The sequence below is a fragment of the Prosopis cineraria genome, unplaced genomic scaffold (assembly GCF_029017545.1).
Source record: "Prosopis cineraria cultivar Desert tree isolate PC_DT_omini unplaced genomic scaffold, ASM2901754v1 PC8, whole genome shotgun sequence".
Taxonomy (NCBI): Eukaryota; Viridiplantae; Streptophyta; class Magnoliopsida; order Fabales; family Fabaceae; genus Prosopis; species Prosopis cineraria.
Window position 1 is genome coordinate 3989910 of NW_026555339.1, and position 70764 is coordinate 4060673.

The 70764-nt window shown below is 33.3% G+C and overlaps 8 protein-coding genes, 1 long non-coding RNA gene and 1 pseudogene across 12 annotated transcripts in view; 6 read left to right on the forward strand and 4 right to left on the reverse strand.

Moving 5' to 3' along the window:
* The first annotated feature begins 223 nt into the window (after nt 1-223).
* On the forward strand, nt 224-4683 carry LOC129318203 (isocitrate dehydrogenase [NADP]). The gene is made up of 16 exons (XM_054962839.1): nt 224-457; nt 1123-1166; nt 1263-1372; nt 1729-1766; nt 1961-2038; nt 2188-2241; nt 2323-2424; nt 2603-2694; nt 2802-2905; nt 3040-3108; nt 3207-3322; nt 3424-3458; nt 3638-3780; nt 3903-4025; nt 4120-4214; nt 4451-4683. The coding sequence occupies exons 1-15, from the start codon at nt 409-411 to the stop codon at nt 4199-4201; spliced, it is 1239 nt and encodes a 412-aa protein (XP_054818814.1). The 5' UTR covers nt 224-408; the 3' UTR covers nt 4202-4214; nt 4451-4683.
* Nucleotides 4684-6956: 2273 nt separating this feature from the next.
* Nucleotides 6957-10513, forward strand: LOC129317074 (glutamate decarboxylase 1-like). The gene is made up of 6 exons (XM_054961411.1): nt 6957-7552; nt 8757-8957; nt 9059-9273; nt 9374-9627; nt 9811-9863; nt 9999-10513. The coding sequence occupies exons 1-6, from the start codon at nt 7262-7264 to the stop codon at nt 10497-10499; spliced, it is 1515 nt and encodes a 504-aa protein (XP_054817386.1). The 5' UTR covers nt 6957-7261; the 3' UTR covers nt 10500-10513.
* A 94-nt stretch (nt 10514-10607) lies between these two features.
* Nucleotides 10608-11757, reverse strand: LOC129317076 (universal stress protein PHOS34-like). Its single transcript, XM_054961413.1, has 4 exons — nt 11429-11757; nt 11192-11301; nt 10967-11085; nt 10608-10863 (listed from the first exon to the last, which is right to left on the reverse strand). The coding sequence occupies exons 1-4, from the start codon at nt 11601-11603 to the stop codon at nt 10767-10769; spliced, it is 501 nt and encodes a 166-aa protein (XP_054817388.1). The 5' UTR covers nt 11604-11757; the 3' UTR covers nt 10608-10766.
* Nucleotides 11758-14999: 3242 nt separating this feature from the next.
* On the forward strand, nt 15000-16592 carry LOC129317075 (uncharacterized). The gene is made up of 5 exons (XM_054961412.1): nt 15000-15140; nt 15229-15353; nt 15455-15527; nt 15786-15917; nt 16059-16592. Exons 1-5 carry the CDS (start codon nt 15098-15100, stop codon nt 16319-16321), a joined length of 636 nt encoding a protein of 211 aa, XP_054817387.1. The 5' UTR covers nt 15000-15097; the 3' UTR covers nt 16322-16592.
* Nucleotides 16593-22409: 5817 nt separating this feature from the next.
* On the forward strand, nt 22410-26454 carry LOC129318550 (transmembrane 9 superfamily member 4-like; annotated as a pseudogene).
* A 1134-nt stretch (nt 26455-27588) lies between these two features.
* LOC129318087 (pre-mRNA splicing factor SR-like 1) lies at nt 27589-34577 on the reverse strand. The gene is given in 8 exon segments (XM_054962629.1): nt 27589-28145; nt 28148-28203; nt 28206-28524; nt 28526-28642; nt 31301-31372; nt 32279-32359; nt 33406-33787; nt 34455-34577. Coding segments are annotated over 7 exon segments (1302 nt in total). The 5' UTR covers nt 33694-33787; nt 34455-34577; the 3' UTR covers nt 27589-27776.
* A 1424-nt stretch (nt 34578-36001) lies between these two features.
* Nucleotides 36002-38365, reverse strand: LOC129318611 (microtubule-destabilizing protein 60). Of its 3 annotated transcripts, none has more exons than XM_054963468.1 (7): nt 38271-38364; nt 38098-38157; nt 37187-37246; nt 36996-37094; nt 36831-36890; nt 36632-36726; nt 36002-36360 (listed from the first exon to the last, which is right to left on the reverse strand). In XM_054963468.1, exons 1-7 carry the CDS (start codon nt 38301-38303, stop codon nt 36234-36236), a joined length of 534 nt encoding a protein of 177 aa, XP_054819443.1. In that variant the 5' UTR covers nt 38304-38364; the 3' UTR covers nt 36002-36233. The 3 variants fall into 3 exon arrangements, with proteins under 3 accessions (XP_054819443.1, XP_054819444.1, XP_054819445.1); XM_054963469.1 differs by having other exon boundaries at nt 37187-37228; nt 38271-38327; XM_054963470.1 differs by lacking the exon at nt 36632-36726 and having other exon boundaries at nt 38271-38365.
* A 3603-nt stretch (nt 38366-41968) lies between these two features.
* Nucleotides 41969-43462, reverse strand: LOC129317735 (uncharacterized). Its single transcript, XR_008595036.1, has 2 exons — nt 43414-43462; nt 41969-42261 (listed from the first exon to the last, which is right to left on the reverse strand). It is a non-coding gene; the product is annotated as an uncharacterized LOC129317735 (long non-coding RNA).
* A 4213-nt stretch (nt 43463-47675) lies between these two features.
* LOC129318935 (protein OPI10 homolog) lies at nt 47676-48699 on the forward strand. The gene is made up of 2 exons (XM_054963946.1): nt 47676-47944; nt 48042-48699. The coding sequence occupies exons 1-2, from the start codon at nt 47842-47844 to the stop codon at nt 48506-48508; spliced, it is 570 nt and encodes a 189-aa protein (XP_054819921.1). The 5' UTR covers nt 47676-47841; the 3' UTR covers nt 48509-48699.
* Nucleotides 48700-68798: 20099 nt separating this feature from the next.
* Nucleotides 68799-70764, forward strand: part of LOC129318902 (transcription repressor KAN1-like) — a 4700-nt gene continuing 2734 nt past the window's right edge. For both annotated transcript variants that reach the window (XM_054963901.1, XM_054963902.1), the window contains exons 1-3: nt 68799-70134; nt 70291-70367; nt 70761-70764. The exon at nt 70761-70764 is cut by the window's right edge and continues 42 nt beyond it. In XM_054963901.1, coding sequence (XP_054819876.1) covers nt 69363-70134; nt 70291-70367; nt 70761-70764 — 853 coding nt within the window. In that variant the 5' untranslated portion in view covers nt 68799-69362. The remainder of the gene's footprint in view (nt 70135-70290; nt 70368-70760) is intronic.

Consider the following 70764-nt stretch of genomic DNA (forward strand, 5'->3'; position numbering starts at 1 on the left):
TTAGAATGTATTTAGTCCTTAAATTATTCTTGATTTTTTAAAGCAATTTTCATGGATTTTGTGACAATTTTTCCAATTCTCAATGGCTGGTTCAAAAAAAAAAATAAATCAAATTCCCAATTAATAGTGATGGCAAAGAAGTAAGTTGGTATATATTAAAGGGTATATCGGACATTGGCAAGTAAAATATAAGTTCAATTTCCTTGCTCCTCTTGCCTTTTGCGCCTCCTTAAAATTTGGTCTTCTACCCTGAATCGGGTATTTCTATTCGTTGCTCGTTTCCACGCTTCACCTACCAACTCCCTCGTCTCTCTTCTTCTCTCATTCTCTCGCCGCCGGCGGAGGTTGTCCACACATCTCCGTCTTTCGCCTCTTCAGCAAGATCTTCGCTCAGAAAGCAAGTGAAAAATGGGATTCGAAAAGATCAAGGTCGCCAATCCCATCGTTGAGATGGACGGTGCGTTTGGATCTGATTGCTTCATTCCGTTCATCTTACTCTTCGATGTGTCTCTGTCTTCTCGTTACTTGCTTAAACAAGATCTTTCTCTTGTGATATTCTGCGGGCCATTTTGTGGCTTTATGCATTTTCGAGATATTCTTGTATCGTGGGCCTGGGTTGCCATTCTGTTGTTATTTTCCTTTCACCTGAATTTGGCTAGTCTCTCATTTTCTTCTGTTTACTTTTTTAATCTATGGACGTATTTTTCTGTTTGAGTAATGCATAAACAAGTTTTTCTAAATTGCGGTCTGCCCACTTCTTTTCGTGAATATTTTGATCTGCTCGCATCCGGTAAAATCAGCGGCTGTGGAGTGTAATCTTCATTAAATTGTTGGCATTTTCTAGATGAGGTTGAACTAGCTAGTCTGGTCAATGTTTCTTGTGTTTGTTTAGAATCTTCGAATGATAGGTCAATAGTAATTTAAGCATTCACGGTAATTCGATTTCCTATTTTAAACTGGCCTTCTAGAGGACAATGCTCTTTATCGACACAAATTATGGAATGCAAATATAATAATACAGTATTTTTAATTTGATTTATATGTCTTGCATGACTGATTACATTTTTCTATTCGGAAATCCTTACTTTGCTAACGGCATTCTTTCTAATTGCTGCACTGCAGGAGATGAAATGACTCGAATTATCTGGAAGTCAATCAAGGATAACGTGATTTTTCATCGTCTTTGACTCTTTGCTCTTAGTGTGACTATCAGGATATATTTTTGGATTTGTCATGACTTAATTCTAACTTTTTTCTGACAGCTCATTCTTCCATTTCTCGATCTGGACATCAAATATTTTGACCTAGGCCTTCCTTACCGTGACGAGACTAACGATAAAGTTACTGTTGAAAGTGCAGAAGCTACTCTTAAGTATGTTTTTACTTTATTTGTTTAATCCTTGTAATTCAAAATCAGTTGAAAGTTTTAGCGTTTCTTCCTTTCTAAAATGTTTTTTAGCTTGAAGTCATGGACTGACTTAGAAATTATTCTTTTTCAAGTTTCTTTTGAATATTGTAAGATTAGAAAGAATGTTATGCATGAAATTTCCCCCCCTTTTTTTAGGGTGATATGCAAAAAATAAATGTGCGATAACTTTTTAAATTTTTTATTTCCATATATCTGGACCATAATTTTGAATCTAGGGTGATTAAATGATTACTTTCTACTCTGTCTTTGTATGATTTTTTTTTTCCTTGTTTCTCTGATGATTGCGCACTGTTATACAGGTATAATGTAGCAATCAAGTGCGCAACTATTACTCCAGGTATTGTGTCTGGCTCTATTTTTTTTCCCGACAGAACTTTGCATTCATACATTCACTTACATTGACAAAAATGAGAAAGGGAATGCCCTGCAATTTTAATGTTTTTATCGTTTTTGAGGAATTTAACATCTTAAAGGTAGGTTATTGATGTCGACACTTAGCAGCACTAAGATTTGTGGTCTTTTTATGAGCAGATGAAGCTCGTGTGAAGGAGTTTGGCCTGAAGCAAATGTGGAAGAGTCCGAATGGTACAATCAGGAACATTTTGAATGGTAACTGAACTTTCATTTGTTGGTTACTATATGTTAAATGCTAGTGACTAAATTATGTTTCTTGTTTGTGTCTTGTGGTTGATAAGTGAAAGATGAGTTACAATTTTTATTGATTTCTTATTGGTTACACTGTTGCAAAATTCTTCTAGGAACTGTCTTTAGAGAACCAATTCTTTGCAAGAACATTCCTCGACTTGTTCCAGGTACTTATATTGAATTTTGCATTTTGCTACTTTGCTTCTTGATTTATGGAGTGCAAATATTCTAATGATAAAATTTTGCAGGCTGGACTAAGCCAATTTGCATTGGAAGGCATGCCTTTGGTGACCAATATCGAGCCACTGACACAGTTATCAAAGGGGCTGGACAACTGAAGCTAGTTTTTGGTATGCATTCTGCTTTTAAATGGGACTTTGTTGTTATCATATTATTGTTACCTTGACATTTTAATTTTTATTAGTTCATGTATCTCATTCCTTCCTATTTCCTGGAGAACCAGCATCTATTTATTATGTTTGTTAAATTAGTAATTGTGAACTACTCATGTTTTCTTTATTCTTGCAGTGCCAGAAGGGCAGGGTGAGAAGACTGAACTAGAGGTTTATAACTTCACTGGTGAAGGGGGTGTTACGTTAGCCATGTATAACACTGATGAGGTTGATTTACAATGTCCTTTGCCGGTTTGATTGGGTAAAGCTCACTGATTTTGCAAGTTAGTGATATTCTTTTTTTCTTTCTTTTCCTTTTCTTTTGATGCTTACAGTCTATCCGTGCATTTGCTGAGGCTTCCATGTCAACTGCTTATCAGAAAAAATGGCCTCTATATCTTAGCACAAAAAATACAATTCTTAAGAAGTATGATGGAAGGTATGCTACATTTAGTTTGTTATTTATTTTCATTCCAGGCAACAAATTTGCAGTTATGGTTTTGTAGTCATTTGATTTGGCCTGGTGTTATTTTGCCCTGTTTAATTGTATTTCTATTCACTTATTGGTTGAAGATTTAAGGACATTTTTCAAGAAGTTTATGAGGCCGGCTGGAAATCAAAGTTTGAGGCTGCTGGTATATGGTAAGTGTTCGAATGCCTAGATACTGCCAAAAGGCAAAAAAAAAAAAAAATCGTTTATTATACATTTATCTTATTACATTTATCTCATGGACTGGAAGGTATGAGCACCGGCTCATTGATGATATGGTTGCGTATGCTCTCAAGAGTGAAGGAGGTTATGTATGGGCATGCAAAAACTATGATGGAGATGTCCAAAGTGATTTCTTAGCTCAAGGTTTGTATGATATCCTTTTTTACTTTTGTTATTTTCTTTTTCTACTTTAGATACTTGATACCTTTTTTATCCGTCACTAATACCTTTTTATGTTGTTTTAGGTTTTGGATCACTGGGTCTGATGACATCAGTACTGGTAAGTGTTATTTTACGTCCTGATACATTTATGTGATAGTGTACTCTCTTTTAGCTGGTATTCACTCGCAACGGCTGATTTGCTGAGCCTGTACCTCATGATTTGGTTGGGTAATACCCATTTGAGGCTTCTTGGTATTTTCATGCTTACACAAAACTGAAAGTATGGGTTGGGTTCAGGTTTGTCCCGATGGAAAGACCATAGAAGCAGAAGCAGCCCATGGTACAGTTACACGCCATTTCAGGGTTCATCAGAAGGGAGGGGAAACCAGTACAAATAGCATAGCATCCATCTTTGCTTGGACCAGAGGCCTAGCCCACAGGTATTTAACTGCAATTAAACTGCAGTGTTGAGTGCTTTGTTCCTTTCCCCTTGTACTAGCTTCTTCAGTTATGATGTTTGATCTTGATTTAGTGGGAAATTAAAATGCATTTTTATTGACAGGGCAAAGTTGGACGACAATGCTAGACTCTTGGATTTCACTGAAAAACTAGAGGCTGCTTGCATTGGTACAGTAGAATCTGGGAAGATGACCAAGGATTTGGCTCTCATTATTCATGGATCTAAGTATGTTACCTGTTAATTTGTTGCAACATTTGCCAATTTTGGCATTTCTGGGAGTCATGATTGATTTTTCGCATAACATTTCACGTGCAAGCAGGCTTTCTAGGGAGAAATATCTGAGCACCGAGGAGTTCATTGATGCTGTGGCAAATGAGCTTAAAGCCAAACTTTCTGCTTAGGCCTAAGAGTCTGGTAAGCTGCTTTCTAGTCCCCTTCATATTTAAGCAACGATATTTTATTTCTATGCGCGCAGAAAACATTGAAATGTTGGAAAGTACTGCATCATTTATCAGTCTATCACTTGCCCCGTTTTTCCTTGTTTTATGCCAGAACTATACTTGTCTGTTCTTGGGGGTTGTGGCAGTTTTGTATGGGAGTCAACATTCATTTATGAAAATTTGCCTAATTAGCTATTGTTTTCGTGGCAGTTTCAGATAGGTGGGAATTGTGAAACAGGAGGTCATTCAGCTGATGCTATATTCTCGAGAAGAATAAACGGAAGGAAAAGAATCATTGGTCTCTCATATTTGGACCCTTTTCCTCCCTCCCTGTGTTGAATGGAAGATATGGGCTTGGTTATTAGCCCTGATTGCAAAAACAGATAGTCTTGTGTAATTTCTATTGATTCCTTGGAAATGGATTTGGCCTTATTTCTGTTGTTTTTGCTTTCCTTGCATGTTTGCCTTTTTCAACATACAATTAAACATACTTAGTCTCAAGAATTAAAAGACTTAAAATTTATAAAAAATAATATTTATAATTATAAATAAGTACATATTCTAAAACAAGGTCTATTTGTTATGAAACTTAAGCTTGATGTTCTTTTTCTTTGGGAGAATTACATATAACCCTTTCTCAAGAGAATTAATTAGAGATAAGGGACCAACAAGTTTCATTAAAAAAAATTATGTTTTTATTTTAATAACAATTCATTTCATATTGGCATTATTTATGATTAATTTTTTTGAGGGGTTGGATGTAATTTTTTTTTTTTATCTTTTACTAACATCTAGACATGAGAATTAAGGGTTCGTTTGCTTTTTATTTTTAAAAAATAGTTTTTTGTTAAAAAAAACTTATTTAAATGAATGTTTTGAATCTAATTATTTTTTTAAAAAATTTTTATTTTTAAAAACAAAAAATAGAAACATTTAAAGATGTTTTCATTTTATTTTACTTATTTTTAAAATACATTACATTTAATTATTAAAAATTATATTTACTTGATCAATAATTATCATAAGTCACTACTATTCATTATTAATTGACTTTTTAATTTGAAAATTGCTTTTAAATTAATACAACTAAATAAATTTTCTTTTTCTTTTGTTTTAAAAACAATTTTAGAAATTGTTGCAAAATATATATTTTTTAAAGATGAGAATAAAAAACCAATTAGATTCTAAATCTCATGAGTTTTACTTTCTTTCTTTGTTTTTTTTTTTTGAATAATACATGTGTTCATGTGTGAACAATAAATATTAGGTGTGTTAAAAACATTGAGTCTTAATTGATAATAAAAAAGTCTTAAGCTCCTTTAACACAATTTACTCGAATGTAAAAAGATATGTAAGATTTGATAAAACGAGTGTTTTTAATTTTTATTGAAATGTGAAAAGATTATAAGCTTAAATTGAAGTTAAAAACTAATTACTAGACCTAAAAAGTTATGAGTGTAAAATGTGAGTCTTTGTTGAGTGTTGACTGTCCTTCTTCTGTATTTTCATATTCTATTTATAATGTTGAAGTGATGGTTGTCTCTCCTTTATTTTTAATTTCTATTGAAATGTGAAAAGATTATAAGCTTAAATTGAAGTTAAAAACTAATTGCTAGACTTGAAAAGTTATGAGTGCAAAATGTGAGTCTTTATTGAGTGTTGACTGTCTTTCTTCTATATTTTTATATTCTATTTATAATGTTGAAGTGATGGTAGTCTCTCCTTTAAGATTTCAGGAATCATGCAAAACTCATGGCATGATCTTTACCCAATGGTCTTCATTTTTGACAACTAGCCTATCTCACTGAGATATTTGGGCACGATGATACTGCTCCTATAGATTTTGAAATCACTTAGAGATCGTGTCTTTATGTGCCAACTGTATAATATTTGCAACTAATAAAATTTTGGTATGTTCACCCTATCATGGCCTTCCATTAAGCTCAGGGTTGGCCCTTTTGTTTAGATTGGGCCTAATTCTTCAATAATTTAACCTAAATGACTTTACAACATATCGAGTGATGTTTTATATTTTAACTCAAACAACATAATTCTTTCTTTTCTATCTCCTCTTTTCGACCTCGAGAAAATACATTGTTTTACTTTACTAATGTATTGATAGTAATACAACACATAGCACAGGAACGTTCATCTTTTGGAAGAGGATATTATCATAATAATATGACATGTTTTATTGATAAGTTTAAGAGTTACGACTTAATTAATAAATACAGTATCATAAAAATAAAACGAGTTCCTATAAATCAATGTTGACGAGGAAAAATATGAGCCTCCTTTCTTCGCTCCCTCGTCCTCCATCCAACTTTGTGACCTATTAGTATATAGGTGCTGGAATCACCGCCATTGCCGTTGATGGAGTCATCATCGATGGAAGCTCAATTCTTGTTGTGATTTAATCACATTTGAAGTGATGCATAACCATTGAGAATTGAAAATTATGTTGAAAATATTTCACAACTCATTTATAAGTGACAAAGTTACTTGAAAAAAAAAACTTATTTTTAAATGAGTTGCAAAATATTTTTTGCCTAGCTTTCATTTTTCACTAGCCAAGAAATTATATAAGACCAACAATTAAATCTTATAACAAGTTCACTCAAATTTCCCACCTCCAAGGACTTTGGTCTTTTCGTGGGATTTCTAGAATTCCAAGTCCATGATTGTAGTAAGTAAGTGCTTTTATAGGGCTTTGAAACGTCATTTTCCACAAAATTTGTTTCAATGAAAGGAAAAAAATAGGGGTTTCCATGTATAGAGAATAGACTTTGAGCATGATTGGTTTTGGAATCGTGTTTTCTTGCGCAGAAGTCGCTTCATTTTATCCCACTCACCGCTCACTCTCTCTATTAACTCTCCCTCTTCGTTATTCTTCATTATATCATAATACCATCTGATTTCAAATTCAAACTCTCTCTCTCTCTCTCTCTCTCTCTGTGGTTAATTTCACGCACATTAATTAATCTCTCTTCCCCGCCGCGATCCTCCGTTTTTGTGTTGGCGATGGTTCTGTCAAAGACAGCTTCTCAGACGGACGTTTCGGTCCACTCGACGTTCGCGTCGCGGTACGTGAGAGCACCGTTACCGAGGTTCAAGATGGCGGAGAACTCGATCCCGAAGGAGGCGGCGTACCAGATCATAAACGATGAGCTGATGCTGGACGGCAATCCCAGGCTGAACCTTGCCTCCTTCGTCACCACCTGGATGGAGCCTGAGTGCGACAAGCTCATCATGTCCGCCATCAACAAGAATTACGTCGACATGGACGAGTACCCCGTCACCACTGAGCTCCAGGTAAGGGTGTTCATGGGAGCGGGACATTGTTTCGTGTTTCATTCTGAAAAATGATAAAAGGATTAATTTTTTATTTCGTGTCTGGCATCAGAACATCCCAATAAAGGAGGCACAGGAAAGTGACCTAAAAAATAACATTATTAGTAAATTGCAAAATTTGTTAAATCTAAAATAAAAAATAATATGATAATATATAAATCACAACAATTTAAAATTAATTATTAAACTATATCAACCACGACTATAAATTTACAAGTAAAACAATAAGTAAACATAAAGTCATATAAGAAATACGGTACTATGGGTGGTAGATAATCTAACCTTGTACATTATGAAACTGTTGAGATTTTATATATTTGATTTGTGTCATTTATCATTTGCGTAGTAGTTAATTTGGTTCGAGTCAACATCAATTGTTAGCAATTAATAATACTATAACAATTAACCTATAATAAAGGGAAAAAGACCAAGCTAGATAAGCGTTGCATGATGTTGAGCTTTACAGGAATATATCTTCACTATTATAAATTCCACAAACCACATATATGTACATATACCTAGAGAGAGAAGAGACAACATTTGAGAGTCAATGTTGAAGATTGAAAAGTGAAGGCGAAACGAGTAAACGGCATGCTGAACCTAAATTGACCGAAATGTAAAAAATACATGTATTATATACTTGATGTTTTGAAAGTGATCTCAAATTTCATTCCGTCTCATAAAAATTTTGTCTCAATATTTTGGGACTAGAATAGACCTATTCCAACATAATTAGAATAGATATGAGTCGACTGAGACGGGTACAATTTTAAACACCCTTAACTCTAGCACCTTCCTTATCTCTCTTCCCTACCTTTATTTTTTTAAAAAAAAATTAATTTTAAATTCTTCCCAAATCAGTTAAAGGTGAGTTGTTAGATGCTGTCACATTGTGAACTTTAAGTTAGAATTTTTTTTTTATTATACAATCTGTGTTAAGATGCATTTAACCTTTTTGTTTTACCACACCCACAATTTCTGGTTTTACAATTTTCTGGAAACTTATTACTGAACAAAATAAATTATAGAAAAATCAAGATTAAGCGTTGTTACTAATACTTTTTTAAATTTAAATCCACTTGTACTAATCTGATGAGAAGCAAATAATTTGCACACTATGTAACATTTATTAGTAGTCCTGAGTGACTGAGGTTCGATGTTGCAGAATCGGTGCGTGAACATGATAGCTCATCTTTTCAACGCGCCTCTTCAAGATTCAGAACCTGCTGTTGGTGTTGGCACAGTTGGCTCATCGGAGGCCATCATGTTAGCTGGCTTGGCTTTCAAAAGAAAGTGGCAGAACAGAAGGAGAGCCGAGGGCAAGCTCATCGACAAACCCAATATTGTCACCGGTGCTAACGTTCAGGTACAGTCAATCAATTACACATTCCCATTTTGTTCATTTGATCGATTTGTTTTGCAAGTCTTTCAAGGCACTGATCATCAAGTTTTATAATCTTATGAAAGGTTTGCTGGGAGAAATTCGCAAGGTACTTCGAGGTGGAACTGAAAGAGGTGAAGCTGAGGGAAGATTACTTCGTAATGGACCCTGAAAAGGCAGTGGAAATGGTGGATGAGAACACCATCTGCGTTGCTGCTATCCTTGGTTCCACTCTCAATGGAGAATTCGAAGATGTCAGACGCTTAAATGATCTCTTAATTGAGAAGAATAACGAAACTGGGTATCTCTCCCTCCATGTTTAGGCCTTGAACGTTCTTTCAAGCACACAGTCAAATTCTTGGACCTGAATTGAAATTGACCTATTAAACTCATTCTGGCAGATGGGATACTCCAATCCATGTGGATGCAGCCAGTGGTGGCTTCATCGCACCATTTCTATATCCAGAACTCGAGTGGGACTTTCGCTTGCCACTTGTGAAGAGCATCAACGTCAGTGGACACAAGTATGGACTCGTGTATGCAGGGATTGGTTGGGTCATTTGGAGAAGCAAGGAAGATTTGCCTGAGGAGCTCATCTTCCACATTAACTACCTTGGAGCTGATCAGCCCACCTTCACCCTCAACTTCTCCAAAGGTAATCTATATACGCCCAACTCACTCAACTTCTCACCATTTTAACCACAAGGGACAAGCTGAAACAATTTGAAAATAAGCGAGTTTAAGCCCATGACTGGGTGCCACTAAAGTCACAGGCCTATTGGCACTTCTCACCGTTTTCACGTTCAAAACTATACCCTGATATGATAATTCAATGCAGGTTCTAGTCAAGTCATTGCTCAGTACTACCAGCTTATCCGCCTGGGCCATGAGGTACCATGACCAACCCAGAACCACCATTTGTGATTATGAAAAGTCAACTTTGCTTGAAATCTGTTGTCGTAATCATTCTAATCGTTTATAGGATCAATGCCGTAATTGATGTGTGTTTGACTGGTTTATATGCAGGGATATAGGAATGTGATGGAAAACTGCAGAGACAACATGATAGTGCTGAAAGAGGGGTTGGAGAAAACAGGGCGCTTTAACATCATATCAAAAGACGAAGGAGTGCCATTGGTGGCCTTCACCTTGAAGGATCACAGCCACTTCAATGAATTCCAAGTCTCAGATTTCTTGAAGCGCTATGGGTGGATCGTGCCAGCCTACACTATGCCTCCAGATGCCCAGAGGGTCACCGTCCTCCGCGTCGTCATCAGAGAGGACTTCTCTCGAACCTTCGCTGAGCGTCTCGTCATTGATATCCAGAAAGTCTTGCACGAGCTCGATTTGCTTCCCGGCCGGGTCATAGAGAGCACCACCGTCAATGTCACCGCGCAAATGGCAGAAAATGGCCATCTCGTCCCGAAGAAGAGTGCTCTCGAGACCCAAAGGGAAATTACTACGGCCTGGAGGAAGTTCGTGTCCGACAGGAAGAAGATGAACGAGAAGATGAATGGTGTTTGCTAAATTTCATTCCTTCCAAGCTTGTTTTTTTCTTGAGGTTATCGTTGCAAGTGGTCTCTTTAGATTAATCACGTGCAGAAGAATGAATAAGCAGGAGTTTCGCTGCTATAATTCTTTTTGGAGAATTTTAAATTGGACGCTGTTATTCTCAATTCATGAAAAGCCAACGATACATGAAAAAAAAAATATATATGTTCACTAGCACCTTTCAATCAAACATTTTTCTTTTTTGAATTGTCTTTAAAGAAATACAACCAAACACAATCCATATCAGTGTCTTGAATTGGAAGACAGGTTCCCCTTAACCACTGTGACGGCGCATGAAGCATTTGTGACCACATAATTGCTTACACTGCCCAACAACAACCTGGAAAAAAAAAAACCCAGGAAAAATCACACAGATTGAAGCTACTCTATGAAATGACAAAAGCAAAATAAGATATTTCCATAAAAAATGAGATAGCTTTTACCTTTTGATGGAGCCTAAACCTCTGCTTCCAATTACCAGAGAGTCAAGCTTAAGATCTTCAGCAGCAGCACAAAGCTTCTCCCTTGGATCTCCCCAATACACCTTTGCTGCTACTTTAGCCTATTTCAATTTCCATACAGAAAATGATGCAATTTTTTTAGAGTAATCGCCTAAGAAAAGAAAGCTAATGAAGAACAGAGAAAGCAACAGTATCAAATAGAAATACCCCTTTGGTTTTTGACACTGTATCAAGGATATCCAGAACTTCAGGGTCCCTCGCAATCCCATATTGCTTCGTGAAATTCATCTCCTTCAACTCCTCCAGAGGCACCAGAGCTGGAAACCCAGAAAAATCTTATTAAGATGTCATCAAACAGAACAACACAGTAACCATAGGCGGGGGGATAAAAAAAACAGAGGAGAAGTATGGCCAAGCAGAACCAAGAGAAGTAGGGGCACTAACGTGAACCAGTGTCTTCGAAAAGCTCCTTCCTGGTATGACCAGACTTGGGTGGCTGAACGTTGATCAAGAAGATGTGATCTCCATGGTTGATGAGATTATCTACGGCCCATCGGAGAGCAAGTTTGCTGGTTGCAGAGAAGTCTATTGCAATGCCAACTCTGCGTGACTTTACCATCTTTGACCGATTGATGATACTGATGAGAGGTGAAAGATCTCTTGTTATATAATGGACTCTTGGCGGTAACACTGTTGCGTTTTCGAAATTATTCGTCGTGGCAGATGTTCTTGAAGGAGCTAGAGAGCAGAGGGGACAGCCATAATTCCTTGAACAGGGCAAGGTTGCGTAAATGGCTTGGACTTGTTACTCTTTTCTTGAAGTAACTATAGTAAACTGTATATTTTCAAAAGCTGAATTAAAATAATAGCTAATATTTATTTTTAAGCAATTAATTGTATATTGAAATTTTTATGATCATGAAAAAAATTACTTGAGAGTTAATGAATGAAAAATGAAATATTTTTAAGAAAAGTGCAATAAATACTAAAAACAAATTGCACTTGAGTTACAATGCATATGAACAAAATAATTAAAGAATGTTTTTTTTTCCTTTTTTGGTGCTTCCCAATTAGTCTTGCATATTAATTAATATTTCTTTTTTGTAAAAGAACGACATAATTGAATTGAAATGAAATATTTTTTAGGAATTAGGCATAATTTTTAAGAAGATCTTATCTTATAAAAAGCTGAAATATGTTTAAAAGGGGGAATCAACACCTTTTCCAAAAGACTTGAAGAACAAGAAAAAGGAAGGAAGGTGAAGTAACAAGCTCTTTGCCTTCCAAGTAGAGCAACCCACACTCACAGCTGTTTGCTGCGTTATCAATTGTTTAGCATCTGATTCTTCACCCTTCCATCTATTGTGCAATTTTTTTTTTAGAAGGCTAAATTATATATAACTCACTTAAATTTTGAATCATATATAAATAACTCTTTCAACCTTCAAAATTTAATAATTAAACTCCTTAAGTTTTTAAGTTTATGTAAATAACTCTTAATAATTAATTACATACTCCTTAAATTTTATTTTTGTGTGTATTTAAGTCCTCAAACTTTGATTGATATCCAAATAATCTTCTAAACTTTAAGTTATATGTAGATAATTAATATATAAAATCAAGTATTTAGAGTTATTTGCATAAATATATAACTTGAGGGGAGCTCCTTGTAAAATTTTATTAGTTTAAGGAGATTATGTGTAAATGATTTAAAGTTTAAGGAATAATATATAATTTACCTTACAAAAACAAGTTATGCTTTTGCTGACTTAGTCGCACGAAAGCTTCCAATAAATGAAAAGTCTAGGGTTTGACATCACTTATAACTCAAGCTATTTGAATTTATTTGGTTTGGATTTTTTTTTTTTTTTAACATGCAGTGCTTAATATTCTAAACTTACCCTATACTTAGCTGAGAAAATTTAACAAGGGCCAAACTAATTTGGATCCAACCAAATTGGGACGCTTTAGTGGATGCTCTACCAATAATGCTAGTCATTTTGTTTCTGTACAAACTAATCTCTAATTAAATTGATACAATTTTTACTAATTAATTTCTAATAGTCATTTCGTTGGGATATATTGATTTGATCTAAAGATTTCCTGAATTTCTTTTCTTTCTTTCTCTTATTCTCTCCTGCTTTTTCTGGAGAAGGTTATTCTTATTCTCAAATTTGCACCGACTTAAAATAACTGGGTTGCCTTGATTGTTTTGTTATTGAAAATTCATTGGATTATCCATTGTTTCATGAAATCTTCAATTTTCATCCGTGATCTGTTTCTCAAATATTATGTTGCTGGACGTTTATTTTCTTCAGAAAGGAAATTATAAAATATCCTCCCTTAAGGATTAGGCAAGTTGGATAACAAGGACTCATTAAAATCAGCACAAGTTTTATAACTTAAAAAAGTGTCTATGGCGATAATTACAGATTATACATTAACAAAAAATTTCATGCTGACAGCAAAATTTGAACTTATACTTTATATAAGGTATAAGACCGAATCCTAACAATGGAAATAATTTCTGTTGGCATATCATACAAGATACCTGAAATTTCTCTTATATGAAAATGTAATAGTTTTAAACCGATTTTTTTTAATTAAAAGGAAAAAAATTAATGAAGATGAGACACATATTTACCTAAACTTGAGATAAGGTAGAGGCAAAACCGCAAAAGACGACAATCTGATATACTTGTTTAGCGCTTTGAGGTGGCTTGAACATCCACATGGCGTTTTATATTAGGATCAAGCACTGAGGAATGTGACGTCTCTTTGTTTCTTTCTGTCATATTTTGCCTGCCTCTACCAAATTGAACCTTCTTTCTTCTTCATTTCTTCTTTCCCTCCACTTTTCTTTTTCCTCTTAACAGCATCTGACATATAAATCCTCTTCAATAATGATAATTTAATGATGACGATATAATTTGAACTGTATTCAATTCTAAAATCAATATATACGTTTCAAAACCTGATAAATTATGCTAAAAACCTGATATCCAAAAAATACCATATAAATTTTAAATTATGCTAACAAAACTCTGATATGCGGTGTCCAAAGGATGTTTTCCTTGTGTTTCATTATGTTTTACGTCAGTTTTGTAATTAAACTTTATTCAGAAGCATAAACTAGCGTTCCTATAAGAAAAACAGGGGATTTTGGAATTTTAGTAGTTTCAACTTGAATGCTAGATCAAATCTATTCATGAATGGAAAGTCAATGGCTTTTTCAGTAGGTTGGCTACTGGTTCAATCAATAGCAGAAATCAAGACTCAGAAAATGAAAAGCTAGAATAACCTATTTTCAAAACTAGTGGGTGGCTTCTCTTGGTCCTCTTCTTTTGGCAGATAACAGCAACATTCAGAAAAACCCTACCTAAGACCAAGAAATGTAACGAATCAGAAAAAAGATGGTCATATTCCTCCTTTGAGTATCTTTACCAATGAGAGACGAAGATACTGACGCTTTCGACATGTCCACTATTGTTGCCATTTTCTCTCTCCCATTAGCCACTTCATACAATTCCGTGTGGTTTAACTTCTTTAATTTCAGATAGGATCACATATCTCATTTAAAAACTTAATAAGATCTTCTAAAAGTAATATAGAAGAACCTAATAAAATGTCTATATCTCTTTTTAAGTCAACATAGAAGAAACACAGATAGATATGATGATTCTCAGTGAGACACAAGACTTCAAAGAAAGTTACCTTGAGCTCAATTGTGTAACTCGTGTATAAAATATCATCCAATTTAGGAAGGCTGTAGAACTTGGAAGACGAGTGAAAAGCTTGTATTCATTGCTTAAAAAATAAATAGACCTTCCTCAACTTAATTAGACCAAAAAATTGTAGTCATGTTACATAATTAATAATTTAATTAATGTGGCCCATTTATTATTTTGCTCTGCATTGACTAATGCATGGTTAGGTAGGTGGGTATTTTCAGCGTTTCAAAGGGCCCATTACAATAATTTCCCTTGAACGAAAAAGGTGAAATACAGTAGTCTTTTTGTTCACATATATGAGTGTTAAGCACTCAATAATTAACCTGCATAACAAAGGGCCGTGTCATACCTCACCAGCTAGTGTTCTCACTTCCCAGCCTCCATGGATTTGGAGTCTGAAGCCACTCATTCAGATGCATATCTGGGTATTTATGCCATTGCTATCCATTTCACTTTCACTTTCATTTCGGTTTTAGTTTTACTTGTTTGTAATCTTAATTTGCTTTATCTCAGATGCTGTAGGAGCAGAGTCCTGGCTTTTATCTGATCCTACGACTGGGTACCTTGAAGATGCTATTTCTGGTTGGGGTATTTGGTGCAAGAATGAAAACTCACCATCCTACTTTCTGGATCAAAAGGTTATATCCTGAATTATGCTCTTTCCACTTGCCTAGCCATTCTACTCCAGTACTAATCTCATATTCTTGGAAATCTGATACAATTTTTTAATCGTTTACAGGAATCCCTTTGTCTGGATGACCAAATAAATCCATTTTCAAATTGTTCTGCCACAACAGCCCAACTCTTTGATGGTAAGCCCTTCTTTCTTCTTCAGAGTCGCTTCATTTCGAGTAAGAACCCTATTGTTGGTGTTTATTACTTATCAGACAATCTAGCCTTTTTGTCTTTGACGGTTGGGAAGGAGTGATTGTTTTCTGATTCTGTGGCCTATATTCCTTGCAATAAATGATGAGCCTAACATTTCAGACATAAAATTTACTAGTACCAGAAACACACCACAGTTACTTCGGCACAATAACAGTAACTGATATATAATTTCTACTTTGCAGATAGTCACGAATTCAACGTTAGGGGTCAATCATCATCACAGAATGATATGCATGCAGCAATAATCAAAGATGACAGTTCTCAAAGGAGCTGGGCATCTGGAGACACAGAAGAAAACGACGCTTCAGTTTCAAGTATCACAGAAACTTTATCAAAAACTTAAAGGCCATTATTTGATTTAATTCTCCTTCATCCCACGCATCATTTATGATCTGTCTTGTTCCCTTTTTGTTTTAAAGATAACGATGCATTGAAATGCTGTGCAATATTTCCAGAGAGTCAATGGAAGAAAATAGCTTACCCATTTGATTTGGTGAAGCGGAGAGGAGTGGAAGGAGAAACAACACTGAAAGACATAAATGAGCAGATAGTGATGAGCCCAGCAAAGCCAATTCCACATCCAGTGCCACATTCTGTGACTTCTTCTCCATCGTTTTCAGCTCGCAGTTTCGGTATGTCAGGGAAAGAAGTGGTGGCCCTCAGAAGGATTCACACCCAAGGCAGAGGTTCCATCACCATTATGAGAACCAAGGGTTGAGCTCAGACCTTACTCCTTGTATTATATACACGTATGTGTCCTAGTGTTTCTGTACAAAGCTCCAAGCGAAACCCTTTGTAGTTGATAAAGTTGGACGCAGGGTTTGCTATATGCATGAAACTTCACCACTAATGGACCTCTGAATCCAACCAAATTACTACACTTTCTTTTGGGGAAGGAATTGCTGTGCTAGTTTTGACAGTGAGGAACCAGGCCCTTCAAACATTGAAACTTTACTCTGTAATCTTAAAGAGGAAGGTTTGATATTGCTGCTTGCTGTTTTTATGATTTATAATCTTTTGCCCAGAAAATGTATTTAGCTTGCAAAAAATGGATAAACTTACCTCACTCAAAAGCATAAAATTTGAGTTTAATTGATTATTAATAATGGCCAGCTAGCATTGTTTAAGTAGAATGTGATGAAAATACATAATGTGAAAATGGAATAGAAATGAGTATAATAAAATTATTGTGGGTATAGCAGTGAGTTGGTGAATGCGTGAGTCAGAGGATACATGATCCATCAATGTCGCTCCATTCATTGCTTCTCAAGCCTAACATCATACCACCATGTACCTCCCCTGTCAACACTATACATGTATGAGACTTTCTAAGTTGAAAATTCCATTGTTGGAATTTAATTTATATACTGCATTTTTTAATTACATAATTATCGTAAAATCATGTAAAGAAACTAAAATCTAATCATATCTAAAACAAAAAAGCTTCTACAATCGAAGCGAGTGAACATAAAAAATTGTAATATCTTGATGAAAATTAATGTTACTGAGTATATTACTAACAACTTTTGTTAATGGCGTAGACATAGTTGCGAGAAGTGTGATCTTTATCCTCTGTATCTAAGAAAGATCACTTTTGGCTATTGGTGGAGGATTGTTTTGGTCCTACTAACATATATTAATATGTGTGTGTGTGAATCTGACAAGCATCCAAATGAAAATATATCTTAACAGTCTTCACTTGCAGTCTTGCACATATAAATTCATTTAATTTTTATGTTTTAATGTTTATTATATTATTGATATAAGATATAACCATGAAAATTACACGTCGCTTTGTTTTGTTTTTGTACTGAAGACAGCTCATAATTATTATTTTTAAATTCCTTGACGTAGATTTAAAAGTTATTACTCATTCCTTCTAAATTATAAGATACTTTTATGAAAGATTCACGTCTCAAAATATAAGATACTTTGATAAAAATAAAATTTCATTAATGATAGTTTTTTAATATTATTCTTTCTATATATTCTCTCTTTTCAATATTTTTTATTAATGGAATATTAAATGAAGGGCATTTTTAAAAGTTTATATTTTTATCTTAAAAAAATAAGTTGTAAAATATATTTAATGAGCTTTATTTATATATGAGATTTTATCTAAAAGTGTTTTATCATTTAAAATGGAGGGAGTAGTTTTATTTTATAATTTCTTTTTTATATCATTTTATAACTATTTAATAAGATCTAGTTGTTCCCAATCCTATGAATGAGCGTTATTGGGCTAAATGAGAGGCCCGACAAAATGTCCTTGTGTTGACAAAGGCGTCAATAGAAGATTTTAGTGAACGATTTTTTTTTTTGTTTTAAAAAAATATTATTGTCAAGCATTGTATCCAAATTGTAGGTACTTCTTTCAAATATGCTTCCGAATTGCAGGCACTATCTTTCACTAGGACGAATGGTTGTTGGTTAGTTGAAAAAATTGAGACCATATTTTATCTTCAATGTCATGCTTAGTCTTTATTATTTTATTCTTGACTTAGTCTATTTCATATTATATAATATTAGAAATGAAAAAAATTTGTGGAACAAAAATGAAATAAGAGATTAAGCATTAAAAATTTGAGAAAACAAAATGCAGCTTATGTGATGAAGCTTTGTTGGTGTCTAGCGACACAACAACACAAGGGTGAAGGCTATTTGTGAAAAATATAAATTTGGCACATAACTCTTGCCAATAATGAGGAAAAAGAGTAATGTGTCTATGGCATGGAAGAGAAGTTTAAAGATGGGTTTGAAATAGAAATGAGCTTGACCAGAGGCACATTTAGACTAATGTATGGTCCCCTTTAAATGTGAAAATCATTGATTTTGTTCCAAATCTTGTGGGACTTGTAAATCTTGATGAATATGTGAGTAACTATATTCTTTTGCCAGGTCATTATGATAAGTCTAAATTGAATATTATACTTTCTACCCGGCTAGTTAACACAAGAACTTGTACTAGACATAGTTTGAGTGAGAGAGAGAGGGAGGGAGAGAGAGTTGTGTCTAGAAGCATTTTAGGGATGGAGGCTTCTCTAGTAGGTCTGCATATTTGTTTTTATCTATAGGTGCCTAAGCAATTGTACCTATAGTTGCTTTTGTGGACAATGGTGCATGGTGCAGTTCACATAATAAAGCTTAGATACAAAAGGGGACTTATGGATACAAGACAAAGGCCACTTGAGTGTGATGATATGGAGGATGAACTCCACTCATTCAAAGATTGCTTGAAGGCCTAAAAATGATGGAGACAAGTGGTCAATCAGCATTTCTAATAAGACTTTCAATAAGGTAATATCACTTAATAGATATCTTGAAACCTGGATAAGGAGGCGAGAACTCTACTAATCAATAGGGTCCCATGGGAAATATTATTTGAATATGTTTGTTGGCATATGTGTTGCCCAGTGTAAATTTTTGTTTGATAATGAGACACTTGACCATCAGGTTAATGCTGAAACTAGCTCTTACAAAGTTGACCAAGATAGGAATTTACTAGATTTAATAGATAAGAAAAGTAGTAAGAGGAGAGATTGTAATGCCCATAACCAACAAGGAAATATGATTGTAGGCTGAAGGTGGCAGGTGCATGCTCGAGGGTAGGGGATTTTAGATGTGTGGTTGCAATCTAGAATCAAGACAAGGAATGGAATATTGGCTTTCATAAAGCAATGCCAAACTTAACTACAGAGGGTTGCTATCATGATTCAGGGCTTAATCCAAGTCTTGGAATAATGGTGCTGGGAAAGGGATATAGAATGATTGAAGTGGTCATGAATTGTATAGGGACAAATAGTCAACTGTAATATGATATTTTGCAAGCAAGAATACTGCTCATGAAAAATTGGAATGCATCTGTTATTAGAAATAGTACCAGGACTTGTGTTACTTCTACTGATTCTTTCAAATTAGGAGAGGGTGGATTTTGAAAGATTTTGCTACTGTGATTTGATTTATAGTTGTATTCTTTTGACTATATCTTGTCTTTTGTCATAATATATCAGCTCATCTTTTCATTAAAAAAATGAAATGAGATTTTTTTTTGAGTTCAAAATGAAATAAGAGATTTGGAACATCTTTGGAATACCCGTTCGAAGATAAAAAAGGCAAGTAAACAATGATGATAAGAAGAAAGGATATAAAGAGAGAGAGAAATTAGTCAAAGTGCCCTTTTCCATTGCGGAAAGACCAGAATTGTGAATTCCAACAATTTTCAGGTCCTATGGCACCAAAATAGGGATTGGAAAAAAAAAAAACAGTTAAAGAATAATTTGGGCTACCAATGAACAATGCAAGAGAGGGGTGGTACTTCTGAGCTGGCGGCAGCCTCCAATTGGCGAGAGTGTTGAAGAGCAATATATATTTGCCAGCCAATTAAAAAGCGCGTACAGGACACATTGACAGAAAAGTCTGTGGGTTTTTCAACAAAGCCAAGCCTGTTGACAGGCGAGCCGGCTTTTAACAATGTGGCTTTATCTGCATATTTTCATCGCCTGTCATGTAATATCCTGGCAGAGGTCATTCCACTAAGCTCATGATGGATTAGAATTTAGAAACTTTCGCCGAGTTCTCCCTCCTACACTACGTGAGCAAAATCTGAATTTTAAAAATTTTAATTCTTTTATTTTATTTTTATTAAAATAAAAATTTATAAAAATAGTAGACTAACCAATTTCAACAATATAAAATTAATCTAGATAATTTAATTTAATATTAATTTTTTTATTTTTATAAATAGATACCATATAGATATATTTTGGACAATACATATAATTTTTTAACATGAACTTCTCCAAAATTATAAATTAAAAATTTTAAATCTACACCTCCAAAATATATCTAAATAATTAATTTATAAAAATTATAAAAAAAATTAATATTAAATTTAGACCATCACATTAAATCTAAACAATTCAGATCGCTAATCAAGCAAGTTTTTTAAAAATTCTATTAAAATTTGTATAGATTAAATTTGTACTATTTAAATTAATGGTTACTAAATTATTAATTTCCCACACTTTTTTATAAATTTTCATTTTAATGAAAATGAAAATCTTTAAATTTGGACAATTTAGATTTGTTCTCACCTCAACAGAGGCACAGAGGTGGGAGACTAAGTAAAAAGAAGTTGAGTTTGTTGGAATTGTACTCTTTTTATTTTAAATTATAAGATAACTTTAAAGGGATATAGTTATCTCAAAATAATAGACAATTTAATAAAAATAAAATTTTATTAATAATGTTTTTTTAATATTACTCTTGAAGTGGAGTGAGAATTGAAATGATTGTAAATTTAAAATTATATTAAATAAATAGTATTTTTAAATGTTTATATTTTTATTTTAAAAAAATAAGATTGTAAAATATTATTATTGAGTTTTATTAATATGAGTTTTGTTTATAATTTTTGAGAATGAGGGAGTAATATGTAGTATGCAGTGTTTATTATTTAATTCACTTGGTAGACTTACGATATTATCGAAGCTGTTGATTCCATCAAGAAATCCATACCATCGCAAAAGTCAATCTGTTTTTGAGCAAAGCAGTGGCTATACAGTAAATATCATTGATATTTCCATTTCATGCAAAATAAGTTAAGCATCAATAAGTTACTTTATACTAACGAATTACTTTTTTAAAACTACAATATAAAATATTTTTTAAAAATTTTATTTAATTCAAAAGATGAGATATTGAATAATTTTTATAATTAATTTTTCAATTACATCCATACTTCATTTATTATTTTTTAAAAAAATAATGCATTAAAATTTTAATTATTATTATTAACAAGAGTATAATTGAAAAGATATAAATTTTTTCTTGAAAAAATTAAGTTTCAATTAACACTTTTTAAAAATCATAAATTAATTATCAATGTCTTATATTATGGTTCGAATAGAGGAATTTGATATAAATCTTTTGTGTGCTCTTAATTTTTAGTATAGGCCACTTTTAATTCCCTAATTAATTACATTAAATTTTAACAGGTAATTAATTACATTTTTTTGGCCAACATGATAACAAGGGATAAATGAAAATAATTAATCAATGCAACATATTTTCCAAAGAAAACAAAAATTCTTGTAAAAATGAGGAGTACCGAATCATCTATAATCTATACAATCAAATTACATTAGTTTAATTAAATAAAATTTCACAAGGCATTATTTTTAATAACTTTATTAATAGCGGTCTTATAATTTCTTACATTTTCTCTTTTTACTATTGTTATAAACAAGAGGAGTGAGAAGAGGTAAGAAATTAAAATAATTTAAAGTGACATAGCTTATTTTTACAATATAAGTATACAAATGATGAGATATGCTAAGTTCATGCAAAAACTTTTCAAAGCAACTTATATTTTTTACTAAGAAGTGCTTCTAAATTAAAATATGACTGATATTAATGACCAGTACCAAAAAGTTTTAAATAGTAAATGTAGGGAACGGGGAATGACAAGAGGAGGTGAGATGAGAAACTAGCGCACATGTAATATTAATGGGTATACTTATTATCTTGCTTCCTTTTTTTTTTTTAACTAGAGTTAATTATAAAATTGATGAAGAGTGAAATTAAAGTATTAAAGACAAGACCGAGACCTATTAAATTTTTCCATATAAATATAGAATCTACATGAAACGAAACATCCTTGAAAGAGTAAAACTAAGTGGCCAATTTAATTAAGATGCGTAATCTTGCATCTCAAAGTGTATTGTATCACACGTGCATTTTGTCAAACAGATGATAGATCTACCTCTTCATTATTAATTCAAGGTAAATTGCCGGGGTCTTCATTCCATGTGCGCTAGGCACGTCATGATCATTTAATTCTTCGCATTTCACGAAGAGGATTTCTCACAACCTTTGAAACTCACTCAGTCAAATACACACACACAGAGGAACTGTGTAAGGAAATCATGGTAGTTATGGTGAAGGCGTGGAGATTCCATTGTTTGTGATCGTACTGGGCTCCCCGCTCCCCCACCAGTCTGATGCATCTATTTGGCTGACCGGTTGTGGGAGAAACCATTGCAGAGCTTCTTTAATTTTCTCCCTCTCTTCATTGATGGGAATGTCAGTGCCGTGTTTGGCTGTGGCCATTTTCATTCTCTGCTGCGTAACTCATGTCACATCTGATGAATCGGATCATCGTTACAAGGCGGGAGATTACGTTCCCTTTTACGCCAACAAGGTGGGACCCTTCCACAATCCCAGGTAACGTGCTCAATTTCTTCATTTCTATTCCAGTTCTCCCCGAAAAACAGACACTGAAAATTCGACTTCGTGCAGAATGATTTCCTTCCGGTTTCTATTATTTGAATTTTCAGTTTCTCGCCTGTAAATATATAGAGAAGATTCAATATCCACTCGATCTTATGGTTGGATTTGGTAACATTAATTTTAATTTTATTACTCTGAAAGAATGGTGGCAACTGGCAACCATCAAATTAATGAGTTGAATTCTGGTTCTCTTTTGACCACCAAATTCCTGTTCATATTCCGGAAGTGGGTGAGAAGGAAATAAATGCTACGTGAGCCGCGGTGATTTTAATTCTGACTACATCCAAGATAACTGTAAAATCTCAAATCATATAAATTGATCCCTAAAACCAGATGGGTAGGTTTGGTTTGTTCTATTGCTAATTGCTATTGAAGAAAATTCAGGGAGTGTTTACTTTAGATTTAAAAGAATTATATATATTGACAATTAAGCTTTTCCCAGTTATACTTGTATCTTCTCTTTATCCTCCTCATTATTTAAAGGCAGAGACCTTTGTTCCCTGCTGAGCTGTCATCTAGTGATCTAGATTTGTGGTTGAATTTATATTAAATTATGTAGTGTCTTGTTTTTCATTAAATAAAAGATAAAAGACTCATAAATTCACGTTTGATTGCATTGGCTAATTATCTAAATGAGAATATGTAAGATATTCAATTTGAACATGTCTTCAATGGGTGGGGTAACAAACTTGTTGGAACTGGACCTCCAAGACATCTGGAATGCTTCATAATAAACATATGGGTCGCCCTTGTGCTTCGTTGTTTGGCTGATTAAATTTTGTTCAAAAGAAAGGAGTCATGTATTTTTCCACCGCAGTGAATGACTTTGCTAATTTTTTATGCTTCTCTTCTTTTATGCCAACAGTGAAACATACCGATATTTTGATCTTCCCTTCTGCTTACCAGGTTAGTTTACTGACACTAATTCATGTTTAGTGCTCTATTTTGGTCTCCCACTATTTGAAATTGACAGTTATTGGATGCAGCTCATGTTGAAGAAAAGAAAGAAGCTCTTGGAGAAGTTTTGAATGGGGATCGATTAGTTGTTGCTCCTTATACGCTGCCCTTCCAAGTTGATAAAGAACCTCAGAGTATTTGCAGAAAGACGCTGACGAGGAAAGAAGTTGTTAAATTCCGAGCTGCTGTCTTGAAGGATTACTTTTTCCAAATGTACTATGATGACCTGCCCATCTGGGGCTTCCTAGGAAAATTTGACAGTGAAGAAGGCAAAGAGATGATCCCACGGGTCCAAAGTTTATCTTTTTAAGCATCTCCATTTTGAAATCTTTTACAATAAGGATCGCATCATTGATGTTATAGTACGAGTGACCAAAATGCGCTAGTGGACCTGACAGAGGACAAAGAGGTAGATGTGGACTTCACTTATTCGGTCAAATGGATTCAAACAGATATTCCATTCGAAAAGAGAATGGAGAAATACTCACAGGCTTCTACATTGCCACATCACTTGGAAATTCATTGGTTTTCAATCATTAATTCCTGCGTGACTGTTCTCCTCTTGACTGGATTCCTCGCCACAATTCTCATGCGTATACTTAAAAATGATTTTGTGAAGTAAGAATAATTCCAACCGATTAAACTGAGCTTTGCCTGCTCTCGTGAATTGAATTCTTCTAATTTATGACTCTTGATACAATCACGATGTCAAATATGATAGGTTTACACACGATGAGGAGGAGGCTGATGACCAAGAAGAGGGAGGATGGAAATACATCCACGGTGATGTGTTCAGGTACCCAAGATACAAGTCTTTGTTTGCGGCAGCCATTGGATCTGGCACCCAGCTATTTTCACTGTGAGTGCTCATCTTTAAAGGAATTTGGCTCGATTTAATGTTTCTTTTTTCGAGTGGTATTTTTCATCTTTTTCTTTAACATGTATCTTCGCTCTGTTTTCAGTACAATCTTCATCTTTATGCTGGCTCTAGTTGGTGTTTTCTATCCATACAACAGGGGAGCTCTGTTTACCGCGTTAGTTATTATATATGCTCTAACTTCTGGGATTGCGGCCTACTCTGCAGCTTCCTTCTATTGCATGATCGAAGGGAAAAACTGGGTAAATCTCACTTTTTAGATGGCATGTATAATTTTGCTTCAATCGAACGCTCCCTTTGCAGCTTATTTTAGTACAGTGCTCCTTTCTGTGCAACAATGTCAGCGTCAGTTTTGCTTAACATAATTTTGCTATTAACTTTTTCTTTCTGTCCCATGGTCCAATCGAAAAATTCCATCAAATCGTTGTCTTTATTCTAGTTTGCGCTCTTTGAAACTTGATTCAGCATGAGTCTTCACATGGATCACATTGATTACTTACATATCGTAAATAATAAAACAATTTCCACTAGGATGCCTTAGTTTTGTTCGTAGTTTTTACATCCTCATAACGATTGAGGCTCCTCTGCAGAAGCTACAATCCAAATGCAGCATATTAACTCATGAAATGTTGGTTTTATGGTCTACTAGGTGAGGAATTTGGTGTTGACTGGAAGCTTGTTCACGGGACCTTTGTTTTTGACATTCTGCTTCCTTAATACTGTTGCTCTCGCCTACAACTCCACTGCAGCACTCCCATTTGGAACCATTGTTGTTATTTGTCTCATATGGACTCTTGTAACTTCGCCATTACTAGTCTTGGGGGGAATTGCTGGTAAGAACAGCAGACCCGAGTTTCAAGCTCCTTGTCGCACCACAAAGTATCCCAGAGAGATCCCCGTCTACCATGGTATCGGAGAACTCTTCCTCAGATGGCTATGGCAGGGATTTTTGCCTTTCAGTGCCATTTACATTGAACTCTACTACATATTTGCTAGTATCTGGGGTCACAGGATTTACACCATATACAGCATTCTGTTCATTGTATTCATCATTCTCTTTATTGTCACTGCTTTCATCACTGTGGCGTTGACATACTTTCAGCTTGCTGCTGAGGACCATGAATGGTGGTGGAGGTATGGTTATTGTTTTTTGATCTTTTCCTCTTTACTTTCTTCAAATTCTTCATACACTAACCTCTGCATTTTTGGGATGAAACTAGATCCTTCCTTTGTGGTGGATCAACGGGCTTGTTCATATATGGCTACTGCTTGTACTACTATCATGCGAGATCAGACATGTATGGTTTCATGCAAACCTCATTCTTCTTCGGCTACATGGCGTGCGTTTGCTATGGTTTCTTTCTGATGCTTGGTACTACTGGATTTCGTGCTTCTTTAATCTTTGTCCGACACATATATCGCTCAATCAAGTGTGAGTAGCAAGAGATTCACTGGCTACTACCACATATGTTTTCCTTTACATAATTATAGTGAAGCTTACACATAGAAGTTCCTGTTGAATCCTATGGGAGGTTAACAAAAGAAAATCAGGGTTAGGTCTATAAGGGCTCCATCGCTCAAAGTCTCTCTCTCTCTCTTTCTCTCTTAATTATTTAATCAATATTTTTAACCATACTTCGAAAGTTGATAATAGAAAATAGATTGTTGATTAGTATCAATCAAGAAGAATTGTTGGCAATGCAAGAAAGAACAAGCATTACTCTTCAGCTTTCCTGCATTGCTTTCACCCAAACAAATTTTTTTCATGTTGAATCATTTGTTTGATTGGCAATCAACTTTCAACTGTTCAACTGTGATTTCATTTACCTTAAGGGTTTATTTCGTTCGAAGGAAAGGAAAGAAAGAAAAAATAGTTTACATAGACAACTTTACCCTTATATTATTAAAATTCTTTTCTTATAAAATATGATTAAGAATGTTTTTAACGTGTAATTATAAGTATACAGGATAATTATCATTATTAAATATATTATCAAAAATTTGTCATTGCTAAACTTATTTAAAAAGATAAGAGTAATAATTAAAAGAAGGGACATATTAGCCATTGTGTAACAAAATTATACCCCTCCCCACCTCCAGTCCCTCCAATTTGAGAGGGAGAGTTTCCTTCCCTCCAGCTAAACAAACCCTAAGTCCTATCAGCAGAACTGTAGAATGCCCCGGTCACCCTGGCGGTTAACTTGGAATGCACTGTAAAACTTGAGGATGTACTATCATAAATCCTTCACGTTTGACTACTGTGGTAGGGAATGGATAAATAGTGAGACATTATGAAGAAACCATTAACTAATGCAAGACACAATCACTCCTCGTAAAAACGTTTTTTTAATGGGGCGAAAACAAGACACTTAAACTATGGTAACGCAGTGTCGAGCTCATGACCATCAATGTCCTCAACTTTTGAAGAGCACAGCTCTCAGAGTGAGAAAACGCAGTGTTTTAAGATGACTCATTATTATAATTATTATTTATGACTACTATTACTAAAGAGGGCGTTCTGCTTCCTTGAATTATTCGGTTTCATAGCTATTTCTTCATGGTGCAACAAGCACTTGATTGATATTTTTTTTTTAAATAAAGATCAGCAAAATCTGGTAAACACCTCCAAAAACATTGACAAGGACACAACACACAATGATCCGCAGCATCTAGGAATTAACACTTCAAACTCGAACAGCACCAACTTCTGCATCCATCTTGAACTTTCATGGCCATTGCCAAACATACGTCATCTCCGAGGGTGCATGGATATGCTTCCAACAAATTAATGCAGGCATGTTCTTCCTCGGGCACCCAAAAATAGCCTTCCACCAACAATTTACAAAGCATGGAAACAAATATAGCAGAGCGAAAATTATGTTTAAATTTTAATGTTACAGTCTCCCCTTGTCAAACTAAATATGCTAACATAGCGACAGCGTCAGTCTAAATCTCAGTCAACAAATGGAAGCAGCTACAAAGGGAAAAGGTCCAATATATTTTCTTGCAAAGAGTAATCCAACACACAACTAGCGTTCCATGAAATGTTTCAGTATTTCCAGGTGGAACCACCGAGTCTAATTACCTCTTCGCCTCCGTTATCCCTCCCAGGAATTCTTTCAGTGTTGGCATCACGTTTGTTATCACTTAAATCACCATAAATATCTTTTAGTTTAGCTAGATTACTGGAAGCCGATGTCTTGTCCTTGCCTCCGTCCCTCTGTGGACTAGAATGGGTCTCCAACCGAGCTGGGCCAGCTTGCAAGCTCTGACTTCTACTCCTACTCCGGCTCCTGCTCTGACTGCGATAGTGCCTACTACCATCGTGCCTTCTGTAGTCATAATCACGGCTACTTTCTCTCTCTCCATACTTAGACCTCCTATCATAATCATAACTCCGCTCTCTATCCCTCTCTCGTTCCCTGTCCTCCTGTCTCTATCCCTCTCTCGATCTCTATCCCGATCACAGTACCTTCCCTGTCCCTCTCCCTCTCCCGGTCCCTGTCCCTATCATAATCCCGAACCCTGTTTCTGTCCCTAGATCGAGAGCGATCACGGTCCCTTTCCCTCTCCTGATCCCTTTCATAATATTCATGGCTTCCACTGCGTCGGCTGCTTGGAGATCTTCGTTCTTCACTGCCATTCCTCTCATGAGATGGACCAGGTAAAGTTCGGCGAACAGGGGATGAGTCCCTTGTCGAAGCACGATGTGGAGCCCGCTGACCAAATGAGACTGAGAGGGCAGCTTTCACAGAAGGAGGTCTGCGGGCAGTCTCATCAGAACCATGGCGGGTGGCGGGTGCATTCCCCAGTTGAACCAGAATGCGTGGTAGGGAGCTTCAATTTCTCGAGATTTGATACAACCTGTCGCATTACAGGAACAGGGATGCGGGGAAAGAGTGTGTCGAAGTAGTACTGCAAAAGTAGAACAAACTCATGAATGGGGCTCAGGGTTACACAAAATTCAACAATTAACATTCTAGTCAGTCAATGATGCTGGCATGCACAAAAAGTTAAAATAATGATAACTAACAAATTAGATACCAGACAAAAACTACCAAAGAGGAGATAGTAGTCATTCATCCACAACAAATGGTAAATTTATGGTGCACGTATATCCAAGCATACTAGACACATGGCTAAGTTAGGTACCATGAAAATAAATTCTAGACTAGAGCATGAAGGCAGTATATTAGAATTACTGACTTATTTTAATCTCCAGAATCCCTTCCATGAGCATGGTAATTAGATGATGCAGTCACCATACAAGTTCCTTTATTTTAAGTAAATGGATCTGTAAGATTGAACCATTCAATTTTGAATCTTTAAGAGACTTCTATGGAAGAAAATGAAATGGCTTCCACTTTTTGGGATTTTGGTAAAAGGCACAAAAGAAACTTTATCCTGTCATGATTTGGTGGCTAATAATCCTAGAACAAGAAGAAAAGAAAAAATAATATTGGTATAATTCACATTCATCCTCATTTGACTCCACATCATAGTGCGCAATGGGAAAGTAAACAATAGTCATTGTTATAGAACATTCAACACTGTTATAGTCATGAAAAGAAGAACATTCATTTGAAAGCTATCAATCACAAGTTGGATGGTTAAAAATCCATGTGGTAATGATAACATCTTGTATCTAAAATGGTGGCTCGCATTTTCTGTATAGTCTAAACAATAATGAGAAAATGAACGTTGAAGAGAATTTTAGGAGGAGTTAGGCCTTCAAGAAACAAAACTAAATAGATACTTGATCAGATCATACAGCCATTGTCAGGGTAGAACAGTTGGACTGAATATGACAAGGCTTGCTCAATATAATTAAAAAGGCTAGATAAAACCAAGATTCAAGCTCGAGCTTGAGAATATTCATTTCAACCAAAATTAGAGTCATCTTTAGATATCTCCGAATATTATAGTCAAGAAGAATTATTTTCCTTAAACATGAACATTGATGTTCAATTATTAGTAAGAATACAACTGTATCTGTATACATGAGACAACTCAATATGCCAATATCTGGTCTTTATAAAGACTTGGTATAGGTTTGATAGTTTGCACGTTTGAGAACAAAATAGGCCACCTAATCACACTAGAGAGGCGCAAAACAAAAAGAAACAGTGAAATTTTATGGTTGACAAGAATTTAAAACTGGTACTCCTAAATTGCAGGGATAGATTGCTAAGCATTACAACAAAGTACAAGATAATAACCATTATTACTTCAACTTAGTGAAGCTCTATAAAGGAAAACCCTAACGACCTGTCTGGCAGGAGAGATTTTTTCCTGTACAGTTAGGAATGGAATGAGGATTCCCGTGTGCAAATGTTTGGTTGAAGTTTGAATTTTGGAGTCCATTCCCATAACAATCCTCACTCCTTTACTTGATGCAATGTGAATTACATCCAAGATGTGATGGAATCAAAGCTTATCTCTTAAAGTGAATTTTTTCTACCATAATGCCCTTAATCATTTTTTAAAAAATATGTTTTTTTTGGCAACTTCAAATAATAACATTTCACTTTAAAAAAAATATAAAAAGCATGCAAATAACAAATACAAAATATAAAAAATTTAATATTTGTATTCACAAATTTTTTCAAAAAAAAAATTATAAATGCTAAAAACATAATAAATACTTTCATATTTTATTCTATGTGGTAATTTAAAATTATTGTTATAATTATAATTATAATATTATTTATCATTGATGTTTAAAAAATGATTTAGTAATTTGAAAATATGTTTTCAACTTAAAGAACAAATACACCCGGGACTCCATAACACATACAACACATGCCAACTCTAGAAGTGCAGTCCCAACTAGAGCAGAATGCTGTGCGGACGTGGGCTGGATTTCACAGATTGGAAGGAATGGATTGCCAAGAAGTGACACAAAAAAGCAGAGTTTAAGATATGTAGGACATGTACAATAGCCCACTCCAAACAAGAAAGGAAAAAAGCAAAGAGGAAAACCAAGGAGAAGGCAAAAAAATCTAAAGCAAGCAAGCAACTAAAAATATTACTCAACTTGACCATATTCAAATTTTCACATGACTTTACCGGAAGACCTCAGACACGTGTTTCTAAAAAACATATAGACGACCCTGCATGTTAAGTCACAAGAGCATTCAATAAACAGAGTATGATGTACAAGAAAAAACGACAAATTCTTGGCTAATTCTAATAAACAATTATTTGTAGGTATATAAGTCTTATGTCCAAAAGATACTGAAAGCACCTCATAGGACCGTTACTCCAAATTATGAGATGATGAGAAACATAGCTTCTTTTGCAATCTTGTGATGCAGCTGGATTCTGGAAGAAGAGCTCTGAAGACAGAAATCTCAATTTAACTAGTCAAAAGCAAGTCAAATGATATTCTTTTCCTTGTCATTGTATGACATTACATTTAAAAATCTCAATATCAAGGGATCAGGGTTCACTTTGCTGACTATCATGCAAGGCTATTTGATTCTACAAGCAAAAGGAAAGCATGAGACCGAAGAAATTAAACCAGGAAGCATACTCATAAAATATAGTATGGTAAACTTAACAGTAGCTAACCTGTCCAAGGAGTAAGTCACGGATATATACACCCATTTTTGTCATGCGTCCGTTAGATCCAGGAGAAAATTCCTGACATAAAGAATCATAATTGAATATGGAGAATAATTTTAATATAATATCAAGAAGTAATTCTAACATTATCCTGAAAATGGGGATGTTCGAGATAACAGAAATCCAAATTTAGCTATTTAAAAAATAAAGAAAACTAGCAATTAAAGTTATGTAATGCCCTTCTTTGAAAGAAAGCTTCTCATTTCCCTTCGTAAAGTGAAATAATATATCTAGGCATCCATCAAAACTTTATAATGACTTCCATCACCACCAAAAAGAGGGGCGCACACAAAGCCCCTGGAAAATTTAATTATAACTAAACCCTTCATTTTTATTGATTTCAGCAACAATTTTACTAGTTAAACTCACTTTTCATTCACCAGAAAACTTTATCCAAGCCAAATCATACCACATAACAAGAAACTATCTTTCAATAAAAAGGGGCAGATTATTCTCCGAACAAAAGGTCAAGATATAACATAACTAGCAACTATATTCCAGGGGGGGAAATCATGCGGGCACAACATGTACACAATGAACGCAAGTACTGAATTCTTGACAAGTTTGTTCCAACCCTATAAAAACAAATATATATTTGTTCTGCAGCTCTAGATCAGCTATAGCATAACTAATAACTAGATAGTGAAAAACAAATTACCATATGAAATGTATGACATCCTGCACAATGACTGCAATCTCTTCTACTTAAAACACTCCAACGCAGGGTGAAATTAACTTAGACTTGTATTAGAAAGAAGGCAATCATTTGACAAATTTAATATTATAAACATAAAATCACAAGTACGGGAGGAAAAATTCAAGCACTGCACAATATGTGAAACAATGATCCCAAAAGGAACTTGATAAGTCTCACTATATGATAGATCTTCAAGAGTTACAGAGATCACATACGTGTCTTCATACCTCTTCATCTTTCACATAGGGCTCAAACCAGTTCCACAGACTCTTTGGATCAGCAACATATCTCAAATAGAGAAAGCCAATCTGCAAATAATATCAGGAACAGTACAGAACATAAAATACACACAATCAGATCTCACGGTAAAATTGCAAAAAATCTCATCAACAATAATGGTGTGCAAAAAGCTAGAATTTAGACAAGAAAAACGAATTACCCCTAAACAAAAAAATACAGCGTCTTAATTTTGATAACAAGCAAAATATATCAAATAGGAACAAAACTTTAGTTCAATAACCATGACGTACAAGTTGAGTGAATGCGTTTCTATTTACAAGTATAAAGGAAGTGACTAAAGTAAAGTAAAATATTTTGGCTTTTAGAAGTGGGGGAAGAAAGTTGTTTGAAAATTGCACATGCATCCTGTCTACAAGCAGAACTACTCTAAACGTGAATGTAACCATTAACCCTCATAAATTGAAATCCATCTTCTCCAAATATGTATAAAATGATTCAGGTTAGATGCATAGTCCAGTTTCACAATTTTTGTAGCTATAATCCATATATATCACATCCTCTTTTTTCAAAGGCCAGTGTAGTTATAAAATATATAACACCACCAGTATCTTACAGTGTTCCTAACTAACAGCAACCTAACACAGAGGTGATTGTTAACCAAAAAAAAAAATTAAAAGAGGAGACCTATTCATAAAGTAATTTCTGAAAGGAAAAAAAGGAGTACTTTTTTCGGGTAATAAATGAACGAAACAGAAACTGAGCTAAAGATGGACAAGTGTTGAACAAAATGTTTTGAGACATACAACACTAACAATAGGGTACAGGGGCACCTCAAGGGGACAAGCCATGCTTAACACAAAAATATACCTACATCTAGTGTTAATGTGATTATAGGGTACAGTAAAAAGTAGCAAGGATGCAATTTTACCTGTCCCTGAGCTCAATACTAAACAGCATACACGGGGTAGTAGAGGTATTAGTTCATAGTCAAACCGGGAAAAAATTTCATGCACACACCCTTCATGATATATTGATATTAATGCACAAAACTTTCAGTATTTACGATCAAACAAAACAGAAAAGGCCAACATAAATTGCCAGGCGCCATACTTACAGCTCTTATGTAAGGAGAATCAGGGTGTTTTAACAGTCCATGCATTTGTTTGACAGTAAGCTTCATAGTAAAAAACTTGTAAAGAAGACAGAATGCAGTTGAAGGACCACGACAGTTTCCTGTCATCCAAGGCTCCACGTGATCAACTTGATTGTAAATCTCATCAATAACTTCATGGTATGTCTTCAATCGATAGAGCTCCTTGAAATAATCAGACGATAAAATATTCATGCAAAGGACTTTCTCAAGTAGAGAATCTATTGGCTTGCCACAGGTTTGTATCTCCATGATGGATGGCAAAATGTACTGAGCGCCCAGAATAAAATTTAAACAACGTCAACTCTCACAAAGGATATGCAATCAATGTGTCACGAACTCATTCCTGCAGCAAACCAGAAAATAAAAAGACTAATATTACACACCCAGCTCATTATAGCACGAATAGGCTGAACTCAATAAAGTGGTTACAATTACAACATGTGTTTCCATAGGTTTAAATTCCATATCAAAAACAACTTACAACATAAAAACGTTCCCAGAGAAGAAAGTCCACAACTTTTAGCGTCTATGTAGTAAATAACTTACTATTAATTTTTAAAAAACAAAGAAAGAACCATAACAAGATGGTTAATCGAAATCATTCCCAGGACTCGAAAATGGTGGGGAAGGCAACAATCTCAAATAAATCAACTTTAAAGCTCAAATTATTAGAGAAGAGCAACGTCGTACACCCCAAAAAACGAAAAGAAGAAGATGGACAACGAGGTGCGCGAAAGATGTCCGTGCAGAACCCTAGAACAAAAAGAAAAAATAGAAGAAAAAATCTCAACCAAAATTGACAATAGGGTCCAAAATTGAACTTCGGACTTTAGAAAATCACTAGTGGAATGTGCAAATTAACACGAAAAGCACATCAAAGGGAGCTCAAAGGCATAAGAAATTGGCAAACAAAAGGAAGGAAGGCACCAATGAACGCCAGCGGAAGAGGGGTTATATCCACGACAGAAAGTAAAAGGATGGAACTGAAGAAACGAGGTGAGACAACGAACCTTAGTAGCGCAGTCGCCGGGATCCGCTGCTCGATTTGGTATTCAATCGTGAAACGCGACGGGAAGATGGATTGCAAAAAGGCGGCTCCGGATCCTAAATGGTATCAGATGGTTAAGTCGAACCGGTCAAGTCAACCCGAACCGAAGGTCGCTTTTCAAGCTTCATAATTATCCAAGATTGGTTGGTTTCAGTAAATAAAAAACTTAAACAAATTTTTAGAAAAAAATTTTAAATTTAATTATTTTTGAAACTGATCTTATTTTTTATTATTAAAAATTAAAAATAAAAAAATTTTAAATTTATTTTTCTTTTATTTTTCTATTTTTAAAATATATTAAATTTAATTATTAGAAAATATAGTTAATGCAATCAATCACTATGGCTATCGCTATTAACCATACACAACTATCACTGTCAACGTCTTTTTTATTCTAAAATTATTTTTAAATTAATATAATCAAGTATATTTTTTTATTTTGGAAAACAATTTTAAAGATTAAATTATAAATAATTTTTAAAAATAAAAAATGAGAATAAAAACTACATACTTATATTTTCGTCTCATTTCTGCATTAATAAATAGCACAAGAATGCTAAAGTAACCATACTTATTAATTTTATTGTTATATAATATATTGCTTGATTTAATAAATTGTTGGGCTTGATATAACTTAAATAGCTAATACTAATTAATTCAAAGTTAATGTCGATTTGTTTTGGAAACTCGGTTAGTGAGTTGGATGTTAACGCGGTGGGCTTTCATAAGGCGTGTTACAAGGTAAATTTAACTGTCCAAAAAAATATAAACGTCAGCATATGTCATATTGAGTTAACAAGTATAGATGAAGTTGTATTAAATTTGTTTCAATGTACAAATGAATATAAACGTTAAAAGATTCAGTGCTCATATTTAGTCTAATCATATTTCGAATAAAATTATTTTTAATAGAAAAACAACAAGAAACAATAAAAGAAAAAAAGAAAATTTTTTATATCTCTAATATCTTTTTTATTTTATATTAATTATTGAGTCTAATTTTGTCCAACATAATACACAATGTCTTAAGTTTGCCCACACTTAAACAACCTTTACAAGTAGTTTAAAAAAATTCAAATAAAAAAGGGATATATTCATATTCAAAACAAAAACAAACAATCATAAAGCATGATTTTACTTTTATTTTTTAATTAATGAGAGACGGGATTGAAATTTGAAAAGAGATATAAAAGCTATGGAGGCATCAATGATAAAAATATAAAGAGAACAAAAGGCTTAAAATAATTGAAATTTCAGGAAATAAAGAGAATTTAAAATTACATAAGAATTATAATAAAAATATATTTTGCTTAAATAAATCTAAATTCATAAATTATTGTATCCAAATGAAAGATTTAGTTTAAATTTAAATTTAAATTCAAAATTTTCATTAATCTAAATACACTATCAAAGACTATTCTTGGGTTTTTTTTTTTTTTTACGCAAGTCCCAATTGAATATTGCCAAAAAAAAAGTTGTGAAAAGATTCAAGAAATATAGAAGAGTAGAGAAAGTCAAAAACACAAGACATCTTTTATTTCATTGATACAGTGAAACCGTGAAAGCCGTCTTCGCCTAAATCATCGAGTGCAGTGGACCTAGTTAGTGATGGCATGGTATAGTACAAAAATCTCTCTACGCGTGGCTAGTGTATAACATGCACGAGACAATACAAACGGAACACAAAAGTACATTTTACACTGTCGTTTTCTCACACGACCCACCACGAGAAAAGAAGTTTCTACTTGACGGGCTTCATCATCAGAGCTGGATGCTGAAACAAGTTGTAAAACTCATATCCTGAGTTGCAGTCCCACCTCTTGCTCAGGAAGCTTGGCTCTCTTGGAATTGTTAACGGCCTGCTTGACCTGCATTTTCAAATTTTTTTACATTATTTTACATCCCTGATCCTTGAATTTTTTTCATCTGTTATATTTATCTCGATATATATACACTCCATTCCACACGTTCAAACTCCTTTTCTTTTCCAAGAAATTCTCTCTTGATTGAACGTCTACCTCCAAGGTTAACCATACAGATATAAAAGCTTGAGAGAAAGTGACATTATTCATAAATTATAAGCATTACAGTTTCTTGAGAGATTGCATGCCAAAAAGTTGTTCTTTTTCCTGTTATTACCTTTGTGGCAAGAATGGCCTGTCAAAATATGGCATCAATTGAGCTCTTGGGACCATCTCCTTCCTCATCAAACGAACCTCTTCCTCTTCAATCATCTAGTCCACATTTTATTCATTCATTCATTCATTCAACAGAATTCTCTTAAATATATTACATACAAGCTGTAATAATTTAACCACACTATAGGGGGTGTGTCTACCTTCAGCAACTTCTCCTCTCGTTTCTTTTGGATCTCCGTGAGGTAGAACTTTGTTGTGACCTGCGCTTACATGCAAAATAACCTCAAGCACTAATTTTTGACAGAGAATCTATATAGAGTATGTGGAGCTTTTTCGCTTTCACGGGCAAGGTTCAATGATCTTACTGCATAGTTAAACATGGCACGTTTGACAGCTCTTTCTTGAGTGTGGAGTTTGAACTCTTGTGGCTTTGTATTCTCTTTGGGAGGAGACTTCCTTGAAGCCTTTGAGATCAAAGAGAAGAAAATTTTGATGAAAGAGAGATTATTTTATGAAGTTGATACTGATTAATTATTTCCATGAGCTACCTACTTACCTGCTTGTTCTTGTCAGTAAGCCTTTCTTTGAGTTCTTTTGTCTGTGAAACACCCATTGTCTGTTTATTTTAGGTTATGAGACAAATGATTGAAGGATAGAAAAAGCTAAAATTAGAGGGTTTGATAGTATATCGAATCATGTCTGGATAAGATCAAGAGAGGAAAGAAAGCATGTTAAAGCCAATCAATAATGAATAATTTTGCAATAGGCTAGGGCACTTGTCTTTTCATAATGGGGTCCATCCTTGGAGATGTACTTGATTAAGCCTGGAAAGCAATTGCATGGTTTAACAGTCTAGAATTAAGTGAAAAAGTTTGTTGTTGAAAGTTTTAAAAATGTAACTTTACCTGCTTAAGAGAGAAGGAAACATTATATACCCAAAAGTTTTCGGCCCAAATAAAATAAGCTGGCGAGTGTTATCAATTAAAAAAGGATAAAACATATGCATTTAACTGTTATATGCCATTTGTGTCGACCGACATCTGTTTTCGGCCTTCTCAATGATAGCCTTTTTAAAAAGCCATGCTCTTATTGCTTGCGGTGCTCATACTTTTTCAAATCATTCAATTCAAGAAATAATAAGGATGTAGAATATTAAGAAATAAGAATCTCAATGGTCAACATGGATATTTGGCAAGAATGCAAGAGATTATCATCAAACAATATAGCACAACCTAATGGCTTTTTTTTTTTTATTTCTTTCACCTTCATCATTAAAAAACGAAGGGGCTAACCGTTTCCCAACTTTGAGACCCAAGGGTAACAAGAAATGTTTTAAATCTTCCTTGCGTGGAAGTCTTGGTTTTCATGGAAAAAACTAAGTAAAAGCTGTCAGATCAAGAAAATGAGTGGTTTGAAAAAGATCATTGGGACAGGAGGAATGATCTAGCTGTGGTGCTGGCTTCTCACCATTCCTCTTGAGTTTGCAATGCTCCATTCAGCTGCAGACCGTGAATTATTCTTCACAAACTTCAATAGCATAAAGAATAAGGAAAAATACAGAAAGACATGAAGAAATCAGTACATGATATTCCACTTCTAATTAAAAACAGAAGAGAAGAAGAAGAAGCATAATCCTAAACCTTCAAAGCAGACTTAGTGTTTGCTTTCTCCATTTCAAGAGGGATCAATGAGCGTGCAGTAGCAGGTACTGGTCTGAGAAGCTATATATAATGGAGACTAAGTTTGGAGGCTAGTGAGTGTCTGAAATTCTTTTTTTAATTTCTGTTGCTACATCACCAGCATACTTTTGGATTTGCATGCTATCTTGCACCAAACTTTCTGATTAAACCTCCCTCTCAGACATATATTTGTCAAAGCCCTTCTGTGTTCCTTCAAAATTCCTCTTGGCTTAAGTAAGACATGTTCACTTGTTCACATTAGTAATTAATATAATCTGATTACCCTGGCATGATAAGACGAAGAACAGTAAGTCACCAGTTGGTTAAGTGGAGGCTTACCAACTTATTAAAGCAGCCACTTTAATTAATAAGTAAAACTAATCATTCTTCATGCATTTAATTACAAGGCACACAAAAGTTATTGAGCTTTAATTGATAATCAAATTTAGTATTAATCTTTAATTCTCGAGGATTCAATATGGCATCAAACATGTGAGATTTACATATTGAGAGTAAGTGAAACAAAAGACAACTTCAACTTTTATAATGCCATCTAACTTGAAAACACTGTTTGCTTGCTTAGGTTCATAGTCATCAAGGCCTAAGGAGTAGGAAAAGGAGTGGAAGCGGGGATCAAAGTTTTGGCATCAAACTCACCTCAATATGTCATTAGGACATTAGTGTATTGTATATTCAATTTACTCGTTATGATTATTATTTTGTTGAGAGTTCTTCTATATATGTCACTAACTAGAACGAGGAATTCTATTGTTTTGTCATCAAGTGTAAGTATGCATGTGCCCATTAAATTATATTGGGATATAAACGCTTATTATCTGACTTTTTAGTGTTCTTGGGTTGAAACAAAGAAGTAAACTTCAACTTGTAGAGGTTGAAATATTTATGGGAAGCTTACACACACAAGGATGACTCATCAGTTATTGCAGTGTCTTCTGTATCAGATACTGAAGTCCACATGGTGACTCTGCGAGTCCCTTTCGTTTGCGGAGCAAAGATCAGTAAGCAGTATTGAAAGTGCAGAAAGAGATGAGATGACCAAAGGGTTGTTAACAGCAAGCTTTCAAATGTTTCTTGTAGAAGCCGTCAACCCAAAACAAAGAAACTCTGTTGTCCTTAAACATTTGTCTTGGCGTAAGCAAGATATAAGTCCAGGTTCATGCTAAGTAATAATCAAAGCACACTAGCTCTCTCTACAATATAATCCAGTAAATAACATTGTTTGTTGGTTGATTTGAAGCTGATAGTATACATTATAGTCACACTTTTATGAATTGTAATCAATGGTGGCTTGTGCCACAGGCAATTTCAAAATAATATATTATATGTCAATTTGAATTGAATGCTTTAAAAGTGATAGCTCAACAATAACCATGAATATTATACCCTTTTTGCATGAAGCTAAGTGTTTAGAGGCTGAGTCTCTTGTATTGGTCTTTTGCATGTAAAATTACCCCCTAAAAATCTGTACCGGACATAAATGAATTAGAATTGCCTTTCGACCAATCAATTTGGAAATTATACTTGGTTTGGACGAAAGGAAAAGTGGAAGGAAAATTAGGAAGGAAAACTGCCAAAAATGATTAAAAAAATTTCCATTTTTTAACAGTTTTTTCTCTTAATTTTCTTTCCACTCTAATATTCTCCCCATCAAAACTAAGAGTTAAGAATGGAGAGCAACCACCTTTACACGGGGAAAACTTGAACAAGCCACCAAATCCCCTAGCCCATTTTGGGATTTAGATGACAAGACAAGTTTTTTTTTTTTTTTTAGTTTTAAACGTGCATACTTACAGTTCCTAGGTGAAACCTGGCTCTTTATGCACTTACAAGCTTTTACGTGTTGGGTGAAATCTAATTATGACAGCACTTGTTGGAAATAAGGAGTACCAGCTCAAAAAGAGGAAGAAAAAATAAATGGGCAACAAGCAGTGAAATAACCCCATATCTTAACTCAAAATTTCAAAATGTATTTTAAATGCTATTCATTCCCCATTATTACAAATTAAATATTAAGTACAATTTAATTCAATATGAAATTTTTCACTTCAACTTAAATCCATCTATACATATATAACTTAACAGTTGTTTAAGTTGTATTTTTTGTAGTGAGGTAGGAAGTGTGAAGGAGGGAGGATTGAATATTTGAATTGGTGTCAGTATCAATTCCACCGGGGGAAAGGGAAAGAAATGACAAGGAAAAAGGTGGGTGATGGCTAGCTTTCAGATGTTTCTTATTGAAGCCGTTAACTAAATGAAATGGCAGCAGCCCAGAGAGATTGATATGAATATGAACTGTTATTTGGGTAAGCAAGATGTCAACCAAGTCGTTAGGTTGTGATTCGAAAATCAACCTACTTCTTGCTCCACTTATGCTTCTACTTCACGGCTTTAGTAATCCATGTGTTCCAAAACTTTTTTTTTAACAAAAAAAAGAAAGAAACATAGTCATAGTAATCTTTATAACAACCCTCCTGGGTCGCCACTGCCTCTCCAGGGTCTTTTCCCAGGCGCTGGACAACACACATGTCACCACATGATTGCCGGCTTTCCCACTGGTGGTACAGTGGTTATTCCTCACCCCACCCTCACGGGGGTCTTTTGGAACCTCCCCAGACTCGAACCTCCAACCTCTACCACCTTAACGAAGTTGAGGCGAAGTCTGGTACCATTGAGTCAAGTTGACTCAATGGTACCAGACTTCGCCTCAACTTCGTTAAGGTGGTAGAGGTTGGAGGTTCGAGTCTGGGGAGGTTCCAAAAGACCCCCGTGAGGGTGGGGTGAGGAATAACCACTGTACCACCAGTGGGAAAGCCGGCAATCATGTGGTGACATGTGTGTTGTCCAGCGCCTGGGAAAAGACCCTGGAGAGGCAGTGGTGACCCAGGAGGGCTGTTACACCAATTTTTTTTTAAATAATTTAACTCAACCATAGTTGGGTTACAGCCACCCAACACATTTTTATATCAATAATTTCGATATAAAATATTTTATAATTGGCTTCAACTCACACACTATAACATTTTAGATAAATTTTTACCTCCCACATGCCATTAGGCTAAATCACATTTGTCCATCCTTATACTCCCAACAAGTAAACTAAATCACATTTGTCCATCCTTATACTCCCAACAAGTAAAATAAATAATTTAGTCAATTTTCAACACAAGCCAGTTATTTGGCCTTATAATCATGCCATTTTAACCAATCCAAAGTAAACCAAATATTAAAATTACAGTCATCCAAATTGTACTAAAAATAGAAATAGTTTGAAAGGCATGATTACATTTATATATTCATATAATTGACAATAAACATAAAAAGTCCTAATATTGGCAATAACCCACAGGTCCCAGGATCGAAACCTGGCTCTGATACCAAAATTTGTAACACACCAATTTTTTTTAAATAATTTAACTCAACCATAGTTGGGTTACAGCCACCCAACACATTTTTATATCAATAATTTCGATATAAAATATTTTATAATTGGCTTCAACTTACACACTATAACATTTTAGATAAATTTTTACCTCCCACATGCCATTAGGCTAAATCACATTTGTCCATCCTTATACTCCCAACAAGTAAACTAAATCACATTTGTCCATCCTTATACTCCCAACAAGTAAAATAAGTAATTTAGTCAATTTTCAACACAAGCCAGTTATTTGGCCTTATAATCATGCCATTTTAACCAATCCAAAGTAAACCAAATATTAAAATTACAGTCATCCAAATTGTACTAAAAATAGAAATAGTTTGAAAGGCATGATTACATTTATATATTCATATAATTGACAATAAACATAAAAAAGTCCTAATATTGGCAATATAATACATTATAAATCATAAATTAAATACCCAAAAGAGACAGTGGATCTATACCACTAAGCCTCTGGGACTCCTCCACGTGTCATTCGTGGCTCTTCTCCTGAAAATTGTTAACCACATAATGAGACTCAAAAGTCCCAGTAACCAAAGCCAATTTATGATAGTGTATACAAACAGTTAAGTGTGTGCTTACTAAGTGAGAATTAAAAATAATATAATTCCAACAAATATAAGAAATATTACGATACACACAAACAACCATCCTTATATCCCTCCATTAACCTCGAGCCGTAGCCCTCACTCGGTGCTAAATTACCCGGCCAAAGGTAGATTAGCCCGAGCCCTTACAAACCACCTATTGAGCTCCAATAGGGGCGTACCACGTGGCACATAAATATAACAACAATAACAAGTCTCCCAACACCTCCCACAATAATCAAATAAATTCATAATAATATTGCACAATTATATAATATTACAAAATTTATAATTTTCTCAATAATCACCCAATTAACATGAAGTAACACAAATCACAAATTAAAAGCATGGTTACCTTGTGGCTTTTTTCAATAAATTATTCCTTAAAATTTCTCTCTCACCACAATCTTCACCAGTAATACAATCTACAAATAACATATTATTTATAAATATTAGTTTCAATTTTTGAAACTAATAAAATAATTCTAATAATAGAATTAAAAATATAACATAATTCCTAATCTCAATCTTAATACAAATCTATAGTTAATACTATTAAGTATAATTTTTAACTCCTCTTTTAATTATCAATAAACATTAATAATCTAAAAATCAACTTCTAAACTAATTTCTATTATCAAAATTTTCTTTTTATTTCATAAATTCGTACCTAAAATACTCAAAAATTAAAAATTAAGTCTCTAGCTTAGAATCATAATCCTATAGCCATAATAATTCATTTCTCATCCCAAATAATCATCTAAACCTCAATAAATCAACATATATTTTCAGATCTAGTCTAGAATTTGATCCATAAGCCACAAATTCAAAGATCACCAATAAATTTATACTCTAGAATATTTATTATACTACTAACAACCTCAAAAACCATATTTATTCAACATAAATTCATCACTCTTCCAAATCTTGAATTTTCTACCACTACAAACTCAGAAACAAAAGAAAAAGGATGACTAAGAAAAAATTTTAGAACACTTACTTAGTCTTGAAAAGTTTAAAATCACATCCTAAATATCCTATTAAAAACTCTTACCTTAAAACCCTGCACCGGTGAATTTGGCTCACAGATGCTCTCTCTGCCGAAGCTCACGCACGAAAGAAGGAATGAAGAAATGAAGGAACAGGTGAGTTTTTATAAAAATTCAGTGGGTCCCACATCTTTTTTTAATTATTTTCTCTCTCTTCTTTCTTCTTCTTTTCTTTTTTTTTATTATTTTATTTTACTATTGCTACTATTGAGGCGGCTGCACGTTTTCTGCCTTCCTTCTCTCTCTTTTTTTTTTCAAACCTTTTCCTTCTTTTTTTATTATAATAATAATTTAATAATATTTTTTTATTTAATTAATAATAATTTTTTAAAAAAAAATTTTAATTTAGAATTATATCCTAAGTTAGATTTAATGATCATGTTCTACTAATTTATTTACCTCTAAATATTTTTTTTTAAATTTCTATTAACCCAAATTAACTATTAAAATTTAAATTGGGATGTTACAATCTTTCCGTGACAGTTTAACTGTTTAACAAATTACCATGCCTTTTTCTCTCATTTCATTCTTGGCCACTCAAAGACCCTGTTTTAACTTAACCCAATGAACCTGTCTGCTCCCAAGTTCCTTCCACTCAACTACTCACTATGTCTCCTCAATACAAATTATTATTATTTTTGAAATTATGAATGGGTGTCATTTATGGAGTTCATTATATTTTAGATATTATCGGGTATTAAATGTGGATACATTTTTCAACAATAATTTTAATTTTAATTTGTCATCACATTATGAAAAATTAACCCCTCCAACTAGATTTAGTTATCTTTTAGTCATTGTTCATTTTATAAAATTAAATGGGATTCCGTGCTTATATAAAATTTGAGATGATTCTTGCTATTTGTAATTAATAAATAACATACTTTTTCAGAAATTTTACATATAGAATTAGAGATGATTCTCACTATTTATATTGATGGATGATGATGATATTTATATTGATTGATCGATGATGATGTGTTAGTGACGCAAAAGCAAATCCTTACATAGAAGTTGTAATTAATAACTTATTCTTGAGTATTTTATGATAATTTTTACTAAGAAAGATCATCACGCGACTTTTTCTATTTCATTAATTTTCTATGATAATTTTTACTTCTTTCATCCCAAATTATGAGACATTTTTAAATAAAATATTACATATTAATAAATTTTATTAAATATACTTAACAATCTTATCTTTTCATTTCAAGACAAAAATTTCAAGACAAAATATAAACTTTTAAAAATGCTCATTATTTAATAAATTAAAAAGAGAAGAGATGGAAATTAATTATAAAAATAATAATATTAAAATTGTGCATTTAATGAAACTTTAATCTATTTAAAATATTTTATATTTTGGGATAGAGAAACTTTCTTGAAAGTACTTTATAATTTGAGACAAATGGAGTGCCTTTTTTAATATATTTATAATTATAATTGTAATTATAATTACATAATCCAGAATGTAAGTTATTAATTTACTACACAAAAATTTATGGGGCATTAGTTATTTTATTTTAAAAATAACTTGTTCAGTTTTATCTTCCTATCCGATTTTTAAAACATTGTTAAATAGAGAATTTATTTTTCCAACTATTATGTTTTTGAATTTATGTTTTTTTTATAGTAAAAATCCAAACTAGAGCAAATTAGGCATATTTTGGCTTTCACGTACGTGCGGTCTCCATCAAAATTCCACAGCGATGCATTTATGCACCCACGACTGACTCATTATCCTTCTCAATCCAATGTGATGATCCAGTTTAACACGGGCTTTGCATAATTTACCTATATTGGAAGCCTATGGAACGCCTAATTAAATAGTATAATTTTAGATAAATTATTGTTTTTGTTTTAAGATTAAATTAAATTTTTGGCAAAAGAAAAAAATAATTTAACACGATGAAGCAAGTATTGAGAAAAAAGTATGAAATTTTTTATAACAATGAAATCTTTGTCCCATGAATTTATTTAAATTATTGATTTAGTCTTTCATTTTTTTTAATTTTATTTTTTAAAATTGGTCTCAATTATGGATTTAATCGTATTATTTAAAGAAAAATAATATTATTAAGATATACTAATATAGCTAATAAAATATTAATAATAGACATATTATTCAAAAAAATCAATATTGGTCATATAAATTGGTGACAGGAAATATAATTATTGAGATAAAAATTGATTAAAAATTTTAAAAAAACATAGCACTAAAGTCTAAATTGATAAAAAAAATTAAAGACAGAATGAGAGATAAATTATTTTAAAATAAAAAATAATAATTTAATTTTTCAAAATGTGATAAAAACAATGAGTTTTCAAATGACTTTTTTAAAATTAAATTTATATGCAAAATAATTTTAGCAACGAGATCTATAACAGCCCTCATCGGGAGCAGGATACTCTCCCCCCAGGCTCCACAACAGGGCGACCCCACCCCTTACGGTGAGCATCAGGAGATAAAGGTTTCCCCGCAATAATGTGCGGATTATTCCCCTTACGGAAAGCCTCCCCAGGTTCGATCCTCCAATCTCCTGTCCAGCGCCTCGGGTGACGGTGAGATCCCGAGGAGGGTTGTTACAAGATCTGGTTTACAAAGTCATAATTTTATAAATTGTTTTAATTATTAGGGAAACCAAACTTTTTAATATTTATATTGAATTTGAAACATGCATTATAAAATTAGTTGAACTTTGATAATAGAAAGTCTTGAATCATTTGTGGAACAAAACTTTCAAATAGTTATACCAAACTCATGAATTATATAAAATTAGTTGAAGTTTACTGATTGAAAATAGGATAAAGGGGCAAAAATACTGATAAAATAATCAACCATGGGTATCCGGTATCTTAAAATGAAAAAAGAACAAAAATATCTATAACGTTACATTACATGAATGGATGCAAAAATAATTAGATCGTTAACTTTGACTTAACACCATTAACTTTGATCGTTAAATGCTGATTGTGCATACCATGTGTTAGTTTTTTTTCGACGTGAACTAAAAAAAAGGTAAAAATACTCTTAATGTTATTAAAATTGGTGCAAAAGTGATCAATTTATCTAATCTCTTAGATGTTGACCATTTAGCTGACACCTAAGCAAAAGTTGACTATTTTTTTTTATTGTTGTAGACAAAAATATTTCTAGATAAAATTCTCTGAAAGTTAATCGATTTTGTATGAATATCATGTAAGAAAATATCATTTTGACTGAATATCAAATTAAATTGCTTGTTTCTTAACAGCAGTGGCAAAAATCATTTAAAAATTTTGAATCTATCATGAATGCAATTGCTTAAGGTTGTGACAATGTTCTTAAGTTAGATGTTCTTAGCTCGATCTTTGATTTTGAACAACCTATCTCACTATATTAAATCTCAAGTTTTTGTAGACAAGAAAAATGAGTGGAGAGGGATAAAGGAAGATGGCAAGATATATGGTGATGAAAAGAAACCATATGACATTGATTTTGATGGATTGATCACTATTGTACTTACTAAAATAACATTATAAGTACTCATACAATGATCAATCAACATTCGTAAAAATTTATCTTAAAATATTTTTTTATATATATCAATAAAAAATAGTCAACTTCTATTTAGGTGTCAACTAAACAATCAACATTTAAGGGATTAGATATATTGGTCACTTTTACACCAACTCTAATAATGTTATATGTATTTTTGCTCCTGGCCGACAATTTCATGAGTATTTTTACCTCTTTTTTAGTCCACGTCAATAAAGACTGACACGTGGCATGCATAGTTAGCATTTAGTGGTCAAAGTTAATGGTGTTAGGTTAAAATTAATGGTCTGATTACTTTTGCACCCATCCATATAACGTTATGAATATTTTTTATCCTTTTCATTATTTTAGAATATTAAATACCTGTGACTGACTATTTTGCAAGTTTTTGCCTCTTTACTCTTGAAAAAATTGGTGATAAAAATTGATGACTTCTAAACTAAACTTGTGAATACTTATATCAAATTAGTGAATCATATAAAATTAATTGTAAAGAATTACTACAATAATTTTACATAAAAATTTATTTTTAAATTTTTTTTATGATCTCACTATCATTATCATATTTTGTGAAATTTTTTTTCATCTCAGACAGATTTATCTTCATTCTGCCAAAATTATTTTTTTAAAAAAATAACTTTTATTATTCGAAGAGTTTTTATAAAAAAAATTTGTGAGATTAAAAAAAAACAAAAATAAAAAACTCCATGCAATGGTGGAAGAGGCGCGGCTCTTCCCAATCTATCTTCTTCAATGTTCTAGACTCTGCTAGATGCTTCCATGTCTCAGCTTCTAAGCGGTTCAATCCGGATACAACATTTTCAGGCTCTTCGCCCTCAGAGTGTTTTGAGTTCTGTAGCAGTTTTGCGTTTGATCCAATACCAGAAGAGGGAAAATGTTTGGAGTAGTATTCCCAAATCGCAGTTTCCCAATCGACATCTCCACTTTCTCTCAAATCGACACCTTCCACTGGCTCCTTGATATGAACACCTTCGTCGGTAAGTCTTACAACTCCGCTCTCCGCTCAAGTTAACTCCATCCCATTTCTCGCCCACGTTCTTAGTCAATTTCAATAGTTTCTGCTAACTTGCGCAGGTGAGGCGTACGATCAAATTCGCGAGGTCTGCATTTTTCTCTTGAACAACTTCACGCTTCCTCCCGATAAAGCTCTCGCCGTTTACATCCAGTCGCCGGGTTCGGCTTTCCTTTATTGTGGGGCTGTCACTGTAGCCCGCCCGTCCGCCGTGATCTCGCTTCCGTGGCCGGAGCCTGGGGGTTCCAGCCAGCTGCAGTTGACTGCGGACGCGCAGCCACTCTCGGCCAAAATTGGGGTTTCCGTCGAGGACTTGGCATCGTTGCCGTCCCTGGATGTCACCGCCGAGAAGCGAATCGAACGTTTAGCATTGAAAGTAGGTGAAAATTTGTTCAATTTCATGCAGTCTTTTTGTGGTGTGGATGGGTCCAAATTGGTCGTCCCTATGGATATTCTGGACAGATGGTTTAAGAAATTCCAGGAGAGGGCCAAGCGTGATCCCGAGTACTTGAAGGGTTTCGCTTTGTAAGCTTTTACAAAGTTTTAAGTCAGATTAAATTAATCTTTGCCTCAGCTGATTTTTTTTTCCTTTTTCACTCTTTTTTTGTACTATGGAAAGAGGAAGAATCAAAAAGGCATGTTGTGTTATGCTTTTAGATGTATGTTCGCCGTTCTGATTGATCATTTGATTGCAATATGTGGCGTCATATTGGTACTGAATTAAGCGCATGCATTATGACTGTATGCCAAAAGGAAAAGATTGCTCCAGAATAAGGAACAGCGGAACGTGTTTCATGGGTAGTAATTGACAATATTTGAAGTAAATTGGATGAACTCCGAGTGTATAATCTTTTTAGTGATTCAGCGAACACATTCTAGATTTTCTGGAAAATTCCTAGTCCGAGTGAAACTATATCAAACATAATGCAATGCTGTGATGAACGCTGAACTGAACTTTGGACTTTAGTTTATTACTCGAGACTTCTGGTTCGTGATGCTTGTGCTGTTTCTGCTGGTTTTTCGAAGTATGCTTGTCACTGCTTAAAGGCATGATGATTTTATTTTCATTCAGTAATAAACAACTTCTGCTGTATATGTAAAATAAAGGTTTATAAAGAGCAAAGAAAGTAGTGATGGGAAAGTAGAAATTGATGGTTTTTGAATCAGGAAAAAGAAATGGCTGATTCTACGAGGGAATCAGTGAGTTTTGTAAACTGGTAAGGAAGGAAGAGTTGTGGGATTGGCCAGAACCAGAATGTCCTGTAGTCTTAGGAGGTACGTAGTTACTTATGGATCCTAGGTTTGCAGAAGTTTAGGCCAAAAATATGAGACTAGGATTTTTGGAAGAAAGCATGGGTTAATTTATCGCTGGCTAAGCCTAAGCGAAATCGAAGGCACGAGCTTGGTTGACAAATGACTCTGGGTGGTTCGTCTCTCTTGTTGAATTGTATCCTTTAACGCTTTTGGCGTCTCACTTAGGAATGGAATCATGCTGCAATTTAGTAAAACAAGTCAAACCAGCAGAAATGTTAAAGTTGTAGACCATCAAGTTCAACAATCTATTTGAAAGATGGTGGCCGCTGTGAGTAATTTCCAGGTACCTTTCCTTTGTTCTTACGCTTTCTTCTTCTGAGCTGAATTATGAATGTACGACTTGAGTGAGCAGGTAGTTATGGCCATTCCAAGGGCGAGTGGTTTTGTTAGTTATTTGATGATTCTTAAGCACCAAATCTACGCCGGATTGTTTGACCCCCAAAAAAAAAAAATCTATGACGGATTGACGGTAATTTTACGTGTTACAGAGCTGGCATGAACTAAAGTGAATAAGTATAGGAGCATGGACTTCGGCTCCAGGGGTAGTCCGTTGATAAATGATAGAATCATAGGAGTTGATGGGCTGAGTCCAATAAGCATGCCCTCTGTTCCTGTCCCTGGGATTTTTAACCCAATTCACAGTTGAAGAGCTCACTTTGTGTACCACGATTTTAGGTTACATCTTTACGGAATTCAACTAAAGAGCGGTGGTGATTTAACAGGAGAGAAGGAGAAAAAATAGGGGGAAAATTAATGGAAATAAATTAGGAAAGTGGGAAGGAGGGGGGGCAAAAGGGAAAAGAGAGCAATTTTGAGGTGGTCACATATACATAGGCCCGTTCTTGCACTTGTGTTGATTGCAGATGCGTGTGCGCGAACGTGTACCATAGCAAGCACAAATGTGACTCTGCTTAAAAAGCAGTGCGAGATACTCTAGAAGGCTATAGATAGATAAGACCACCCTATTCATCTGCTCTCCACTGCCTGGTCCCTGTTTCCTGTGTGAAAGTTTTGAGAGGTTAACTAGTGTTTCAATTCAATCATGTGACATTTGGCACATTGAATAGAGTCATAGACAAGATTGCTCCTTTCAGGCTGGAGAGCGCAAAGGGCGTACGACTACACCAGCCTTTGCAAAACTGAAGTATTCAATAATTAAATTAGTACAATTTTTTTTTATAATAACTCCTATCATTCTTAATTCAATTAGGCTTAGAACTGTTTCGCAGAGAGAGGGAGGGAGGAGGGTTACAATTGTGACAGGAGTCAGGACATTGGTAGATTTATTTATTTTTTTTGGAAGAAAAAAAAGGTCTAACAAGGACTACACTAGGCCTAAGATACCATGCAAATGCGAAGTCCTATGAATGTTAAGATGGCATGAGAAAGCATTGAAGCCAACAGTAGGCAATCAAATTTTATGAAGGACATTGTTGGTGACGTATAGTATGTAATTAAGCATTTTGGTCTGCATTTTTTGAGTTTAGATGTATATTCTAACTCTAGCAAGTCTTTGATATTCAACTCACATAAAATTTTTGTTTAAAAAGAAAATCCCGCCTAGAAAATTAATGCTTCCCAACCCTTTCTTCTATCTCATCCCATATTTCATCCTCTCAGTTTATTATTTTTATAAATATAAAAAAAGATGATAATGATAATTTTGATTTAAATGATAAAAAATCAAAGTGAATTCCCAAATTGGTTATATCTTTTTTCTTTGGTTAGATTGAGTTTCTCTTGAAGTCCTTTATAAAAATATAACAATTTAACAATTGTTCAAATGTGATGTCATTCTCATGTAAAATCTTACATGTGAATTGTAACAGAGAGAATGATAGTGTTAGGTACTAAAAAAATAAATTAATGACAGCTAGATTATTGACAAAAAATTTTTCAAACTAAATTATAAATATTAATTTAAATAATTATAAATAAAATTTTTTTATTATCTAAGAGTTATATTTGATACTTAAATATTTATTTGAAATTGAAACTTTTAGATTTGTAAATCTTGATTGATATTTTTGACTCATTTTTTTAAAAAATTATCAAAATTTATCTATCATTAATTTAATATTCCAAATTTAACTGTTATTCCTCCTTTTAATTACAATTTCTCAATATATAAAACCTGTAATTTAATTTTCAAGCTACAGTTGGGACCTCACCAGTTGTAATAGAGAAAGAATGAAGACGGGAATAGTTGACAGCGGCAGAGGCTATAAATGCGGGGGTTAGGCAGCAGAGTCGGCCAGTGTGGCCATCGACAATGTGTCAGACTCAGAACCCCTTCGCTCGGTTTATCACAACCATTTTTATTTCCTTACTAATTTTAATTAATATACAACTGAAATTTTACATCTAACATCTTTGGCATAATCGTATATTCCAGATTTAAACTCGAAATTTTAGAATAAATTAAAACTCTCTTGTTCTGTTTTTCTTTATCTATTTTGATCCAACCTGCAAACCCAATGAGGCAATGAGTCTTCCCTTTCTTTTCAAAGAATTGTGTTCATACTTCATACCATGAACTTAGGTCAAGTTTCTTAGATTAAGAAAAATAAATAAATAAATTTGTCAAAATTTATATTTTTTACATCTTATTATTAATATTGAAAACACGGCGCGCGCATCGCTGTAATTAATCAAAATGAAAGTGCAGATAAAGCTAATTCATCAGGCCAGAACGAACAAGATACTTACAGTGATGAAAGAACATGCTATACTAACAAGAATGAACCTCAATAGTTTACCCAAATTTTTTCGATGAAGTGATCAATTAGACGATTTATTTGCATCATGTCTACCCGCACACAAAACAGTGACTAGATAAATTAAAATCGATAATTAACTGAACTACCGATATGACAAAGCCAACTTAACTACGCACTCGCAATAAATCATTTAACCACACAGTAAACTGACCTTTTTAAGGAGTTCAATAATGCATTCAAATATCCCGCATTTAACGGTATTCAAAATCGATCCAAATCAAAATGACTGATCCAAACCAACTCAAACAAAAAAAAAATTGATCAAAAACTAAATAACAATCAAGTCTGCTTCAGTTTTTATAATATGAGAATTGATTGATTTGGTTCAAATTTGATTTTGAGTAGAAAAAACCGAACCAAACCAAGCCAAACTTGATTAAAAATATTATTATTTATTTATAAAAATTATAACCATTATCTATAAGAAACATTTTGTTTTAAATTTTTTATAATAATAGATAAACATTTTTAAAGGACTTGAATATAAATGTATAATATTAAATAATTATAATAATGATACTATGACCATCATTAATTATTTACAACTTGAAAGCCTCAGTATTAATTATCTATAAGAAGCATTTTGTTTTAAATTTTATATGATAAGTTTTTTGTTATTTATTAAAATATAGATACATAGATAAACATTTTAAAGGATTTGAATAAAAATGTATAATATTAAATAATTTTAATCAAAAAAACTTATATCAATTTTTATTATTAATTATCGTTATCACATTAAAATTTTATTTTATATTTTTATACTTTTATTTATGAAAAAAATTAGATTTAATTTTAATACATAGTACATATATGAAGATGGAGAAAAAAAAAATTAAATAAATAATTGTAGCTCAATCCAATTTTTTATTAAACCGAATTCAATTAAAAATTTACATTAAAAATTGAACTCTATAAAAATTAATTAAATTTTAATTATAAATAAATTTAATAATTTGATTCGGTTTAATTTTTAATCAAAATTAAATCAAACAAGAGGTATAAAACACCCCTTACCGTCATTACACTCGTGACAAACAAAATTTTGCTGCGGGCAATGCAAGCTTCTGCATGACTCTAGTCTCTAGCTAGGCTATATAAAACCTAATGATGATAATGGCTTCAATTCTCGTCCTGTTTCTGGTGGGTGTCAGAGTTGAAAAAGTGAAAGCGAGGATAAAGATCCTCACTCATTCTCTCTCTTACTTTTATATACACAGAGAAGTTGAAATCAATCATAAACCAATTGATTACAGAATCATTTACTCACAAGTCACATCTCACATAAAGGCCTTCTTTCTTTCTTTCTTTTTTCCCCTTCTCTCTTTTCTGCTAACCAAAAATAGTACTGCGTACACAGCTAACATCTGCCCAGTTCGCATTTGTTGTTTATGGTTTTTGAGAATTAGGAGCCCTGATTAGGGTTACATCACTCTCAGAACCAGGCTATCTTGCATCTTGTCCTTCACAGACTCATATTCATATGTCACCTTCAACGTACTCTTTTGTTCCTTCTATATCTCAGTCCTGAGCCGTGTCAACTTGCCTTTGTATCACTCTCCCTTCTCCAGTGTTTTCACTTTTGTCAACTCATTTTTCATTTTTATCTCCTCTTTCTCGCCCTCAAATTCAGTATCAATTAACTTTTAGTCTATGACATAGAAGTGTTGTTTAGTGAACCAGATACGAAAAGGTCGTTGGAACGGTGTGATTTGATTTCTGGGAGGTGGTTGAACGTGGATTTGCAAGTGGTGGGCTACATTGTGTGTGCGGTGGTGCCGGTCTTTCACATTTCAGCCTTCATTATATTCTCCTGTCAAATACCTGGACCCATTTTCTCTTCTCTTTAATTCCTCTCATATCACCCAACAAAAGTGGACTTTGACATGTCTTTCTGCCCTTCCAGTTTCTGCACCTTCTTTAAAAGTTAATCAATGATACTACTGTTGATTTTCCTGCCTTTCCATGACTTTTACTTGTTAGCTTTTCCTGCCTAGCTCCTTGCTTGTTTGCTACCTACCTAAGCTAGCCAACTATTCTATATCCATCATATATAGGCTAGCTTCACTATATATCTGTTCATGATTTAACAATAATTATTTTACCGTAGTCAAACCCCTCATTTTATCTATGGAGTGGATTGGAATCTCTGCAGGATATAAGAATCTCCAGAGTTATCCGACCCACTTGTTTACTTCAGTGCCATGAACTATACGGGGACAAAATCTTGAACCAAAAGTTCATTAGTGATGGGATTTAAAAAAAGTTATTCCTTTTTTTTTTTTAATAGCAGTTACCATGAGTTTAAATAGTCATTGGTATGCCGTTAAAGTATTTGTGCATAATCATTAAGTGGTCAGGAATGCTTGACCCTTTTTGTGTTCCATTCTTGAGAATATAACTATATGAATACTTATCATTTACCATTTTAAACTCTTTAATTGAAATATTCTCCTCAAGAAATGGATTTAAAAATCTGTGTTTCAAAGTTAATGCGACAATGCGTTTGTTGTTAATTTACACTAGTAAAATCCATGTCATCAAACCAGACATACCCTTTCTCGTTCATCAGCACGTTTTCTAAGATTCTTTTGTATTTTGAATTATATCATAAATGAGAGTCGACCAATGCTAGTTAACCATGTAGCAGCACAAATTAAATCAGCTCTCTGTACTAAACGGCCATGACCAATTCATGATGCATTGATTAATTCAACAGGAGCTGCGTTTTTGAATGACAGTTACAGATCGAATTCAGTGAGATTTTTGCAAATATTATAATATGATCAAATCCTGCTATTTTGCTCAAATCGTTTTGGTGTTAGCAGTGACCTCTGGCTAACTTAAGGTACAAAAACAACACTTGTTTGGCTTTGTAAATAAATGTACACAGTTGTGTGTGTGTGAGAGAGAGAGATTAAAACCATTTTAATTTGGTGAAGGTAGTATCATTTATTTCAATAGGATGAAATTCGTTGTAGTATGAATGCACCTAGCTAGGTTAAAGCTCATGTATCACAATTGATCAAGTAAAAAATGGCCACCAAGATTTAGTTAAGCCAAAGATAAAAGTCTACCTGGGTTGGCTCTGGTTATGTCCATTGTTAAGAAGAAGGAAGAAAAAGAACCAATGTCATGTGATTGTTGTATGTCGGAATCAAATTGTGTAAACTGTGCCATGGACAGTATTTCAAGAGGACGTTCATTTTCTGATCTTCCATTAATGCGTGCCAGTATATGTTGTCCTACTAATTCAGGTACATATTCTGAAAACGAGCAGATATATCCACGGGCGCTACATTTTCAATATAAATATTTATCTCCGTCAAGGATTTCAAGTACATATGCACAACAAATCTGGTAACTGTTTTTTCCCTTGGGTGATACAAATTTGTTCTTTCTTCCACTCCAAATCTTCAGGTAATTAGCTAGAAATATATCATCTTGAACTAAAAACGCACAGGTCCAATCCAAGTTAATTACTTGTTTGATATGTAGAAACACACAGAGAAGAAAGCACAGCAAAAATCCAAACTTTAGGTGAAGTCAGGTTCATATAATTTAATTTCTCCTCTCCACAAGAAAAATTGTCAGTGACCTTTTCTTTCTTTCCTAGATTAGAGCTTCAATATAATTCATGTGTATGCATGCCCATGCTCATGCATACATATAGGTGTCCCTAATTAGTGTGGTCACTACGTGCTATACGTATGTGTTGGGCATGTGTACGGTGCGTGTAGCATTCACCAATTACTTGTACTGTGGCGTAAGACCCAGATGCGTGTAGATACCTTTTTGTGAGGTTAAGAAGCATCCACGGTTGAAAGAAATACTTTCAAACATAACTGAGTGGGACAAATCATTTAATCACTAATTTGCACAGCATATACACGTCTGTGTGGACTAAAGATCAGTGCCCATACTACCTAGTCGAATATCTATGAAAATGAGGTGTACAGCAAGACTTGGGCTTATATTAATTACAATATGACTTCTTACATATATATACGCATGTTATGTGTATGCTTTGAGATTTAATTAACAGCCTTTTCACAGAAGGAAAGGCATAAAAAATAATAGTCCTCCATGCTAGAAAGAGAGATATGGTAGGAAAGGAGAGCACATACACTCTCTTGGTCTCATTTACAGGGTAAAGAAAAGATTTTTTATTCTATTATAAGTCACCTTATTAAATTTTAATCACAGATTTTTTCATTTGTCTTCCATTAAATGTTGAAAAAAATATATATTATTAAATTATGTATATTTAATAAAAATAAAGTTAATAAAATATTAAATTTTTGGATAGAGTTAATAAATTTTTAAATTTTTTTTATTATAATAAATATGTTAAAAGTGAAATAGTTGGAGAGGAGTATATATGGCGAGTGAAGTTTAGGATTATTATTGACGGTGGGGTTGGTGTGAGGCTGTAAACTTTCGTGAAAATGAAAGCGATTAACAAGTCACAAGAGTGGACCCGGGGAAAAAAAGAAGGACCTTCCCATAAAGCTCTTTTTGGTTTTGGGAATCACGAAAGCACTCCTCCGCTCTCTCGCTCTCGCTCTCTCTCTCTCTCTCTCTCTCCTCCCTCAGCTCACACTGCTTGCTAGAGAGAAAAATAATGGTGAAGCTAAGGGCTTTTTGCCCCAAAGTTGTATTAAGACGAAGGACAGTGGTGGGGCCAAAACGAAAAGCAAACAAAGAAAGAGGGGTTTTTTTGCCCCTCGAGACATCTACTCCAATCATTCAATTCTGTATTAGTTAGTTTTTTTTTAAAAAAAAAGGTATATGTTTGGATATAAGATTCAGTTATTATGTTTCCAAAAATGTATGATTAATTAGATCTTTAAAATTTTGATTTCCCGGGGTTGTTAGTTCGTCAATTAAAATAGAGAATAATGAATAACTAGTTCATATATACTATACGTGTGTGGTGTATCAGAAATTGAATAATACATTTTTTATAATGTAAGAACTTGATGTTTATGAATGCACCTTTGTGGAAGAGAAGAAATATTTATTCTGTAATAAATCTGGTAAAGTTGGGAGTTGGAAGTTGGAACAGCTCCTTGGGAGACCCTACTCTTGTCTGATGATGGTCGTCTATATATCTGCTAGAAAATGAGCTTGAGTAGCCTTTTCATAAATAAATTGTCTAATTATATGATAACTGTATAATATAGTATGGTATACTCTCTCCGATCTCATTCATAAGTCACATTTTAAAAGATTCATTTGGTCCCATTTGTAAGTCATAGTGCATCTTTTTAGGTAATATTTAAAAGATATTTTTAAATTACTCTTCATGAGAAAAAAAATAACATGACATTATTTTTTGAATTTGTTATATAGGGCATATTTGAAATTCTACACACTTTTATTTCTTATACTTTTTTTGCATTGGTATTAATGAGGTTAATATAAATAATTTATAAAGAGAACTGAAAAAGTATGTCTCTTCTAAACAATGAAGCCTACAGTTTAAGATAGTATCTCAAATTTCCCTCTAAAAATAAAAACCCTATAGCATATATATGGCCGGTGTATTTGCATCTCCCTCTCTTCTAAAATACACACGGCCTTCCTTATAATTGTGACCATGTTCTCTAGCTTATTTTCTGCTTTTCTTCTGAAATTAAATTGCACCTGTACTTTCCCTCTTTTACATGAGCAATTATGCCTTCAAGTTAGTGCTGATATATAAAACTCAGAAGATCAATTACCTTTCCTTTTACTATATTATTTTTCCATCTTTGTGACTTTGTCATGGGTTTTTTTCTTGCTAGCTATGTAACCTTAATGCTGGCCTAAGAGGACGAACCATGCGCGCGCGCGCACAAAGATACTTTTAGTTCTCTTAGGTACATGTTCCACGTCATACGAGGTATGTAAATACATGTCTGAAATGGATGGAGAAAGTCAATAGCTTTAACTAATTATTCAATCAACATGTTGGTTTCATTCCATCAACTGTTGCTTTCTATTGGTACCTTTTGATATAAATGAGAAAATGCAGAGTCTTAACTTTGAGGAGTGTTTGAATATTCCATACTTTTGATTTTGAACAAAGACTTAGATGATTTCTGAGTTGAGATATTTGGGTACCACAAGATGTCTCTTCCACATTGACAAAGAACAAAACCCAGTGTGCCAATTTCGGAAGAAACAGCCTACGTACCAATCAAATATTAATGCGATGTGAATTTCAATTTTGCCTTTATTTTGATTCGTACTTACCCTATGAAAGGTGCACATCAAAGAGACAGTAACACATGCTGTTGTAACGTTTGGTGCTTATCGTTTGGACTTTTCGGTGCTTTATTCTCCCTTCTTTTAAAAGAAAAAAAATAAAAGAAAAGAAAATATCTTAAGCCTAGAGTCCAAAAGATTTTACTGCTTATATATATATATATGAAGTCATATATATCATCCATTTCAGTTGTTGTTCAACCTTTAAAGACTAATGGATGGTCCAGATCTTGTGCCACGAGAAGACATATTATTGGAAGGGTCAAATATATTGCAGTGAAACTTGAAATTTTAGCTCAAAGGTTAAGCTCGGAAGGATCAAATATTCGAGCTTTATTACAAGAATGTGTGTGTGGTTTCTTTTTCCTTCGTTGTGAATGCGAAAAATTGAAGTGCTATAATATGGCGTCTATGAGAGTCAATGATTACTTGAATGTACAAAACAAACGTCCCTAAATCGCATTGAAAGTGGTGCAAATGATGGTGGTTGGATGTGGGGTATATTGTACTAAAAAAAAAGATTTAAAATACCCATAACTTGATTTGATTTGATTTGATTTTACTTCACTAATAATTTTAGGCTTCAGATAATTTGAGACAGGAAACCCTAGCTTCTCAAGATCAAAGACAACGCCATTATCTTAGCTGTTTTAAAGCACTGCAAACCCTTTTATATATTTTGTTAATTAGCTTTTTGTTCCAATTTACTCTAGTGAAAGACAAAATAAAGATAATTAACTTAAAGTATACTTTTGATCCTCTCATTTTATATAAAGTTTTAATTTTATCTTTTAATTTTTTAGAATATCTTTTTTATTATTTAACTCTAATATCATTAGTTTCAAATAATTATTTTTGTATTAATTATTGTTATTTTTTAAAAAATAAACTTAATATGTTAATATTTAAAAGTTTGATATAAGAATTTATTGGGAATAAAATTAATAGTATTAAAGTTAAAGAACTAAAAAATACTTTATAAAATTAAGAGATTAAAATAAAATGTTGTATAAAATTAAAGAACTAAATATGTGTTTTATCCAAGATTATTATAAGTGTAATTAGACTGCTCTATTTGCATATATATATATATATATATTTATATATATATGTATGTAGAGATCGAGAGAGAGATCTAGAAAGAGAGTAAACATTACTTCTCTTATTCTAGTTCGATATGAATGTAAAGGATAATATAATTTTTAGTTTCACAAGTCTGTTTTAATTATTGATTTGGTTAATCATATTTAATTTATACCAATTTAGTCCCTTGAGTGTACTTTTGTTATTGATTTGATCCTTATTATTTTAAAAAAGATGTTACACTATTAAAATTTATTAACATGGATAATAGAATTTTGATGGCAATCATGTAGATTAATAAAAAGGAGAATAATCATTTAGAGAGGAAAAAAAATAGACTCTAAAACTTTAAAAAATAAGAGAACAAATATGTTGCAATGGATTATATTGATAAAAAATTAAGTTAATTACTTTAAAGGTTAATTTGTTCCCATTTAACTACATATACACATGTCCAATTGTCAATATACTTTACATATTAAATTATTTTGAAAATCAATATGTGTTTTAAAATTTAAATGACTCATATGATAATTTAATAAAATATAAGGGATCAAATCGTTAATTGAAACAAACTTGAGGGACTAAAAATTTTATTATTCCTAAATGTAAAGACTGTTTTCTAGTTTATTTAAAATTTTATGTTTTTTGTGGATGCAATAATAAAAATTGTTGGAATAAAATTTAATATATAGAGCCACGCATGTAAATATTAATGATGTGTGACTATTATAATAATTAAGCCTAAATAAAATGATCTATATGAAAATGTTTTAAGGCTTATAGGGTGTAATTATTATAAAACTAATGTGTGATTATAATTTGTTGAGGGGTCAGACTATAAATATCACAAACTTAAGTTAGGGGTCATGATCCTTCAATTGGGCATAACAAGAAATTATTTTATCTTTGGACCCCTTTTGGAGGACCATAGGAAATTTTTCGATGTTTACAATGTGAAAGATCAAAGTATGCTGATCCATCAATATATGAAATCCTGTGATACATTTGAATACAAATTTAAGTGTACTTTCACATTTATCAGATTCTCCTATCCCTCTGAATTGATGCAAGAACAATGAATTCCAACAAATTAAAAAACTCAGTCTACATTTTATTTTTATTGAATTTTAAAATTAATAATAATAAGCAATTAATATTGTAATAAAGAGACTAGACTTTAATCTCACATCAGCGGTCTTCAATTTCATTACTCTAATGCATAGAATTTTTCTAATTACTGTCAACTAACATGTTCAATTAGTCATAAGTCTAGACTTGCTAAATACTTATGATGTGAAACGAAAGCAAAAGATCAATGAATTTCAATTGAAATGGTTGGTGGGTAGATTATAGCGTTTTCAAACGCATCGTACGCCAAAATACGTGTCGCTGTGCTTGAACTAGTTATTCATACACTGTCGGTAGGATTTGATATAATATTTCATACACGCATTTATAATAAGATGTACAAGATTTTTAAACAAGGTTGTGATAAATATTTCTTAGACCGACAAAAGCATAAGTGTTGAATACTGAGATTGGAAATATTTCTTGACGAAATGTAAATGAATTAATGTTGTTTCTTGATATATAAATATTTATCGATAAATATTTCTAAAAGCATGTGGCATTTTTTAATTTATTGAATACTTAGACTGATAAATATTTCTTGATGAAATGTAAATGAATATTCATAAAACAGAATTGATGACATTTTTTATATTTAATTATCTAATATCCAATACTCTTTCAAGTCATGCTCAAGACATTGTTGGATTTAATTTATTTGATGAATTATATTTTTCAACTTAATTTTTTTTCTACCTTGAGAATCAAATCTTAACATTAGTTAAGAGAAATTAAGTCGACTCAACCAATTTTATTAGTCATCATGTATGCCAACAAAAGCTATGGTTATTTCTAATTAACATTATCATCTCTTATAAAAACGTTAGACATGATATAATACTCGATTTAAAATTTAACTTTTGCTTCAAAATTGTGAAGGCTCATATTCATACATATGGCAAGACTATATATACAGACACACGAGTATGATTATTCGCATATAAAAGGGTCATTTAATAGCTCTTGTTAAATCATTCTTTTAAGCATAAATCGAGTCAAAGAACTAAGTGATAACATTCTGTAACGAGTGAAGGACATAATAGCTGGGGAGTATCAGATGCTGACATTTGAAGCGCGTGCAATGGAGTCAATATACTTGCATTAACAGACTAATCATCCCCAGTCTTCATGGCCCATCACGCTAATAACCAAAGACATAATTATTAATTAGTACGTTTCAAATCACTTGTAATGTTTCTCTTACTTCTACATATATATTTCCGTGTGTGTGTTCATAAATATCGACCTTGACGATTAACATATATCTCTCATCTAATCAAAGATGTTCTTGTATAGTAACCACACAACACATCAGTACATCACACCATATATACAGACACACACACAGTTACACAAATACCACTAATTAAGGTGTGATAGCACATAGCAGAGTATTGTTGGGGGAGAGAGACAGAGAGAAGATGATGAAGGTGTGGCTGAAGGAGAGTAGTACAGTGTGGGACGAAGCCAGTGGAAGTGACGTGTCAACATATAAAAGAAGAAGGGCAAAAACTCTGTTGAGAATGAACCGAAAGAAGAGTACAATGCCCTTTTCAGAGTAACTTTTACGATCGCCTTTCATCGAAAGTAATAATGACCAATCACTTCCAAAATGCAATGTGCCATTCTAACATATCACCCAACATATCCCTATCAAAGTATTGAATAGAGCATCAACTTGCTGAGACGAGACGTTCGTGAACGATTTGTTTCCTGTAAAAGACACGTGTATAGATGGATGCTTGTGACATGTGGTTTGGTTGCTCGTTTTCAGCTTCAAACGTTTTCCCTCTCATCTTCTAAACTTTTCCTTTTTCTTTTTTAAAACTAAAGTTGGGTTTGAGTGCGTACAATCAAGATTGTATATGTGGAAGAGCATGCAGGTGTACTTTTCTTTTCAGCGTATATGACTTTTCAGAAGTGTTAAATTAGGGTTACTAAGAAAGAATTAGCGAAGAAGATGCAGTTCAAGGTTTTAATTATGGTGGAATATTGATGAGCATGAGAAAGATCTGTGCGCGCGCGCTTTTTCAGTTCACGGTCTTTTTAAGTATGAACTGTCCAACATACATGCATAACTTTAGTAAGTTGCTAATTAACCCATAGGCTTGAAGTGCTTGATTTTAGGCATGAAGTCATATTTGAGCATTATCGGAATTCACTTGGGAATGATTCTTTCAAAAACATTTTTTCCATATATTCGTATAGATTCGAACTCCAGACTTGATATATATATTTAAGTGACTATAACCCCTTCCATTAGAATCAATATCTATTGATTTGTATCGATTAAGGCTGTGCAAGTTGTTATTTAAAAGATTTAATTTTACATTAATCATCGTGTAACCGCAAGAGATGCAAGAGGACTTGATATATGCCACTTTTGCAAATGCATATAAATCCTTAATCTAATCCTTTGTAATGAAGAAGGGAGACGTACACAATTATGCATGCAAATAAATATGTCAATGTTAGATTCGAACCTAAGGCTTCTTTCAAAGGAAGTGTTGACGTTGCAATTATGACAACTAACCCTTGATGCGTGTTCTATATATCCATTTTCCTAACCATTCTTGAATAATTTCATGAAAGGAATTGAAATTGTGTATACAGTTCTTTGAAAGTATAAAAATAAAGAAGGTTTGACCTTGATGGTAAGGTTAATTGAAATTTGAAAGGTTAAATAATGTGACATAAAATTTTCTGGGTCGTTCCAGACTCAACCTATTTGAGTATACATAACCTTTAAAACTGGAAAATTCAATATAATGAGGGATATGTAATCAAACTAGAAAGAGAACACAATGGAGGGCCAAGATTGCCCCAAAGAATCGAACAAAACAGGAAATGAAACCGATTTAACAAAAGGCAGCGTATATAATATATATGTGAAAGCTGAAACAGACCATTATATTGTTATGTGGACCCACCAGATAATAGTAGATTACAGCAAAATGCAGCCTGATGGCATAAAACTGACTCATTAATGGCTATGCCTTTTGATGTGAAATTCCGTTCCTGTTCTTTTTTCTTGTCGGAAGAAAAGGAAAAAAATAAGATGAAGCAGAAATGCTAGCTCCGCACATGCCCAGAAATAATTGTGCCACTAAACTTTACTAAATTGTATTTTGCATATTATTAATTCCCACCTGTTATGGAATATAGTATAACACCGTGTCTTTAATTTTGATAGGATGGGACCCAGATCATCAAACCCCGATTATATATGCATGTGGGTGCAAAAATTATTTTATAATTTATTCTTAACTATGAATATATTTGGATGAATGGAATATACGATGTGCATGTGCGTTGGAAAATATAAAGTATTTTTAATGTTAGATGTTCAAAATTATTTTTTAATTCTATTTGTAATTCACTTTCACTATTTTTATTAGAATTAAGAAAAATCTTAAACTTCATTACTGGTCTAAAAATTTAATAAATTTTTAATTTTATCCTTATTAAATATACATACTTTAAAATAAAATACTATGGCTGTCTTTGACATTTAATAAACTTCCCAATATTTAACAGGAACTTTGTAAATATAATAATAATCATTGAGGTGCTTTATAAATAATACTAAAACAAATACTTTTTCTCTGCTGTACAAATAAGACTAGAGGAGTATAATGCAATTTTATTTTTTTAATGAATAATTAACATTTTTTAAAAAAATACCCTTAATAAATAAATCACTTAACCTTAATCTTTAAGTAAGATACCTTGTTAAATAATGACAAATATAAAAAAAATAATATTAGTTCAAAGACAATTAACTATAACTTATTGTTGAAGGTATAATTTAATTGAAAAAGTCCCATATTGTTTAATTAATGGTGTATATCTAAATAATTTATTATCTGCAGAGCACATAACAACGCTGTCTAATTCATATAATCAGCGTCACTTTATTTTTTTTAATTTCATCGCTCGATTCAGTATTTTAGGAAACATAATAATATTATCACCAAACTCACTTAATAATAAGGCTTGTTATTACTATTATTGCCGCTGTCGTTGCTTGTGAATATCAATAGAGGAATTTTCTATTGGTAGTTTAATGTAATCATGTGGTCAAACTAAGTCTCTACCCTAGAGGCATTAATTTCCGTGGGGTGAGTGTGACAATTTTATATTAATCCCTAGTCCCTGCAATTGTAATTTTTTAATCAGCATTTTTAATTCAATCTGTTATAAGCATAAAGGTATAATAAAAGAGAATCGAATTTAAGTACTTTTATTCGGCCGAAACATATGTCGGTGCAGTGTATCACCGTATGATATGTATTACAATTTACCGGTGGGGCAGTGCACTGGACACTTTCCTTGCACGCAACGGTTATTTGTGAATTTAACCTCCGACCCAAAACACATATTTTCGCAATAATTAATCAATATACGTCAGTGTATGTACACACACATATATGGAAATATAAGTAGTGTATATATGTTTGGTTTTCAATTTACATTTGACAAAAGTCAATGTAGTTTTGAGGATTATCCAAATAGGCCAATAATGATCACTATAGCTTGTAATTTGTGAATAACTACATAGTTTCTCATGCGTTACACTGGTTGGAATTTAGGAATTTAAAACAAATATCATTAATACCATTGGTATCGATACATTTGAAATGGTATTTGTACACATCTTGTCTTTATTTCTCGAGTCTATAATAAAAAAATATGTCTAGAAAATACATGTTCTTGGAGTGTTTGGAGAATATTGGCAAAAACAAAACTTTTTTGGAATTCTCGATAACTCCTTGTCTTTTATTACATAAAAAATTAGACACTAATTTAATTTATGAATTATGACATAAATTGTATTTTCATAAATATAGATATAAGAAAGAATCCAAAGGGATCTGTAGCCATATTTTTTGGTTCCTATTATATTACTCAAGTTTTGCCTATTTAGAGTACTTAAGTAGTCGTCGCATTATCTTGTCAGTGCGAAATGTATGGTAAAATATTCATAGTTTGAAGGGCCAAGACTATGAGATAAGAATCAATAATCCAAATCAAACTTAAACTTCTTTTTTTTTCATGTTTATAGATAATGTTTATGAATAATAGTTGATGAGAGTTGATTGATATTGAGTACAGTGAATTAAGACAATACATGAAAAATAAGAAAAGAAATTAAATCTCATTGATAAGAAAAATTAAAAAGGCATGAAAAAGTACAATGAATGCATAAGAATAGTCAGATTGAGTTAATACTAACGATTAGAGAAATTTAAAAATGAAATTGCTCTTAAATTAATGCTCTTGTGAAAGTAAACTGAAAATACATAAAAAAAAAATTAAATCTCATTGATCAAAAAAATTGAAAAGGCATGAGAAAGTACAACGAAACAAAGAATGATAGCCAAATGAAATTAATGCTAACGATCAGGGAAAATTAAAAATGGTACTACTTTTGAATCAATACTCTTGTGAAAATAGATTAAAAATACATGAAAAAATTAAAAATAAACTAAATTTCATTAACGAATCAAGAGAATTTTTCATATTAATATTAGCATAAAATCAATTATCCAATGAGAGTCAATTTTTTTTTACCAATCAAATTGAAACTACAAGATTTATATATACATATTGATGATGATTGATTGCTGTGTTTAGATTAATATCAATAGAATAATGGAATGATTAATTGAGTTATAATTTCCCCCATATCAAAGTTCATGTAGTGGCAAGTGAATGTGGCACAAACAATAGCAGCTTTGTCCCCTTAAGCATCTTTGATTCTTAGAGATATATGGAAAGCATCACCTGAGACACCTACATTTACAATTATTTGAATCAATATTTTTTACAACTAATTTCTCATAAAATTTTATCAAGGACTTGGCCGTCATTAATTCTATTTTTAGGGCTTAATTATCATTATCTCCCTGATTAATTAATTCTCTTGCAACTTGTAAATTCATGTGAACTTTTTAATTTTGTTTCTCAAAGTATATATCTCCACAGCCTAAATAATAAATATTATATTCGCTCATTTTTTGAAAAAAAAAAATTATCAAGATTTAAACTATCATTTCTTCTTTTGAAACTTTACTGTCACCCTCCCATTAATCAACTGGCATGCAACTAAAGACAACATGTAACTAGCCTTGTGTATTTGATTTGAATTAGAAATCACACATCGAGCCATGTAATTAAAAATTGTATATTTAAAATTGTTAAGAAATGATCTAGTTTTAAGCAAAGCAGCGCAAACTGCTCCGACAGTGATAGGAAAAAAAACTACAATGACCTTGCAAGCGTTATACATTAATAAAGTGTTTATGTCTGCATTTACCAAAGCATGCCCAAAGTTCTACTGACACTGTTGTACTCTAGTTGACATACTTGACTCATCAGATGCTAGATGTATAATAATTTCCTGTTGCTAAAGAGCTTGAATTGAAATCTGAGTTCTTAGTATGTACTTGAGAAAACCTAACTTCATCCTTCTCCCTCCTCACAATTGTCATTCAACTAGTTGGGTATCATATACCATGTGATGTAAAACGGGAAAGATGAAGAGAGGCATGATTTTATTTATAAGTGTATATATATATATATATATATATTCCTTTATTAGATTACATATAAATTGAATTGAAAATTTTCAAAATTGGGCTGATAAGACATTCAATTGGAATCAATTAAATGAGAAAATCCATCCCGTTTTTTGTCTTAATTTCAAGTAGTAGAGATCGAGGGAGTACGTGATTGGTGAAAAAGTGATTAAAAATGGATGTTCAAATTTTGGATCCGAGTGAAAAGGACAAGAGTCTGATGGATTGAGAGCTTTATAAATGCAACTCCTCCGAGACAGAGCTGAACATGCGAAAGTAATGGTGACTCAGAACACTGATCTATTTTCCTTTAGAAGTCGAATAATTTGAGTAAAATAATATTTAACTACTCCTGGATACATGTCGGGCAAACAACATCTGCTGCAACAAGACATGGAAAAACATGCCAGAGAAACTCAGAAAGAGATGGCTCAGACTCAGACCTGATCACAACTCAGAAGCCTAGAATCAGATTAATGACTAACTTATTTATTTAATTAATTCTAGTTAAGAAGCAAACGCATGCATTTAATGAGCACCCAATTGTGCATTGAATGAACCACACGAAACAATGCCTCTGAATTAGTGTTCCCTTCGGTAACAATGCGGGCATGCATTCCGCACAGAAAAATACATGAATCTCTTATTGTTTAATCAATTATAATAATCACGCTGACTGTAATTAAAAAGTCAGTCGACAGCCCCCATGAGCTAAAAGTTTGTCATATACGGTGTCAGCCATTAATGAGATCAGTGGTTTCTTCCCGATAATCATGAGTTAAAGGTCCTATATTGACTGTAATAATTAAATTATCATTATCTTCAATTTAGCCTAGGGTTTTGACCCATCCTCATCCGATCCATGGTTATAAATTATAATGCTCAATATTTCTTTAATCATACGAAGGAGATAACCACGAAAGATTGTGACGACACCGTAGTGTCAAAACCCAAATTCAATGCTTGTTTAATACTGTCTGTTACAAATTATAAAACACTTTTGAATAAAATCTCATATGTTAATAAAAATCATTAAATAACTTTACAATATTACTTTTTTAAGAGAAAAATATAAACTTTTAAAAATATCCTTCATTTAATAGTCCATTGATAAAAGAATATTGAAGAAAAAAATATATGTGAAGGATAATATTGAAAAACTATCATTAATAAAATCTTATTTTTATTAAAGTATCTTATATTTTGGGGTGCTAAATGTTTTTTAAAAGTATTTTATAATTTTGGATTGAAGGAGTATAAGAAAATAGTTGATGGAGGGAACAATGTGGGGGTTATTATGTTGGAAGAAGATGCGGAGAAGAATAATGAGTCTTCATCAGTCTGACTTAGGTCAACGGTCTTGGTGCTTTTTAAATTATTTTAATATTCAGAACTAGTACAAATTAAGGAGCAGGACAAAAAATCCAAGAATAATAGACATTAAGTAGCTGGAGAATTTGAAATTTGAGACAAACCAAAAAGGAATTCATTCCCATTTAAGGAAGAAAATGAGGGTGAGAATAGTATTGGTTGATTTATTTCATTATTATTACTTAGATGAAAGGACACTGAGAGAGAGCGAAGAGAGTGGGGGAAAAGGAATGAGTGATACATGAGGAAGAGGCGTCTTTCAGTCTGTCTAATAATTTAGAACCCGTCGTCTGAAGCCCTCAAATTTTTTGTTACATTTTTGCCCATCACTTTGACCGCTCACAAGTCATCAGCATTTTCGTCTTCCTCTTTCTCTTCTGCTCTCCTTCTTGTTCACTTGTTTGTTCTAGCAACTGTCATTTTCCAACATATACTCTCGAGGAAAACAAAACGGACCACTCCTCTATCTCCTTTCCTTTCCATTCCTTTCTGTATTTTCTTCCTTCTTCCCCTTCAATCTCCCCCCCCTCTCTCTCTCGTTCACTTTTTTCAGGGACATGTCTGTCTGCGTTTAGAGAAAAAGGGACTGTTATTACTCCGTGTTCCTTCCCTTCCTCTCGCTCTCTTGATTCTGCATAGATATTTGGCTATATACCTAGCTTTCCAGATTCTTTTGCAGGGGAAAGACTGTGAAAAAGCAAAAGAGAGAAAAGAAAATCTGATTATCTGTTGCAGGGAACTTACTCCTCAACTAAAGGATTGGACTTTGATTTCTGGTATCCTCAACTCTTGATTTTAATAAGGTAGAGAACAACCACCTTCCCTCTCTCTCTCTCTCTCTCTCTCTGAGTAAGCGAGTCCCTTAAAAAAGATGCCCTTACAAGGGATTGCGATCGAGCCCAGTTCCACATCATGTTCTCCTCCTGATCTTTCCCTTCACATAAGCCCTCCGACCACCTCTTCTTCTTCTTCTTTGATTCGCCACAGTAAGGAACCCCACACTTCAAATTTGGCAACTCAGACTCGTGTCGAGCTCTCTCTGGCCACCAATTTCTGCGCAGACCAACCTCCTCCTTGTCATTATCATCACAATCACAACCCCACCATTGCAGCTTCTGCAACCATCACCACCGCTCACTTGAACCCCATGAATTCGTTCCTTGATGCGCCGTCATCGTCCCAGTCGGACGTCGGCCTGAGACCGATCAGGGGGATCCCGGTGTATCACAACCGTTGCTTCCCTTTCTTGCCCTCAGACCATTCCATCGGCAAGGATCTTCACCACCACCACCACCGCCAACATTATCAGAAGATGTGGTTGCATCATCCCTTGCCCTCTAACGGATCTTCTTGGGCATATTATAATAACTATAACAGTAATACGACCGAAGTATCGGGTTTGGATAACCCGATGTGGGTTTTAAACGGGTCGTCTCCTGGTAATTTCAAATCTCAACACCAGTTGCACTGTGAGGTTGGGGCTTCTCATGGTGAAGAGGCCGCATCTTCGGGGTTCATGAGATCCAGATTTATGCCTAAAGTACTACCCTCCAAGAGGAGCATGAGAGCTCCCAGAATGCGTTGGACTACCACCCTCCATGCCAGATTCGTTCACGCCGTTCAACTTCTTGGCGGCCATGAAAGTATCCACTTTTCTCCTTTCTTATTATATTTCTCAGTTCTCTTAGCCAGTATACTGTGTGTATAGGTTTTTTTTCCTTCTTATTGTTTTTTTTTTTGTTTTAATAGATAAAAAGTACTGATCAGCTAAGATATTGAGGTGGTGAATTTATACACAGGAGCTACTCCAAAGTCAGTACTGGAGCTGATGGATGTGAAAGATCTCACATTAGCTCATGTTAAAAGCCATTTACAGGTACAGCTTTCAACTTTGAAATTCCAATACCTCTCTCTCTCTCGTATATAGTTCGGGGCACAGTAGCCGATGAAGAAAGCAGTGAATGTATTGAATAACAGTAGAAGTAATAGAAGCTCCTTCAACTTCCGAGACTACCTTGCAGAAACACAGCTTCTCTGCTGTCACAGAGAGGAAGAGACGACAGACCAAAAAAAAAAAAACAAGTCATCATTTTCCAATAATACATCTTTCTCTCTCTCGTTGCAATCTTGTCACGCATCAACCTTCCTCGTGATTAACAAGTCATCTATTTTCTTTTGTCATTCCAATTAAAATAAGTCAATTGGTTTTACTCTCTTCCATTTGTGGAAATGCATTCGTAATATGGCTTGCTATGTGACTTGTTCTCAGATGT

Bases quoted from the DNA above. Each gene is read 5' to 3' on its own strand.
- LOC129318203 (XM_054962839.1), top strand. From the start codon at position 409: ATGGGATTCGAAAAGATCAAGGTCGCCAATCCCATCGTTGAGATGGAC. The intron at 2,695-2,801 runs GTTGATTTACAA...TGATGCTTACAG, and splicing joins CCATGTATAACACTGATGAG to TCTATCCGTGCATTTGCTGA. The intron at 3,109-3,206 runs GTAAGTGTTCGA...ATGGACTGGAAG, and splicing joins TTTGAGGCTGCTGGTATATG to GTATGAGCACCGGCTCATTG.
- LOC129317074 (XM_054961411.1), top strand. From the start codon at position 7,262: ATGGTTCTGTCAAAGACAGCTTCTCAGACGGACGTTTCGGTCCACTCG. The intron at 8,958-9,058 runs GTACAGTCAATC...ATCTTATGAAAG, and splicing joins TCACCGGTGCTAACGTTCAG to GTTTGCTGGGAGAAATTCGC. The intron at 9,274-9,373 runs GTATCTCTCCCT...TCATTCTGGCAG, and splicing joins GAGAAGAATAACGAAACTGG to ATGGGATACTCCAATCCATG.
- LOC129317076 (XM_054961413.1), bottom strand. From the start codon at position 11,603: ATGGTAAAGTCACGCAGAGTTGGCATTGCAATAGACTTCTCTGCAACC. The intron at 11,302-11,428 runs GTTAGTGCCCCT...CTGGGTTTCCAG, and splicing joins TTTCGAAGACACTGGTTCAC to CTCTGGTGCCTCTGGAGGAG. The intron at 11,086-11,191 runs GTATTTCTATTT...AAATTGAAATAG, and splicing joins CAGTGTCAAAAACCAAAGGG to GCTAAAGTAGCAGCAAAGGT.
- LOC129317075 (XM_054961412.1), top strand. From the start codon at position 15,098: ATGGATTTGGAGTCTGAAGCCACTCATTCAGATGCATATCTGG. The intron at 15,141-15,228 runs GTATTTATGCCA...GCTTTATCTCAG, and splicing joins TCATTCAGATGCATATCTGG to ATGCTGTAGGAGCAGAGTCC. The intron at 15,528-15,785 runs GTAAGCCCTTCT...TCTACTTTGCAG, and splicing joins AACAGCCCAACTCTTTGATG to ATAGTCACGAATTCAACGTT.
- LOC129318611 (XM_054963468.1), bottom strand. From the start codon at position 38,303: ATGGAGAAAGCAAACACTAAGTCTGCTTTGAAG. The intron at 37,095-37,186 runs GTAAGTAGGTAG...TTGATCTCAAAG, and splicing joins TTACTGACAAGAACAAGCAG to GCTTCAAGGAAGTCTCCTCC. The intron at 36,891-36,995 runs GTAAGATCATTG...ATGTAAGCGCAG, and splicing joins GTGCCATGTTTAACTATGCA to GTCACAACAAAGTTCTACCT.
- LOC129318935 (XM_054963946.1), top strand. From the start codon at position 47,842: ATGTTTGGAGTAGTATTCCCAAATCGCAGTTTCCCAATCGACATCTCC. The intron at 47,945-48,041 runs GTAAGTCTTACA...TAACTTGCGCAG, and splicing joins TGATATGAACACCTTCGTCG to GTGAGGCGTACGATCAAATT.